Below are 72089 nucleotides of genomic sequence, written 5' to 3'. Positions count from 1 at the left end.
CCACCTGTAATCACTTACTTAATGTACCCTCTGAGCAATAGACGTCTTTTCAACCTCGCGTCTACGCTTGGCCATCATATAAACCAGCTATATTACGGCTATATTTTCTACTTATCTTAAATGCATGAAAACCGTTATTAAACCCCTCTAAACTATCAGAATACGTCCCAGACGTCATGTCGTATGAGATTCATATAGTCTAGCATAGTTATCCTAGCAGAAGTGGTGGTTTAAATTGCGTCTATACGTCGCTGTCCTTTAACCCAGATAAATGCGGTCTGTGTCTAAACCTGTTTTAGTCTAGCAGCACGTTGAGTTTAAATTAATACCCTAAACGCCTGTAGATTGTAAAAATATGTACCAGACCGTCATTTAGTCTGAGATTCCATGTAGTCTAGCATAGTTATTCATGCAGAAGAGGTGGTTTAAATTGCGTCTATACATCGCTGTCCTTTAACCCAGATAAATGCGGTCTGTGTCTAAACCTGTTTTAGTCTAGCAGCACGTTGAGTTTAAATTAATACCCTAAACGCCTGTAGATTGTCAAAATATGTACCAGATCGTCATTTAGTCTGAGATTCCATGTAGTCTAGCATAGTTATTCATGCAGAAGAGGTGGTTTAAATTGCGTCTATACATCGCTGTCCTTTAACCCAGCTAAATGCGGTCTGTGTCTAAACATATTTTCTACTTATCTTAAATGCATTAAAATTCAGTAGGCTATAACAGGTCAAAACAACTAGACCAATACAAAACTAAAGAACAACCAAAAAAACATATTTCCCCCCAAAATAAAATGTGACAACAATGAATTTCATTAATGGGAGACCCTAAAGATAAGAAAAATCATTGTTGTCATTTGTTCTACCTCGGGTAGGGGTATCTCGAAATCTGAGGGCCCTTCCTGCAGACTTGACTATGATGTGGAGAGTTCCGTTCAAGTTGAAGAGGAGTTTGAACTACACAACTGCACATAAACTAACTTTTTACCTAAAGTGACTGGAATACCCCCCAGTAGTAAATCATATCCTCAAATAATATCTTAAGAAAGCCTTCTTATCTTTGTTGGTTTATTATGTTTAGTTGAGTGTCTGTTTCAAATATTTTGTCCAACAATAGCCTACTGACTTTACTGAATAAGGCTGTGCCTGTCATGACACATATTGGTCATGAAGTGTTGCCAATGTAATGAATACAATATTGTTAATTTCAATGTTTGTAATTGGTCACTTTCAATTTATAAGAGTGTCATATATATATACCGGTAGATACATTGAAATCGTAAAATTAAATTAAATAAATGTCCCTCCTGTCATATGACGTCGAGTAAACATGACAAGTGCTTTGCACCCAATGAACAACCTGCATCATCTAATCAAACCAAATGCCGCTTGGAGCCATGCGTTATGCAACACGATTGGCTGTTTCATATGGAAGTCCCACCCATTTCAGATGTTCTGTCTATTTCATTGGTTGTTCGGCGAGACGTTTAAATTAAAAAATCGACCGGTCGAGTTGAGCAGAGAGACAAGGGCAGACAGTTTGAAGAAGTGAAGTGCGCGAGGAGTTGGTTACCTGGTTACCGAAAGAGAAATAATTATATAGACTCGACAGTTGAATTTCAGGTAGGTGGTGAAAATGTGATTATCCAGCGCTGACTATCTACCTTTTTGAATTGAATTGAAAACTTTATTAGAAGGTTTGCAGAAGTAGGTACATACATATTACATACAAAGGTCAACTAAAAGGATAAAAACCCAAGAAAGCCACTGGCTTATTTCAATTGGGGTCCTTACCACCTACGTGGTAGACTAACTGTTTATAGCAAGCGCTCGTTTGTTAGATACGTTTTTGTGCACCTGACTTGTGTTTATGTTCTCCGCACACGCTAGACAAGGCAGAACGGGCCCCAGGCAGAACGGGCGGTGCTGGCTACAGAAAGAATAACCCAACCTAAATGTTGTCTCCCTAACTGTTAATAAATACTATTATGTTGTATGTAATGTTCCTATTTCATTGTTAATATTTAATATTTAATATTCTTATTTCCTTATTTATATTTCGTATTTACTATTTCCCTAAATAAATACATGTTCCTATTCATATTTCCTTGTCATAATTTACTTATTACTCATGAAAATTGTATTTGTCTAATTGTACTAAGTGTTTAAACGTCTAGGCTATAACAAAGCTAAATTGATGTGAAATTGGAAATTGAAACGTCTGTTTAAACTGCATTTCAACAGCTATATATAGTCTGCCGTTGAAATGCCTATAGAAACAGTCGTTTCAATTTCACCTCCATTTGGTTTTGTTTTAGCCTAGACGTTTAAACACCGGTGTTTCAATGTCTAGGTTATAATTAAGCTAAATTTAGGCTAAATTGGAAATTGAAACAACGTCTATGTTTAGACGTTGAAATGCTGTTGAAACATAGAAAGGGAAACAACGTCTATGTTTCAACGGCATTTCAACGTCTAAACATAGACGTTTTTTAAATTTCCAATTAGGCCTATATTTAGCCTCGATTTGGCCTAGACGTCTACGGGCCATTTAGACGTTGTTTAGACGTCTAATCAACGTAAAATTGCTCACTGGGTAGGAACTACTTAATTATTGTTGCACTGAAGCAGGTGGTTGATTGACAGTGTATAGCTTTGTCTAAATGTAAGGGGTATCCTATGGTTGTCTAGTGGTGATGTTAGGATTGACTGTGTGTACCCTTGTCTAAATGTAAGGGGTATCCTATGGTTGTCTAGTGGTGATGTTAGGATTGACTGTCTACCCTTGTCTAAATGTAAGGGGTCTCCTATGGTTGTCTAGTGGCAAGGCAAGTTTATTTGTATAGCACATTTCATACAACAGGGGCAATTCAAAGTGCTTTACATACGCCCAACGTACTCTGATTTGCAGATTTGTAAATCTGATTAGCTTTTTTTGTCATCAGACGCAACTTGAAGTTTTGAACTACCCACTCGTTATTTTTTCTAGCAGTTTTATGATAGTTAAATACGTGTACTTAATCAGCAAAATAAGCTTATTTTTAGCCTGATTTCTCCCGGGAAATCCTCCCTTGTGGGAGTGGAGAAACTGGTTCCAGGTTTTTTTTCATTGGTCGATCGATTTGCCTAAGAGAGGAGTCAGGAAGCAGCATGCTTGTTTGTTTACTCCACTAAGACTCGTAAGGTAAGATCTTCTATTTATGTACATAGCGACTTAGTTAAGTTAGTTGTTAGTTACTAGTTGAAACCAGTGTCTTCGTGTATTTAGACATTTCTTTATTATTACCCACTAGCAACTAACTGAAACGACATTGTTCAGTCTGCATACCTTTGTTTATTAGCATGCTAGCATTGTTGTTGCTCGGTAGTCTGTCCACGTTGTAAGTACGGTTAGTACGGTATGTCTACGTTGTAAAAGTTGTGTGTAAGACTCATGTTCAGTGTGTAATACTGGAATACTGTAACATGTCAAGTGTAATAGATTACAGAAATGTTAAACGTTTAAAAACATGTGTTGCTTCCTTTGTTATGAACGAATGAACACTACTCTGATGATTTTCAATACATCTATAATATTTTTCTTCTCTTCCTCTTTTTTCTATTATTACCTTCTCCCTTACGTCCACTTCCCCACTGACCATCATCTACTACCTGGACCTGGAGGAACTATGGAGTTGGACAAACATACTTAGTTACCAGCACTTTAGGTAATTATCATTGTCATGTATTAGGCTAGCTATTTTATGAACATGGTATGGTAGTATTTTATGAATATGGAGTGCCAGTAACTGTAGGCAATATTTTAATGTACTATCTTCCTTCTGTTGCAGCTTTGATGCCCCCCACCCCACCAGACACAGCAGCTCAACAACTCACTGGCAATATTTTGTTGAATAACAAGAACAGTTGGGCTTAGATACAGCATTTTGAACTGTGTCATGACTTATTATCTATTGATAGTCAATTCACAGACCGTGCATGCTTACCTGTGTATAGTCTGTTGTATGTTCTCAGTTGTTGCCCTCAGTTCCAACACTAAAGGCACCATCAAGAGGGCACAACAGCGGCTATACACCCTGAGATGCCTCAAGAAACAACACAGCAAGAAGGAGATGCTGGTGGCCTTCTACCACGGCGCAGTGGAGAGCATCCTCACCTTCGGCATCTCCAACTGGTTCCACAGCTGCACGGCAGCGGAGAGAAGCGAGCTACAGAGAGTCGTGAGAACAGCACAGAAGATCACCGGCGCCCCCCTCCCCTCTCTGGAGGAGCTGTACAAAACACGCTGTCTCAGGAGGGCCTCCAAGATCTCCAAGGACCCGACCCACCCTGGGCACGAACACTTTGTCAAGCTGCCCTCGAACAGGAGGTACAGGACCCCGGCCGCTAAGACAAACAGACTGAAGGACAGCTTCTACCACAGGGCCGTCAAGGCCCTGAACACAGAAAAGGCCTAAGTTCTGGGCCCAGGACAGTCCGGACGGATTGTATGGCAGCTAGTGCTGAGGCACAAACATGTACATTTTCAAGCCTGCAAACTGTGACACTTTAAAATAATGTGAAAAAATACTTTCTTGTGAAATATGACAACCCTAGTTGACTATCTGTGCAGTATAGTACAGTGGATTGTGTACATAGCCTCTATTGATGTAAACCAGCTCCTTACCTTCTTGTGATTTTATGCATCTATGCTTTTTCTAAAATGTGTTTCTTTTTCCTTTCCTAAACACCAGGGGAGCCTCCCCTCCTAAATTTCGTTGTTTGGTACCTGTACTGTAGCAATGACAAATAAAGTCTATCTATCTATCTATACTTGTACTTGAAACTTGAAACTGAACTATAAGGCTGGACATTGACTACTGAGCACTACACTATTTCCAGCACAAGACATCAGCAAATTACTTTTAGTTATTCTTATTCTGATTGATGATTTGTTTGGATCATTAGCTACAGTAATAACATTGCTAGGTGATAATGTTAGCAATAGCTAGCTAAGTACTGTAAACTTCTCTTTGAAAAGTCTATCTGACCCAGTGACTAACACTAATGTTTGCACACTGATTGTACTTTGCACAGCTTGTCGCACTATTGTTCTGCTGTAGTGCGACTACCATCACTTATACTTATACTTTATTACTTGTTATTGTGACTATGTAGCCTACCTTGTTGAAGAACCAAAGCGAAATATTTTTTATTCTTGTGTACTGTAAAATAAATTCTGATTCTGATTGAAGACTTTTTTGTCAGTGCCTCATGAGATTTTGTGGACAGCGTTCAACTTCTTCCAAGTCCCAGAGGGCATCACAAGGCTGGTCAAAGCCTACTTCCAGGACCTCCAGTTCTGTGTTACAGCACAAGCCAGTACAACTGCTTGGCAGCACCTCGAGATAGGCATAATGGCGGGCTGCACCATCTCTCCACTGGCGTTTACCATGGCAATGGAGCTCATTATTCGAGCATCCCGATGGGTTGTTGGAGGGGAACGGTTGAAGAGCGGGCTGCGTCTTCCACCAATCAGGGCGTACATGGATGACATGACGACAATAACAACAACAAACGCATGCACCAAACGCCTGCTGGATAAACTCCAGGGAAACATCAAATGGGCACGAATGGAGATTAAACCCAGTAAGTCCCGCAGTATCTCCATTGTCAAAGGCAAGCTCGCCAATGAGAGGTTCCACGTCAACAACGAGCCAATACCAGCAGTTCTGGAGAAGCCCATCAAAAGCCTTGGCCGCTGGTATAGCGCAGAACTCAAAGACTCGAAGCAGGTGGAACAACTCAAGCAGGATACAATCAGTGGCCTCAAGCAGATCAACAACACTGCTCTCCCTGGGAAGCTGAAACTGTGGTGCTTTCAGTTTGGACTGCTGCCCCGTCTCATGTGGCCAATTTCCATCTACGAGGTCACACTATCCCATGCCAACCGGCTGGAGAGACTGGTGAATGCACAAGTGAGGAAGTGGCTTGGACTGCCGAGAGGCCTTAGCAGCATAGGCCTGTATGGCAACGGAGCCCTCTCCCTACCAATCTCAAGCCTGGTGGAGGAGTACAAATGTGCCAAATCAAGGCTGGAAATGACTCTCACAGAATCCCGGGATCCATTCGTCAGAGGTGCTGCTCCAATCCTAGCAACGGGGAGGAAATGGAAGCCATCTGCAGCAGTTGCGGTGGCAAAGACCGCCCTCAGACACCGGGATATAGTGGGGCATGTCCAACATGGCAGAGGGGGCCTTGGCTTGGAAACAACAACACCCACATGGCAAAAGGCTACTCCAACCGAACGGCGGAAGATGGTGGGTGAGGAGGTGCGCCACCAGGAGGAAGCAGCCAGGTGCGCCAAGGCAGTCTCCCAAGCTCAGCAAGGCCGCTGGATGAAGTGGGAGAGCGTGGAGAGGAGGAAAATCACGTGGAACGAGCTGTGGAGCATGGAGTCTAATAGGCTAAGTTTCATCATCAGAGCCACATATGATGTCCTGCCCTCTCCTACCAACCTACATCTCTGGTATGGAGAGGACCCAGCCTGTCTCCAGTGTGCAGCCCCAGCAACCCTCAAACACATCTTGGTGGGTTGCAAGACCAGTCTAACTCAAGGAAGATACACCTGGCGCCACAACCAAGTGCTAAAGTGCTTGGCTGCCGAACTTGAGCACAAGAGGGTAACCACCAACGCCATGCCTCTAAATGCCCAGACTACCTTTCCACGGAAAACAACCTTCATCCGGGAAGGGGAGAAACAGCGGACCAAGCCATCACCTCCAGACTCAGGCCCACTGAACGCAGCCCGGGATTGGGAAATGCGGGTAGACCTCAGCCAGAGGCTCACCTTCCCACCCGAAATTGCAGCGACCAACCTGCGCCCAGACCTAGTCCTCTGGTCCAAGTCCTGCCGGCGTGTCTTCATCGTAGAACTGACGGTCCCATGGGAGGAGGCCATCGATGAGGCATTCGAACGGAAGAGGCTGCGGTATGCCAACTTAGCAGTCGAAGCAGAGGGGCGGGGCTGGAACGTGAAGGTGTGGCCAGTGGAGGTGGGCTGCAGAGGCTTTGTAGCCAGCTCCACCACAAGGCTCCTGAGGGCAGTAGTGATCAGAGGACAGGCCCAACGGAAGGCAATCAGAGAACTGTCCACTGCAGCAGAACGGAGCAGTCACTGGCTGTGGCTGAAACGTAGGGACCCAACATGGGCTCCCAAATGACCACGTGGTGCCACCGTGCGACACACACCCAGGCTTGATCAGCCTGTGGTGGGCCAACCTCGGCAGAGGGTGTCTTGTGATAACTGGCCGAAACACCCAATGAGGTCGGGGACCACAACTGAAGATGTGTCGTACTGGTGGCACCAGGTGATCATTGCCAAATTCTACTCCACCCAAGAGGACATCTCCAACTCCACTCAATTGTTGTGCTGAATATTTAGGGATTTTAACAACCAGTCCTATTAAGAATCCAGTAACAATAACAGTTACAACAACCATAAATAATAATAATAAGCTGGGTAATTACCTTAGGTAATAATGTTATAGCTGTATAACTATAGCTGCCTGACCCAGTGACTAACACTGACAGGTATAAACAGCTGATAGCTGTCAATCTAGAGGGGGAGTGGTTGGGGGTGGGATTAACCAGCTATTGTTACCGCCCATTACCTGCCTGTGTGAAGGTGTGAAAAAGAATGAAAACTGAGGGGCTTTTTCTCAGGATTGTGATTTCAGGGTTAACAACTTTCAAATACTCATGTCGTCTTAAAAAAAAAGTTTACTTTAAAGCTTGGTGCAGCAGGATTACACCCCCCCCCCCCCCCCTATTATTTTAATTTTGACCACACTTTTTTGATAAATGAAACCTTAAATTACAAATATGAATTGGAGCTATTTTGAATAATTAAGAGAAAATAAGTAGGGGAATAGAGAGACTGTTACGTTGATGCCAATGCAAAGTTTGCTGAGTAACTATATTTTGGCGGCCGACACAGACCGCCCCAAGGACCACTTTGGCTCCTCCAATAAAGGTCACTGATACTTACTACCTGATTAAGGTGGTACAATTGAACCTGTCAATGTTTTCTTTCTTTTGTCTTTTTCTTCTCTTTTTCTTCTTTTTACTTTTCTTTTCTTCTTGTTCTTGTTCCTCTTCCTCTTTCCCTCTGTCTCCTTTCCCTACTGTCCTTCCTCCTCCTACTGTTTTCCTAGTCCCGACAATATGCCTAGTCCATGAAATACTTGTAATGTTAGTTTAAAATGAAGCCCTTAAACGGAGATATGAAAAAGTTGAAAATAATATCATTAAATGTTAATGGCTTGAATAACATAATTAAGAGGAAAAAGATTATCCTCCAACTGAGGAGAGCTGGAGGAGATGTCCTCTTTTTACAAGAAACCCATTTAAAGAAAAAAGAACATGACAAATTGAGTAGGGGACAAATTTACTCCAGTTCATATGGAACACAGAAGAGGGGTGTTGCTATAATTATACAACCACACATACCATTTAAAGAAGAACAACATATATACGACAAAGAGGGCAGGTTTGTTTTAGTAATTGGTAAAATAGAGTCAATTACTGTCTCATTCTTAAATGTATACTATCCACCGGAATTAGGCCCAGAATTCATGTCAGAAATAATTGAAATGTTAATGACAAAATGTAAAGGAATCACCCTAATGGGAGGAGATATGAATCTTACAATAAATTCTAGGCTAGATTCCTCAAATAATAAACCACACAGAGCTGATAAAACATCATCAATTTTAAGAAGTGCAATGTCAGAATTTGGATTAGTAGACATGGAGGATGCTAAATCCAACTAAAAAAACATATACATATTATTCTGGACGATTTTCAACTTCCAATAGACTGGATTATTTCTTCATGTTTAAAAAAGACGTAGAGAGGCTGGAAACATGCACAATAGGCACAAGGGACTTATCAGATCATGCTACGCTATCTATAACTATACATTTGGATATAAAGCAAGGAGAAAAAATATGGAGATTAAACAATTCACTTCTTCAAGATAAGATCTTTGTTGAAAAAATCAATAAAGCCATAAAAGAATATGTAGAGATAAATGACAATGGAGATACTAATCCAACTATTATATGGGAGGGCCTTAAAGCGGTACTACGAGGACAGATAATATCATATTGTGCATGGAAGAAAAGACAAACACAACAAAAACAGAAAATACTTGAACAACAAATACAACACTTGGAAGACAAATTAAAAAATACAGATGAAATAATAGTAAAAAATGAATTAAAAAAGAAGTATAAGAGTTGGATAAAATTCGTACAGAGGAAGTGGAGAAATTAATGACATACACCAAACAGAAATATTATGATGGAGGACCTAAGTCTTTAAAACTCCTAGCATATCGACTTAAGACACAGACTAAAAAAGCACACATTTCGAAATTGAAGACTGTAGAAGGCTCTGGAACAATAACGGAAAAGGATAAAATAGCTGAAGAATTTGTAAAATATTATGAGAACCTCTATAAAAACACAGAAAATATTGACCTGGGACTAATGAAAGATTTCTTACATAAGTTAAACTTAAAGCAGGTAACAAGATCAAAAAATGAACAGCTCATTAAGGACATCACAGTAAATGAAATACAACAACAAATAAATAACCTTAAAATGGGGGAAACACCAGGTGATGATGGATATACTAATGAATTTTATAAAACTTTTAAAAAACAATTGATACCACTACTTTTACAAGCATATAAGTATGTATTACAAACGGGAAATTGGGCAACTACTTGGAATTCATCTATAATAACGGTTATACATAAAGAAGGTAAGGACGCTACTGAATGTTCGTCTTACAGGCCAATATCGCTACTGAATACGGACCATAAAATAGTAACAGCTATTATTGCCAATAGGTTAAAGGACATCGTGCCAGATATAATAGACAGCGACCAATGTGGTTTTATACCAGGTAGGCTGCTGTCAGATAATATAAGGAGGACGTTAAATATAATGGACTATGCACAAAATAATGGTGCAAACCTTCTACTCTTGACACTGGATGCAGAAAAAGCATTTGACAGAGTGCTATGGCCATTCATGTTTGAAATTGTAAGAAGCTTTGGATTTCATGAGAATTTTAATAAATGGCTTCAAGGAATGTATAAAAATCCAGTGTCAAGAGTAAAAGTAAATGGCACAATATCCAGAAGATTTCCAATCTATAAAGGTACAAGACAAGGAGACCCACTCTCAGCAGTTATATTTGCTATATGCATGGAAGGACTAGCAGAAAGTGTAAGGAAAAATAATACCATCAAAGGCATAACGATAAAAGAGGAACAGCATAAACTGGCATTATATGCAGATGACGTGGTCGTTTATTTAACATCACCAACCCAATCCTTACCAAGCCTAATGGAAGCAATTACAGAATATAGTAAACACTCTGGTTATAAACTAAATGAAAGTAAGTGTGAAGTATTAACAATTGGAGAACAGATAGATTCGGAAATTAAGGAAAAATATAAGTTGAAATGGGATGCAAAGAAAATCAAATATTTAGGAATCTACCTCACCGGAGATATAACAACATTATACACTGACAACTATCAAGCCCTTGAAAATAAAATACGAGAAGATCTTAATAGATGGAAGATAACACCTGAATCCTTAATGAGTAGAGTAGAAAGCGTTAAAATGATGGTCCTCCCACAGTTTCTGTTTTTATTTCAAACATTACCAGTTCCCATTCCACATGGTAGCTTCAAAAAATGGAATACAATGCTCTCAAATTTCATTTGGAACTACAAAAGTAAACGGAAAAAACTTAGTATACTAACTCAAACCAGAGAAAAAGGAGGGTTTAATTTCCCTGATCTAAAGTCCTATTTCCATGCAACTCAAATAGATACAATAATGAAATGGATGAATAACTCGGTTCAAACCAAATGGAAAGACATAGAAAAACAAGTAATATCAATATCAATAGGAACACTACCTTTTCTGAGTCTAAAGGATATAAAAAAATATAGTGGAAATAACAGATGCATAGAAAATACCCTCATAAATTGGAAAACTATTCGTAAAATGTATAAATGTGATGACAAATGTATTTATTTGAGAGAGATAGCCAGTGATCCAGACTTCTTACCTAATAAAACAGACAACATATTAGAAGAATGGGCTAGGAAGGGACTACAGGTGTACTCACAGATGGTTACAAATGACATGATAGACTCATTTGAAACCTTAGTTAATACATTTAATATAAGTAATAGCCATTTCTTTAAGTACTTACAAATTAGAAGCTACCTTATAACACAACAGAGGAGACAGGAACAAAGATCACATATACTGATGGAATATCTGAGCAAAAATAGAAACAGCGAAAAGACAAAAATCTCAAAACTTTACAAAATCATGCAAGAAATCAAGATACAAGAAGATAACACTAAAGAAAAATGGGAAAACGAATTAGCAATAACAATTACGGAAGAAGATTGGAAAGAAGCATGCAAAAGAATATTTAAGACAACACAATCAAAATTCTGGAAAGAATTTGCTTGGAAAATAAATATGAAGATCTTCCTAACACCGAAAATGTTGTCAAAATATAGGCCAACAGGCAACGCAGAATGCTGGAGGAAATGTACGGAACAAGAAGCCAATCACACACACATTTTTTATACATGCCCTAAATTGAAAAGGTTTTGGGAGGCAGTTCAAGTAAAAATAAAAAATACATTTACCTTACAAAATCCTATACATCCAGTCAATATTATACTCGGTCTTATTCCATTAGATATACACAGGGAGGGAGATAAATATTTGTACACTATATTACGTATTGCAGCTTTAAAGCAAATTACACGTAAATGGTTGGACTTAAACCCACCATCTGTTAATAATTGGAAAAAAACTGTTGAAGAGATAAAAGAAATGGAAAGAATTACTTATAAAGTGGGAAACCGTGAAGAGCAATTCACTATGAACTGGAGTAAATGGACCGAATGAATGAGTAGGAAGAACCCCCCCCCTCAACGATCCCACCCCCCTCCTTTTATCTCTTACTTTTCTATCTCTATCCTTATAATTTCTCTCTTCTTTTTCTGTATTTTCTCTCTATTCTTTATTCTTTATCTTTTTATTTTTTGTTCTCTTTAAAAAAAAAAAAATGATGCAGGATGAACTTAGACAAGTGAAGAAAACTTGTAAAGTGTATGAAATGAACTTGAAATGTAATGTACAACCCTGCAATAAAGTATAAAAAAAAAAAAAATGTCGTCTTAATTTTCCCCCCGATTTCTATGTATGATGCATCATTTGAAAGCTTACAATCTGTAGTTTAAGCATATGTAAAAAACAGAAAAAAGACTTTGCCTACTTGATGATCATTCCACCACATCATGTTTAAAGAAACTCATTAAAGTATAAAACACAATGCATGCACTCAATGCATTTGTTTTTTGGTGAACTACCGTAGTAACCCTAAACGGTTAGAAAGTGCAACGTCTCTGCTTTCAGAAATGGTTGGATTTTTTTCGATTGCACATAGTTCAAGAATTACGATAGTTTGAACAAACCCTGTAAAATCCTGTTGAGAAGTTATCGCAACATAGAAATAACTTTTATGTCATTGTATTACTTCTTATGTTTCTACTTCCACCTTAAGACCTTTTTAAGACGTTTTATTTCAACCCATGCAGAGTTTAGCAGACAGGAAGATGTTCGCTCAGGCATCATGTGACTTGGATGAGATGAGATGTAGCAGATTCACGTGGGTCACCTATTTTGAGGTAAAAACTGTGAATTTCGCCGAAAGGTGACAAGTTTGCACCACTGAAATGCTAGCATGTTTAACGACGAGATTAAACGAAACCAAATACCTCTGGGTCTATAGTGGTTCGTCAGTGAGAGTTTTTCCACTAAGACAATATGTCCCAAGTATCTCTTTTAAAATGTTCGATACAGAACAAGGGAATGAGAAGACATAAAATATACAATGTGATTGGGGGGGGGGAAAGGGGTTCGATTCCTACTGCTTTATTTCCAGTTAGTCCTATAGTTGCACGCTAAAACAATAGTTGTTTTTTGGAAAACATTTGGTTTTTGGGGCCCACCCGCTGTGCCGACGGACCACACTGCCGACAGTTTATTAGCGGATTTCTGCGAGAGCTGACAAGACGGTACATGTGGGAAAACGAAGGGTTAGGTGCTAGGGTGCTACGGTTAAGGTTGGGGTCAGGGGTAGGGATAGGATTAGGGTTAGACATGCCAGAATGTACGAAGTCGACGTAGCACCTAACCCTAACCCTAGTTTTCCCACATGTACCGTCTTCCCACATGTACCGTAACAGAGAAGCGGAGAGCATTCACATGCAGGGAGGGCTGTCGGCACAACGGTCCGTCGGCATATTGATGCGGCACCTTGGTTTTTGAGGGGTTTAGGTGATAAGAACTCCAACATTTCAGAGTTTTCACACTTTGACCCAGGTGTAAGTTCATTGGTAGTTGATTGGTAGGCTAATTAGTCGTCACGACAAAGCCAAAAGGTGAACCAGCTACTCCATTAGGTCACATTGTGTTTCAAATAGTTGCAAATCACACATGTACATTTGTGTGTCACCCCACTCCACACACACACACACACACACACACACACACACACACACACACACACACACACACACACACACACACACACACACACACACACACACACACACACACACACACACACACACACACACACACAAAGAGGGTGATGGTCACACTATTGAGCTTGTGTTTCTTCTACCATCAAGTGTGTTTCTCTGTTAACATGCAATATTGTGTACCAGTTGGCAGAAAGGACTAAATAAGTTAAGTAATTGGGATCACATGTCCACTTCTAAAAAGAATCAGTAGGACAAATAAAATAAGAAATAAGAAATAAAAGAACTCCTAACGTTTCACCTCCTAGAGGCTGCATCAGAGGAAATGTGTCTGACCAAACAAACAGGAACTTATATAGAGAGGGGGAGGGGGGTGCTGCCACATGGTCCAAGTATATCCAGCTGCAGACATCAAATCTATCACCCGGAAACGTGATGGAGAGTGGTTGGAGCGCGTCATCATACCGCGCCTGCATATTTGCATAGACTACGTCATCGCCTTACTACGGTGGAAACGAAACCAAATGAACACATTTCCAGCAATGGATTCTACAGTTAGGCATATATATATTTGGTCACAGACATAATTTGTGTTATTTTAGCTGTTTACCAAAACATCTTAGTTACAGTCATACACAAGTTACAGTCATATAATGCATATGAATGAATGAATGAATCTTTATTTCGAACATGATTTAAAAATAAAAATAATAAATAACAAATAACTAATATGTAGAGTACAGTCCTATCAATTGTTCGAAAAGGAGTAGGAAGAAGCCTGTCCTACCCCTGTTTATACTTAACAATTATGCTTACATTATATAATCCAATTAATTAATACATATATTTCAGTATCATCCGTTCTAATACTTTTTCATTAAAAATAATTTAAACCTTTTTTTAAATAGAGCAATAGAGCAATATTTCTGCTTTCCTTCATATTTTCTTCATATTTTTGACATTAGGAACAAGTTATTAGTGTGATCACGATATCCGACCTTATGTACAATCCTCATAGCTTTTTTCTGTAGTGTAATCAATGGGTTTAAAGTGCTTTTATATTCATTTCCCCATATCTCCACACAGTAACTCAAATAGGGTAAGACAAGACAACAATATAGAGTATACAACATCCTCTGTTCCAGAATATGTTTTGCCCTGCACAATACTGCAATACTCCTTGATACTTTGGATCTAACGTATCTTATATGAGATTTCCAACAGAATTTACTGGGCTTAAAGTGCAGACTCTCAGCTTTAGGTTAAGGGTATTCACATCCAAATTGAAGGAAGGGTTTATGAATTATAGCTCTTATATATAATAACCAAAAGTAATTAGACAATTGACTCAAAAGCTGTTTCATGGGCCAGTGTGGGCTATTTATTCCTTCATTATTTATTTATCAATTAAGCAGGTAAAAGGTCTGAGTTGATTCCAAGTGTGGCATTTGCATTTGGAGGCTGTTGCTGTATACGCACAACATGCAGTCAACAGACCTCTCAATGCAACTGAAACAGGCCATCCTTAGGCTGTAAAAACAAAACAAAATCCATCAGAGAGATAGTGGGAACATTAATACTGACCAAATTAACTGTTTGGTACATTCTGAGAAAAAATGAATGCACTGGTGAGTGTGATGACATGGACATGCATGGCTTCCAATGGCACTGGGTCACTAGTGTTTATTGATGATGTGAAGACAGAAGCAGACAGATGAATTCTGAAGTGTTTAGGGATATTCTGTCTGCTCAGATTCAGACAAATTCAGCAAAGTTGATTGGATGGTGCTTCACAATACAGATGGACAATGACCCAAAATATAGTGTGTAAGCAACCCAGGACTTTTTTAAGGCAAAGAAGTGGAATATTCTGCAATGGCCAGAGTCAATCACCTGATCTCAACCCAATCAAGCATGCATTTCACTTGCTGAAGACAAAACTAAAGGCAGAAAGACCCACGAACAAACAACAACTGAAGACTGCTGCAGTAAAGGCCTGACAAAGCATCACAAAGGAGGAAACCCAGCATTTGGTGATGTCCATGTGTTCCAGACTTCAGGCAGTCATTGCCTGCAAAGGATTCTCGACAAAGTATTAAAAATGAACATTTTACTTACTGTATGATTGTTAATTTGTCCAATTACTTTTGAGCTCCTGAAAATAGGGGACTGTGTATAAAAATGGTTGCAATTCCTAAATGTTTCATACAATATTTTTGTACAACCCCTTGAATTAAAGCTGAAAGTCTGCACTTCAATTACATCTTGATTGTTTCATTTCAAATCCTTTGTGGTGGCATACAGAGCCCAAATTATGGAAATTGTGTCACTGTCCAAATACTTCCAGACCTAACTGTATATAAATAAAAGAATGTCAATGACCCCAGGTGTGGGACTTTATTAGGTCAAACAGGTTTGAGGGGTCAGGCAAAGGACTTGGTGGAGTCAGGCAAGGGTCAGGCGATCATCGTTGTAATCCATGGAGCAGGGCAGGAACCGTGGTGCAAGGTGCTGGGCTGGAGGTGTCCATGGTGCTGAGTGCCCACTGATGAGCTAAATAAAACATTCTATTTCTGATGAGTCAACAGCACTAGGGCTCCTTCACAAAACCCCTATTGGAATCTTCATACACTCTGTGAATTAGTCTTTACTTTCTGATGAGTCAACAGCACTAACCCCATCCAGTGCGACATGTAGATAGCATATATTTAGAATATGTAAAATGCAAACACCAGAAATGCAAGAAAGTTTGAGGTATACCAAATGGAATTAATAACAAGTGTTACGACCCTTCTGTCTAGAGTAAAATAAGGGCCTAGGGTAGAGTGCACAATGTACAGGTGTGTTGCAACACAAATGCCCAAAAAAGTGTACAAGGGATCAAATCAATTCAAGTTTTATTTGTATAGCGCATTTCTTACAAGATGCGACTCAATGCGCTTCACGTAATGACAGATGTTCAGTGTCCAGTGTAGTGTAGTGTTCAGTGTTGTGTCCAGTGTCCAGTGTAGTGTAGTGTTCAGTGTTGTGTCCAGTGTCCAGTGTAGTGTAGTGTTCAGTGTTGTGTCCAGTGTCCAGTGTAGTGTTCAGTGTTGTGTCCAGTGTCCAGTAGTGTTCAGTGTTGTGTCCAGTGTCCAGTGTAGTGTAGTGTTCAGTGTTGTGTCCAGTGTAGTGTAGTTGTAACCAGGGAGTAGCTGAAAAGGACTGTATAATTTAGGAAGGGGCTGGTTATCTAACTAACTCTAAGCTAAATAGGCAGTGTAGGAGGATACAGGCAGGGGGCGCCAGCAAACCGTTAGACTAGCAGTTACTATCGTTAGCATTAGCATGGAATTAGCATTAGCATTAGCATGGAATTAGCATTAGCATTAGCCTTGGAATTAGCATTAGCATACAAACAACTAACACACGGTAACGGTATCACATATGAACAACACATTTATTTACATAACGGATGTGTACATCCCCCGATATATACATTCCCTCCCCGCCGGCCACACACACACTCAATCACTCACTCATAGTCTCTGGCCTGAACAGGCTTATAGTCCCGGGCTGTGGTGCGCGTTGAGGCCTGGTTGGATGGCATGTGCGTCGAGGAAGGTAGCAGACGAAAGGGGGGGGGTGACGTAGCAACGCGGAGGGAAATGGCCTTCTTCGTAGTCCGCGCCGAGGGGTGAAGGGCTCAGGTCCGGGTGGTCCACGTCGAAGCTCCGATGGAGTCAGCGTTCGGTCGCAGTCCGCTCGTGGAGGCGACGATTCTGTCCAGTTTGGCGTCTCGCTTGGTCCAACGTTTAACAGCCGGCTGCTGGCAAGGCTGTCCAACGGGAACACAACTAAACGGGCTATACAGCTCTGAACTCGATAATCACTTTCCTGGCGTCTTCAGCTTCTGCACGGTGTGCGTGGTACTGAAATCCGCCATCTTAGATTGACTTCTCGTTACTCTCTCTCGTTTGGTCTCTCTCGTTCTGATTCTCATCACACACTGACCCACTGAGCACTTCCGTTCTCTATATATACACCACCGAACCTAGCATCCGGGTCACGGACACACCCCGGATATACCACGTCATCAAACATATACATAAACATTACAATAACAATACATACACTTCACGAAACGTATATGAATAGTATAGAAAATAACAAAGGAAATAACTGGGGCAAAATAGGGCTGGTTTGGGGAAACTAAACTGGCTCTAAACTGTGGGCCTTCACAACAGCCGCCCCATGAAACCCTCGGTTTCAGTTAACTAAGAAGGCACACTGGCTAGGCTGCTCTAGCAGCGTGAGGTAGGAGGTGATAGTGTCCTTGGTAATTTGAGGGAGCTCAATCAGGCGTGCCACAGGTCGGGTGTAAGTGCGACCACCAACGTCCACGATGGCCGTCCGCACCCTTCCATCCGGACCCGGCAGGACCTTGGTCACTCTGCCTGTCTGCCAGGCGGCGCGTGGAAGGGACTGATCGATCACCAGTACCACGGCACCTTCGGACAAGTTGTCTCTCTCCCTCAGCAGAGTCTTCTGCTTCTCCTCCTTCTCCAGGGCGCGGATGTGCTCCTCGAAGCAGATCAGAGCGTCTTCCTTGTCCATGTTCTGCAGCTCCTCGTACTCAGCGAAGGTGGGGTTGTCCAGCAGGTACTGCTGGGCCTCGGACCAGGTGGTGCGGTAGGTGACGTTGGCCATGTTGTCCAGAATGCTCTTCAGCGCCTCCCAGTTCCTCTTCCTGAGCTGCTTGGCTTGTTCCTTCTCCTTCTTAGCCTTGTAGGCCTTAAACGCTTGCTTCTTCTCACTCAGCTTGGGCAGGGCGCTGTAGCGTGGGTCGTTGATGATCATTCTCATGGCTTGCTCCCATGACGCGTTGGATGAAACACCATTCTCCTTCAGAAGCTCTTTGAAGGCCTGCTTGGCCTCCTCTTTTGGGTTCCACTTGTACGTTTTCTTCGCCAACTCCGGCCTTTCCTCCTTGGAGGCGTCTACAATACTGGCTGAGACTTCCATGGCTGACGTGTACTCGACGGAGTTGACGGGTGCGTCAATGCTGACCTCGGCCACGTGAGGGTGCATGGCCACCTGCAGGTGTTCCTCGGCAACAGCTGTTGCCGCCATGGCCTCCATGTCCATCATGGTCGCCATGGTAGCAGCAGGATCAACCTGAAGAGTGGGGACGGGGGCGGTGCCAGGAGCTGCAGCTTCTACCGTCCCATTCTCCTCCGCTTTGATCATCGCTTCAAGATCTTCCAGCTCTTTGGGCTTGGTCCACCGGGACTCCTTAGTCTGGGAGTTGTAGTAGTAAGGCTTTCCCGTGTCAGACTTGTACTCCTTCCACGGGCACTTAGACAACATTTGCTCAGCAGGAGATTTCAGGTCGTCTGGTTTCTCCCATGAGGACTGTTTAGTCTCTGTGTTGTAGAAGTAGGTCTTCCCATCCAGAGACTTATGCTCTGTCCACAGAGACTTCTTCTTTGGTTGGTCATCCTGTGGTGAACCATTTGTGGTACTAACCGTTCCAGGTGCACTGGCAGCAATAGATTCCACTCCAGGCGGTCCGGTTGGTTGGTTTGCTTCTTCGGTTCGGACATGGAGGGATGACGTAGCTCTCCCGTCTCTATCTCTCCCCTCGGTAGCGCCTTGGAGGGCCCACCCAAGCGCAGTCTTAACAGCCATCGGGCAGCCTCGTGGTCCTCTCAGCGGAGGACGGAGCGACACGATCAGTTCAGCGTTGTCCGAGCCGATGAGAAGGGTTGGCTCCGCTCCTTTTATCGGATGTAGGTCTACTCGCCGTAGGTGGGGATATCTTGCGCGTAATCTCTCCAGGGGGTAGTCGTAGCGGGAGAGCGCTAGCTGGTCTGCGGTGAAGACATTCCGAAGCCGATATCTGTCCGACGGCCGCCCCGCCGGGGAGATAGAGAAGTTGATTCTCGCCCCGGTGACCTCTTTAAGGTCGCGACGTATCGTGCGCAGAGTCAGCTTCTCCGCAGTCCCTTGGAGCCCCAACTGGCGCGCTGCCCCCTGGAGAAGGATGGTCCGTTCCGACCCGTCGTCTAGAACGGCGTACGTGTCGTACACAGCGTTGTTGTGGTGAAGTCGGACCTTCACCACCTTCAGTAGGACCTTGGAGCCGCTGCTCCGGGCTGGGTCTAGGTAGTAGACAGGTGTTGCCTCTTCCGGTGCGCTACCGGACCTAGGGCTTCTGGTGCCCTCCGTGGACCTGGCGAGGGAGACCTCGTGTAGGATGTTGAGGTGGACCTCCTCACAGCGGTTGCACTTTCTCCTCAAGGTGCAGTTCTTAGCCAGATGGTCGCGCCCACAGTTCCAGCACCTCTTGTTCTCCTCGAGCCACCTCTGCTTGGCCTCGGTACTCAGGTTGTTGAAGTCACTGCACTCATTGAACCAGTGCTCGCTGGTGCAGTACGGACATGGCGGGGGACCTCTCCGTCCCTTTTGAGGGGGTTGAGAGGAATCCTTTCCCTCAGGTCGGGCTTTCCTCTCTCTCCGAGGCTCCTCCTCCGTGTGCAGCACTCCTACTGGGCGTCCTCTGTTCGAGCTCGGCCGGTCCCAGCGGTCTCCCTTCTCCCTCTCCTTCTTCGGCTCAGCGTAACCCATGGCGTCTACGTTGGTGTCATGCACTTCCTCCAGTAGGAACTCCGCGAAGGCAGCCATGCTCAGACCCAACTTCCCGGGGTTACGAACGCGCTGCTGTCGCCGGAACCTCTCCTGCCGGAAGCGTGGGATCTTGCGGAGCAGCCGCTCTACGTTGGAGGTGCTGTTGATCTCGCTGGCGCCAGCTGGGCCCTGCGTCTTCAGCATTCCAACCAAGGTGTGCACGCGGAGCGCGAAGTCATCCAGCGCCCGGTCATCCTTGATGGGGGCCTGCTGTTCGAGGGCTTGCAGTTCAGCAAGGGCGTGGTTCCAGGGACGACCGTAGCGGGCATCCAAGTCGGCGAGCGCTCTGGTGTAAGGTGTCGGTGCGGAGGCATGGGCCAGTACCATGTTGTGGGCTCTGGGGTTCCTCACATGCTGAAGGAGAATCGCATATTTGTAGGACTCTGAGCAGGAGTCGTCCAAGAGCGTGTCTAGGCAGATGCGTAGCTCCACATACTGGCTCCTGTCCTCGTCCTTGAAGAAGGGGAACTTGGGTCCCTCCACCTGGGGAAACATCCTGTAGTGGATGATCGGGGCTGGAGTGACTGTCTGGGTGTCCGGCCTGCATGCCTTTTGGTTCACTGGAGGACCTAGGGGTGTGCTACGCTCTTGGGGAATGGCTCCCCTCCCGGGCAGCGACGCTGGCTCCCTCTGGGCCGCGTAGCGGTCGGGTCCCTGGTCCTCTTCCTTCAAGGTGGTCAGCTGGGCCTGTAGTTGGACAGTCATGGCGGGGGTCATGGAGCCATCGGCGGGGGGTTCAGGAGATGGCACTCGAGAGGGCCGTGCGGATGATGCTCTGGAGCTACGGGCCGACGGAGCTCTGCTGATGCACACGTCGCGCATGGTCTGCATCACTTCCGCCATCGTCTCCGCGTGCAGGTGCTCTCTCCATCTGGAGGCGCTCGCTCCTCTCCGCCGCGCGTTCCGCCCCCTCCATCTGGAGGCGTTCACGCTCGAACTGGAGGCGTTCCCGCTCTAACGCCATCTCGGCCTGTTGGCGCATACATTCTGACAGCGCGGCACTACTCCCTCTGGAGTGCATGCTATCCGCCCCAGAGGCAGAACTGCCCACGGAAACCCTGGACCGGGAGGAAGCCACTGAACGGCAGGAGCTAGGTCTCGAGCGCGCCGTACTGGGAGGCAGATCGTTAAGGCTGAGGCCCTCCCTCTTCCGCCCGCAGGCGCTGTCAGACCGGGCCTCTCCTTCCTGCTCTTCCGTTTCTACGGCAAAACCCTGCTGTTCTGCCATCTCATCCTCAGGCTGGTGCTCTTTGATGGCTGTCTCGGTGCTAGCCACCCGCGCGCCGGCGGACACCTCGGCCTCTCCGACCACTGTATCCCGTGGAGTGCGCTCCTCACTACCACTCAGTGAGCTTTCGAGCTCAAGCTCATACTCCTGTAACCTCGGAGGCAACCGCGGGACTCTCTGTGGTCGTGGCTCTGGCTCAGGGGGCGGAGAAGGGGGGGTAACTGTCTGGTCTGGTTGGCTGCGCTCAGCCATGCTATCACTACACTACCTATCCGGCTCGAAGGACCAATTGTAACCAGGGAGTAGCTGAAAAGGACTGTATAATTTAGGAAGGGGCTGGTTATCTAACTAACTCTAAGCTAAATAGGCAGTGTAGGAGGATACAGGCAGGGGGCGCCAGCAAACCGTTAGACTAGCAGTTACTATCGTTAGCATTAGCATGGAATTAGCATTAGCATTAGCATGGAATTAGCATTAGCATTAGCCTTGGAATTAGCATTAGCATACAAACAACTAACACACGGTAACGGTATCACATATGAACAACACATTTATTTACATAACGGATGTGTACATCCCCCGATATATACATTCCCTCCCCGCCGGCCACACACACACTCAATCACTCACTCATAGTCTCTGGCCTGAACAGGCTTATAGTCCCGGGCTGTGGTGCGCGTTGAGGCCTGGTTGGATGGCATGTGCGTCGAGGAAGGTAGCAGACGAAAGGGGGGGGGTGACGTAGCAACGCGGAGGGAAAGGGCCTTCTTCGTAGTCCGCGCCGAGGGGTGAAGGGCTCAGGTCCGGGTGGTCCACGTCGAAGCTCCGATGGAGTCAGCGTTCGGTCGCAGTCCGCTCGTGGAGGCGACGATTCTGTCCAGTTTGGCGTCTCGCTTGGTCCAACGTTTAACAGCCGGCTGCTGGCAAGGCTGTCCAACGGGAACACAACTAAACGGGCTATACAGCTCTGAACTCGATAATCACTTTCCTGGCGTCTTCAGCTTCTGCACGGTGTGCGTGGTACTGAAATCCGCCATCTTAGATTGACTTCTCGTTACTCTCTCGTTTGGTCTCTCTCGTTCTGATTCTCATCACACACTGACCCACTGAGCACTTCCGTTCTCTATATATACACCACCGAACCTAGCATCCGGGTCACGGACACACCCCGGATATACCACGTCATCAAACATATACATAAACATTACAATAACAATACATACACTTCACGAAACGTATATGAATAGTATAGAAAATAACAAAGGAAATAACTGGGGCAAAATAGGGCTGGTTTGGGGAAACTAAACTGGCTCTAAACTGTGGGCCTTCACAACAGTAGTGTTTAGTGTTGTGTCCAGTGTCCAGTGTAGTGTAGTGTTCAGTGTTGTGTTCAGTGTCCAGTGTAGTGTTCAGTGTTGTGTCCAGTGTCCAGTGTAGTGTAGTGTTCAGTGTTGTGTCCAGTGTCCAGTGTAGTGTTCAGTGTTGTGTCCAGTGTCCAGTGTAGTGTAGTGTTCAGTGTTGTGTCCAGTGTCCAGTGTAGTGTTCAGTGTTGTGTCCAGTGTCCAGTGTAGTGTAGTGTTCAGTGTTGTGTCCAGTGTCCAGTGTAGTGTAGTGTTCAGTGTTGTGTCCAGTGTAGTGTAGTGTTCAGTGTTGTGTCCAACCCCCAGTGGTCAGACACAGACAGCTCCGTTGGTGGCCAGTCGTCCCTCTGCTCGGGACCACAGCTCGGCGCCTGCAAAAAGTCAGCTCTCAAAAACAAGAAAACAAGCAATAAAAATAGGGGGATAAGTAATCGGTAGACATCTGAGAATGTATCTATTGTGAACTTTTAAATTACATTAAGTGGTTGAAGACAACGCGGCGTTTTTAAGCCCTGCCAGCTGTACATCATTATCTTTGTTTTGTCACTACGCGCTTACGATGACGCGCTCCAACCAAATATGGTCCATCACGTTTCCGGGTGATAGATTTGATGTCTGCAGCTGGACCCTTCTCACATGGTCTGTGGCTTCTCTGATTGGCCATTGGCCTTTCACCTCTGGGTCACTTGTATTCCAAAGCTGTCCCCTAATGCTATAAGCGCCCTCTACAGCTTGGTAGGACTTCTGTTTACATAAGATGTCTAAAAATGTCTTCTCATTTCCTTAGTTCAGATCAGACAAAAGAATTTGGGATTTCAATCCTTATAATAACATTTAGACCAGTCACGGGCTGGGTTAGGTTAGGGGACTTCGCCCAACACACATGTGTTGGCAATGCACAGGCACAGTACTGTTTTTGTTAGGGTTGGGTTGGGAAGAATTTTGTTTCCCAAGACTGTCGTATTTTCAATGACATGCAAATCAGAATTGAGCGTTATTATGCGACCTGCCTCCTTAGACCGCAGTCGAAATGACACATATCAGATTTGTATCTGATTGAGGCTGGCATGATATTGAGACCTGAATCGGATCTGAGAATATCAGATTCAATGTGCTTTTTTACTGCTTACACCTACCTACATGTTACATATCCGATCTGTGCCACATGAGAAAAAACGTGAGCAAAGCGGCCTTAAGGCATGTCTACGTCGTCATGATTACAAAGATGCCACTTGAAATCCAAGTTTATTTGTGTCTTACACACACGTCGCCTAGTATTTGACTGCCTGTAGCCCAGTCACGAATGGTCCCAGTATTGTAGCTTCAGACAGATAAGTTGGTTGTTATTGTGCTTGCTGCAGCAAGCCCACGATATGTTATTGCTCATATATAATTATTATAATCCTGGGGCCTCATTCATAAAGAAGTACGTGAACGTCATCTTTGACTTTCACGTAAGCACAGTTTTCTAAACGGACGTAAGCATTATTTATAAAACGGGCTGAGATGGTTTAAAGTTGCGTACGTGCTTCCTTCTATAAATACCAACGCAGGTAAAAATGAACGCAGGTGAATGAGGTTTGTATTAACACCCTGTGATAGAGGCTGAATTATAGCGGCTGAATTAAGACAAGTGCTATAATATAGGGTAGGCGTTCGTCTGGAAGTGGGAGAGGGCAGAGAAGGGTGGCTCTCTGTAAGTTGCATTTGTAACGTTTGATCATGACAACTAACCAGGCACACAGGCACATGCTTATACTCTACTCAAGTTGTAAAAGAAAATCAGGGGAGGTGGTGGATTTTATAAGAGGACAATTTTAGCATCCCCTCGCCAGTGACTTCAGTGTCAGTAACTGTCATTGCATGTGTGCGTGCCCCCTCGCACCTTGAAATAGCAGTAATACCACGTTCATTGATAAAATGACATTAAGTATGGAAAGAGGGGGGTGATTTTGACTGTTTTTATTTCAGGGGGGATGCCATCCCCCCTCAACTCGAGTGCTGCTTATACTGTAATAATATAATGGTCTTATTCTTATCAGGTGGTCTTATTCTTATATGGCTGCTCACTCCCTGACACCGGAGAAAATCCAGTATAATTTAGAGCTTGGCCGGGCAAGGTCCGTTGTGGAACGCACTAGGCATGTTGAAGGGGAGATAGACAGCTCCGGAGGGATATAAAGGAAGACTGAAATACAATCAGAAACATCAGTTCCTTTTAAATCTTGAATTAAACTCATTTTCTCGGCTGATAACAACATCGTTAATTTTATTACGAGCCACTTGCATGAATTACACTAGGCAGTGCGGCTCACATGCCTGTAATAACTCCGCATAACCAGTAGGTAATGTGCGTAAGCAAGTTGAATACTCGACGTCGAGCTACGATCGTTTCCACGATCAAATTGACTCACGTTGAAATTGTATAAATCACTACGTTGACGTGGTTTTCTACGTACGACACGGGTAAGATCAACATTTGATCTAAGCACCCGTTATGAATGAGGCCCCTTTTACCAACTGCTAAGACAACAATATAGTAAGCTAGTTACTTTAGCTTGCTAAAGATATTGGCCCCCCAAATCATTTTACAACTTGTTTAGCAATGACGTTACGATGTTTCTGTCGAACTCTGCAGTGAAGGTATCTAAGCAACGTAGGGTGCGTTCGTAAATTCGCTCTGAGAGCGCCGGAGCGCACACTGGGTTCAACGCCATAATAATTTGGTTGAAATAGATCACAAGTAAAACATCTGAGTTCTAAGACTATTTATTAAACAAAGTTATAATTACAGATTACAACACTGCTCTCTGATGGTGGGAGAGCTCCTACTCAGCTGGTGGTCAAGGAAAAAGAGGAGATTCGCTCCTCTCACCTATTTGTAGACAATGATATGCTAATACAAGCTTCTGACAAGATCCTATCACATTACTCAGAGATGGTTTAAGTGTGAAAAAGGGTCAGTCCACATACAGTCACTCAGGTTAAAGGTCAGGGGGCAGGCCACAGAAAGCCATCTTGAAATGAACATGTGGGGACAATGTGGCTTTAAGACAAAGGGATGACCATCATAAAACCCCCCTTTCCAGGAGAATCCTTACAGCTTCTTACAAATTCTACAGGTTTATACTATACAGTTTATGTGTGTGTGTCAAAATATACGACAGGGACCAGGGTGGTGTTCCACGAACGTTGATTAGTATATCGGCGATAAAAATAAATGCGGCGATCAGGCAACTCGAGATTGGAATTCAAGCCTCAGGTGATTCCTCGAACGAGGATCAGCCGTGTGTCATCAGTGTTCACAGAACACCGGCTTAGAAATCCTCAATATGGGCGAGTGGCCAAAGAGCCGATTGTCGAAATGAAGATACAATGGCAAAAAAAACTGAAAAAAGCCCTTGCGCCTGGTCATTCAGTAAGACAGAACAACTGTTAATTATTGATCTCTATGAAGAGGAAAGGCCTGTCATCTCTCGCAAAGGTAGCACTGCCGTTGTGAATAAAGCCAGGGAGATGGCGTGGCAAAGAATTGCGGACGGGTTAAATGCGTAAGTGATATAGCCTTGTTAAGCCTCATTATGTAATAACTGCACATTATGTAATAAAATTCCCAAATGTAATAAAACGTCACTTTCAATATGTAATAACACCGCATTATGTAATAACCTGCACATTATGTAATAAATCGTCTGAATGCAAAATGTAATAACGTTTGTCTTTGTTAAAGTGGAGACTGTGAGAGCCATTCATTATCATTACATTTTCTGCCATTTGGACAGTCAGAAAACACATGTCCAATTTCTCTGCATTTCCCACATACTAGTTCTTGGCAACTGTTGAATTGGGACCCGCCAAGCACAATTCCAGATACCATCCTCATCTGTCACCTTCATAGCCTGGCATTTAACAGTGCAATATCTCCCCAGCCAAACATAGATGTCACTTATATTCACCATGTCATTGAACATCCTGACAATAACCATTTTTGTGGTATTGTCAGTCAACTTCTCCATAGTGAACTGGGTTTTAACATTTTCAAACATGTGCCAGAACTTTTGTAGTAGGGAAGCACTTCCAAAGGTCACATCAAACCCTTTGTTAAAAGGGAGGGTTACAATACAGTTTAGCTCAGCAGGGGTAAAACCAAGTACTTTTTGTATAATTTTTCTGCTGAAATCTAGCCTAGACATTTCACATATTTTCCCTCCAATTTCATTAAAGAGGAAGCGCACACTGTGGGGCAGCCGACATTCTGGAGTGCCTTGTTGTATGGTCCGTTGACTGGCAGACTCTGCACCTCAGCCCGCCACAGTTTGCCTGCCCGTGACCCGCCTGCCGACACCGCCTGCAGAAGGGGGCTTGCCGGGCATAGAAGAGGGTCCCCCTATCTGCCCCCAGCGAGAAAAGCGCCGGTGGGTGGACGTAGCCGTTGTACCCGTCCTCGACCTTCCGGAGGAGCACCTGGAACTGGCGCCGTCCCGTCCAGAAGCCCAGCGAGTCTCTGATGCAGCGGGCCTGCGACGTGACGTCCACATAGCGGCTCAGGAACCCCGCCACCGCCTCGTCCGACACATGGGGGTTATACATGTGCACCGTCAAGACCCGGAAATTGCTCTTTGCCAGGCTTGTCATTCTATAGAGTGACAGAGGCCTGGCCAAGGCCTCGACGGTGCACAACTCCACGACCTTCCCGGTCCTGGCCGCCGAGTAGAACGTCACGTCGAAAGAGTTCTCCATCACGTTCCCCTGCAGGCAGAGGACGTCGGCCACCGTCAGCTTCAGCTGCCCCATCAGGACAGCTCTGGCGAAGGCATCCCTCGGCTGGATCACCTCCTTCTCCTCCCTCCACGAAAAGCGAACCATGTTCGCCAGCCCGGTCCGTGGGACCGACTCAGTGTTGACCACCATCTTCACCTCGGTTTGCTAAGACAAGATACTACACTTGATACTACACCGAAAAGCGATAACCCATAAATTGAACCGCGACCACCTCCACCGCCATTCAGGTCAAAGTGTGAACGCTTGGTTGACCTGTGACCCCCACCTGGCTTACCTTGAAACACTGGTATGGGCTCGGCTAGACGCAGAGCCCGTCAAAAATAGCTTGAACTCGTAAGTGTTCCTCTCCACGGAAGTCTTTAATAAAAGGTGTTTTTATTAGTTTTTTATAAAAACTCAACACCATGTATACAATCAATCAAACAATCAAGCAATCAAACATTTCATTCAACAACAACCAACATTAAACTAACATTAACATTAACTAACATTAACTAATTAACATTAACATTAAACTAACTAAAGTGTTCAGTGTTCAGTGTAGTGTTCAGTGTTCAGTGTCCAGGTTCCAGTGTCGGGAGGAGCAAGGGTAAAAAACCTGTGGGCTGTGGATCCAGGAAAATTCCCCTGCAGCCCTCTAGTCGTGGAGCGACTACTATCCAGTTTGCCCACCAGTGCAAAGCCGTGGCCCCTACAACCCCCCCCCCCCCCCCCCCCCCCCCCCCCGAGGGGCCCCACACACCCGACTCTCCCCACCACCGGCGCACCCGGCCCAGCCCACCGGGCCCAGACTACCGTAGCCCTGCACGAGGCTAGCTGGATCAGGCGCCCCAGCGGCGGAGCAGACCAAGCACGCAGGCCGGCCGGGGGCCCCCAAGGAGAGGCACAGGGAGCCCGGCGCACGGCAGGCAAGCAGGGGCGAAAAACCTGTACACAGCGCATCCAGGAAAAACTCCTTACATCTTCTCAGCTTGTTCCAGGCTGGGGGTTGGCGGGTAGGGGACTGGGCCTGGAGCTGGGGGCCTGGAGTTGGGCAGGATCTCAGGCCTAGGGTCTGGAGCTGGGGTGGGGGGCCCGGAACTGGGGGTTTGGGGTCGCTGAGCTGGAACCTGGGGTTGGTGCTGGGGTGTTGTAATGGTGACATTCAGTCTCTGCTCCTGGGTCTGGAAGCCTGGGTGGGTGTCAGAGCTGGATATAACGGGAGTGCCTGAAAAGATAGGGGAGTGAGAGAAGGGAGGTGTGCAGGGTTTGTGTAAATGTGCATTTTGGTGTCAGGTGGGTGATCCCTGTGACCCAGTGGTGTTGGTCATCCTGGTGCAGTGCTGGTGCTGGCAGAGACGGCTGGTTCGGCTGTGATCAGTGGGTTGTGTGTGGTGTTGTTCTGGTGAGGGTGGTGGAAGGTGCAGTGAACTTCCCTGTTGGTGTTGTGCGCTGCTCCTCTCCTGGTCCTTGTGATGGTGATACTGCTGACCAGGGCTTGTGCTGGAACGGTGGTGATGGTGATGGTGCAGGAACTGGTGGTGCAGTGCGGTAGGCCCGGGATACTGGGGGGGATTTTGGGCGATGCGGCGCGGCATGGGGGGCGATTTAGAGGTTGACATCCTTCCATCTCTCTACCCCCCACACCGCTCTTGCTTGGTCCGGGTTATTTTTGAAGTCAGTGATTGCATGGTCCCAGAGGAGGAGGGTGATTCTCCTCCTCAGGGTTATCAGGTCGACGCTCTGCTGCTGGTAGACCCTGATGTTCCTTGTCTCCCAGAGGACCTGCTTGACCTGGCCTGTTCTGAGAGTGGATTGTTTAAGTGTGTGTTTTGCGTTTGTTCTCAAGTTAAATGAAAGTGTTGTTTTCTGCCTTTCTGGAGCACATTGTGACTTGTTGTTGAATGCGCCTATACCGTATCTCTAAATGACAATCAGAGCAACTTGAATTACGTGTGTGCAGCGTTTTGCTCAAAAGTTATCAACGTTTTATTTTCAGAGTCTCTTTTGACAATCTCTCAGAGAGCTGTTTTCAGTCATACAATTGTGTATTGTAAATGGAAGTGCTCATACCGTAACTATAATGTGACAATCAGAGTAAATTGGATTACGTCTGTGCAGTGTTTTGTTCAAAAGTTATCAACAGTTTTCATAGAGTTGTTTTCAGAGTCTGGGAAACTGAAAAAAAGAGATTGTCGAAAGAGCTCTCTGAGAGAGTCTGAAAACAACACGCTTATAACTTTTGAACAAAACGCTGCACACACACACACACACAGGCTGCACAACACAATCACATCTACACATCAGTCTGACTCCTGCTTCTTTCTCCTTGTGTGGACAAACTTATTCTCAGCTCTTTTGTTTAACTGTGTTGTGTTAAGTAAGCCTTGAGAACTGATGGTTCTCGAGCCTAATGGCCCTTAGGGTCTCCTGTTATAAATATTAGATATGCTTTTCTAACAACAAAATATAGCCAAAAGTCTCTGCCAAACTTTCATTTGGAAACTGCTAATATTCTTTTTTGTTAATTAATTGTTCTACAGTTGTTGCAACATATATACCTCCTAGACCAGCAATGCACATCCCAGCTGGGCATGAAACAGAGAATGTGAATGAACTACTAGATCTTTATACAGTTGTACTATTGTTGGCCAGCTATGCACATTCCATCAATTTCAATGTCACAATTTTGTATTTGCAGAATAATGTGAAAAGTATTTTGATTAGTAAATATATCATCACAACTGATAATGCATTAGTAAGGACATTGCACAAACGCACCTTTGTTGCTTGGTGACCGATTGACTAGGGACCGAAGTCCAGTTTTAATGACCAAGACATTCAGAAAGCCTGTGAAGTGTGTGTTTCCACAGGCACATGAAGACCTTTTTTCCTGTCAAGGTAAACAGAATAATATGTATTTTATTGTTTAAAACAAAATACAAATTGAGTATAAAGGACGTTGCCATTGTGGTATATCATAGATTCACAGTCCATGTAGTATTGGACCATTCAGACACCAGGTTGTCCTAAACGTCCTAAATGTGTGGTAGAAGGAAAAGTGTTCAGTTGTGTAAATGTTGTGATAGACAATGGGATAATGTGTGTACTGTATGTGTGTGCGTGTGTGTTTGTATGTGTTTAACTCAGATATGGTACTATGGCGGTTTCTGCTTACCTGGTTGTTTGTCTGTGTGACATTATCCTCAGCTGTGGGCCAGGTCAGTCCCTGATCCCATTCTACTGGCTACTATACTGCCTCTCTACTATACTCTATACTATACTCTATACTATACTCTATACTATACTCTATACTATACTCTATACTATACTCTATACTATACTCTATACTATACTCTATACTATACTGCCTCTCTCTCTCTCATCAGTTTTCATTCACACAGTATGGAAATACTGCCTGTGTCTTTTGATGTGTTTTACTGTGTATGTGCTGTGTACTGTGATGTGTTTTACTGTGTATGTGCTGTACTGTGATGTGTTTTACTGTGCATTTCTCCACTTGACCTGAGTGAGTTCTGGTGTGACTGGGATTAGCCATTTGTAGGACTAATGACACATTACCAATGAATAACCTGTTACTCCATCAACCATGTTGTTTATCTACTCTCTCTACACTTGTGACAGGCTACCTACAAATCCGCTTCTATTCCAGACGAAGCTCACTTTGCTGAGACGTTTGACTTTGGTCCTTTGGACAGGTGATTTATGACCGTGGAGGCTGGTGGGGGTAGAAATCAGAGGACAGGCTTATTATAATGATATGTATGGAATACATATATTTGATACCATTCTTCATTCCATTCCATGTATTACAATGAACCCGTCCTCCGATTTCCACCTCCACCAGCGTCCACTGTTTATGTCATATATAAAGGTTGATTTACTAAGACAGATACACAGTTATGATGCACCAGCTGGTCTGAGGTTAGTACTGAGGTTATAGCTTCTCTGCATCTGTGTTCCCTAGGAGGTGGGTCCTGTCCAAGGCGGACGCTGCTTCAATCAAATATGACGGTAGGTGGGCAGGACTCTCCTACACACTAATAAGGATTGGAGTGGAGGTAGTGTACACTAATTATGGAAGCATAGAGATAGAAGATTCCGCTATTTTACCTTGTGACCTTAATGACCTTAGACTTAAATGGAATGTAGATTACTTATTCAGTAGATATTGAAAAATATTTGAGCAGTTAATATGTGGAGGTAGTGTACAGTAAATGTTGATAATTGTAGTCCTATAGTCCTATAGTACATACAGCGAAAGGATTCTCCTACAGTACAGTATACTAACTTGTTATGACCTTAAATTGAAGGTAGATTACATTAATAACTATATATTCACCAACATTTCCCGGCAGTTACTGTTTAACCTAGGGGAGTAAAAGGTTAGATGTAGGGTCAGGGGTTAATGTTGAAGGGTTGTTTTGTTTCCTCCCAGGGGAGTAAGAAGGTAAGGTCAGAGGTTAAAGTTGAAGGGTTGCTTTGTTTCCTCCTAGGGGAGTGGGCAGTGGAAGACCTACAGGCTGCAGTGCAACCTGGGAATAAAGCACTGGTGATGAAGTCAGCAGGAAAACACCACGCCCTCGCTGCATACCTACACACACCCTACCACTTCACACACACACCGCTCTGCCTGCAGTGAGTTACACACACACACAAACGCACACACACACACACACACACACACACACACACACACACATCACTGATACACACAACACACATGCACAGACTAACGCAGACACGCATGCACAAATACACACACACACACCATCAGATTTGTAATCTCCTGATGTGTGTGTGTGTTTGTTGTCTATGTGCAGGTATGAGGTCACATTCCAGAAAGGGGTGGAGTGTAGTGGAGCCTACATCAAGCTGCTGTCTGACTCAGATCAGCTGAGACTGGTGAGTCCATCAATGTTGTTGCGATTGTTATTGTTGTGTTGTGTGCCAGTTCAGTGAGGCCCTGGGTTGTGCATGGTTGTGTCGCTAATGTAAAGTATTATTGTAATCTATTGTTGTGTGGTTAATGTTATATTGTTGTTTATTGTTAAATCATACATAACTCACTGTACATACTGTATCTGTACATATTCCTTTATAGCTTTTGCACTAAGCAGTATTTCACTATCTGGCTAGATGCCAAATGCGTTTCGTTGTCTCTGTACTGTACTATGTTAATGACAATTAAATTGAATCTGAAACTGAATCTTATTGCTATGTGTATTGTCCTCATGTGTCCAGAGCCAGTTCAGTGATGCCACTCCATACTCCCTCATGTTCGGACCTGACAAATGTGGTAGCAGCCATAAAGTCCACCTCATCGCACGGGTAACAGACCCTAAGACTGGGCAACCCCGTCATATACATGCCCCCCAACCGGACACTGACCTCAGCCCCTACTTCACCGACCGAAAACCTCACCTCTACACCCTACGTTAGTCTCATCCTAAACCTCATATTTATACTGTATGTTAGTCTTCAGAATCAGAATCAGAATTATTAAGTACATTCGCATATGGAAATTGACTTGGTGTGGTTGGTGCATAGGACATAAAAATACAAACAATAATATGATAAAAAACAACAATGTAATAAACAACACTGTATAAGCAAAAATAGTTTAAAAAGACAATGACAGAAAGGGGCAGTAGAACAATAATTATGTAGGCTGTAAATTAGAATATGTAAAACTAATATGAATCTTATTACAAACTTATTATAATATTATATTAGTCTTATTATAAACCTCACCTCTACACCTTACGTTCGTTTTGTGTGTGTGTGTGTGTGTGTGTGTGTGTGTGTGTGTGTGTGTGTGTGTGTGTGTGTGTGTGTGTGTGTGTGTGTGTGTGTGTGTGTGTGTGTGTAGATCTGTACCCAAACAGCAGGTATGAGATTCTCATCGACCTGTCGCTGGTCAGTCAGGGCCTCCTGCTAGCAGACGTGACCCCGCCTAGAGAATCCCCAGACAGCGAACTAGAACCCCCCGCCGGTTTGGGTCTGGGTTCTGTGGGGGCGCTGGGTCTGGAGTTGTGGTCTCTGTCGGGGAAAGTGATGTTTGACAACTTCCTGCTGTGTGATGATCTGAGACTGGCCCAGCGCTGGACTCAGGACACTTGGGGACGAAGATATATAGTCAGTGGCTGTGTTCGGAATGGCATACTAGCATACTACTCATACTAGATATGAAGTAGATTTGAGCGAGAGCATTCACACTGTACAGTATGCGAAATTTGAGTATGCGATAAATTTAGTATATACTAGATTTTGCCAAATCTTTGAGTATGCAATCGATGCATGCTATTCCTACTCAATATCCCCCAAAATGCATTGCGCGTCTCTTCAGTCTCGCCAAACTGCGTCATACAAACTCGTCATACAGCTGTTGTTTACATTGTCCGATAGCCTGGGGACCGAAAGCTCGCAATAAACATAGTTTTTTGCACAGATTTTTTTTGCACTGATCACGGATGAGCGATGGTATTTTCACTATATTGGGAATTAACATGGTGAAATGCATTCTTAGACATGACTACATCGTCATGATTACAAAGATGCCACTTGAAATGCATGAAATCCAAGTTTATTTGTGTCTTACACACACATTCGCCTAGTATTTGACTGCCTGTAGCCCAGTCACGAATGGTCCCAGTATTGTAGCTTCAATTTGGGTTGTAATTGTGCTTGCTGTAGCAAGCTGCGTTCGTAAATTCTGCTTTCGTAAATTCGCTCTGAGAGCGCTGGAGTGCACACTGGGTTCAACGTCATAAAGGGACCAGGTAATTTGATTGGACAAAAGGCATTCCATGAGTGCTGATCAGATTTCCAGGGCGAATTTACGAACGCAGCCGTAATGTAGCTAGCGAACAGAAGAGGGGAAAAAACGTCAGATCAGATATATAAACAGGTTATTTTTATAAACTGGACACATTTTGGGAATATATATGGTTACTTTCTCGCCTGAAAACATATTAAAACAAAACACTTGTAGAGCCTAAATTACAGCCTTTAGCCAATGGAGGTTTAAAATGGATGATTTAAATTCCCTGCTGCCGGCGGGAGGCAGTATGCATACTGCAGTGTAAACGGTCGGCATACTTATTATGAATTTAGTAGGAAGTATGCAGTATATACTCATTGAGTATGCTAGTATGCCATTTCGAACACAGCCAGTGTCTCTCTCCCTCCATCTCTCTGTCACTCTTTCTCTCTATCTCATTAGCTATAAAACATACAGTTGCTCTAAGCCTATAGTAGTTTGCAAGTAGTGAGCAGAATATTTAATTTGTGTGTGTGTGTGTGTGTGTGTGCTCCCTCTCAGCCTGGGCTGTTGGAACGCCTCCTGTTTGCCACAAACTCTCGTCCGTGGCTCTGGGGTGTCTACGTCTTCACAGTAGGCCTTCCCATGATCCTCTTCGTCAGCTACATGTGGCCCGACAAGGTCTGATGTCAAACCTGTTAAAACACCTCTCTGCACTTAGATAGAGGACTGACCTCAAATCTGATGAAAGAATTACCTGTATTTACACGTGTGTGTGTGTGTGTGTGTGTGTGTGTGTGTGTGTGTATGTATGTATGCATCAGAGGTTCGGCCCCCCTCACATGGATTACTACTATAAGAAGTCTGACGAGCTGTTACCAGACGACCCCAGGGAGCCTGAGGATCCCATCAGCCTCAGCAGCTATGGTGAGACTGCATACCACACAGTGTGTACGTGTGTGGGTATTCCTGCGTGTTTGTGTATTCATGTGTGTGTGTGTGTGTGTGTGTGTGTGTGTGTGCGTGTGCGTGTGTGTAGGGGTAGAGAACCGAGCAGGAGCCAGGAGGAGGGAGAACCAGAAGGCTCAGAAAAAGTCTGACTTGGACCTCAAGGTGAATCTGGTTACATCAACAACTTGTACACCTGTGATATTGTAGCATAGCATCATTGATGTTAGCTATTTAATGCTGAAATGTAATTCTCGATATATTATTACTGATGTGTGTGTGTCTGTCTGTCTGTCTGTGTGTCTGTAAATACAGTGAGCTGCCAGGGCTGGGCTCATCCCCTAGGATCCAGTGTATGTGGGTGAAGGGGTTGTGTATGTGGTGTGCTGTGGTGTGCGTGTGCGTGTGCGTGTTCCATAGTGACATGCTGCCTCTTTGCAGCAAGTGTTCCACAGAGGATGAAGGTGCTGTTACGTCAGCTGGTGAAAAGTCATTCTTAACACACAAAACCAAAGCTGCTAATAATAGCATTTACTTGTTCAGGCTCCCCTGATTGGAAGATGTATAGAAAATCAAATACTGTAGATCAAATATGTTGTTGAACTGTATGAACCTTTTCAAATAAACAGATCTACTGTGCAAAAGCATTCACTTACAGTGAATTAATAAATGAAATTGTTATTGAGTATAGATATCTTTCTTTCGGAATGGAAGAATACTAAAATAGTTTTTATTTAACTTGGGTAATTCAAATTCCACTTCGCTTTTGTGTTTTCATTCAGTATAACGTCATGAATAACTTATTACGATTTGTGAAGTGTTGAAAAGTGCTAGATGGCTAAAAAGTTATAATTCAAGATGTGTGTTCGTTGAAAAAACACACCACCAAATACAGGAATGTACATGTACTGTACATAAATAACAAGCATACTGTCTATTGTGTTTTTGCATTGGTTGAAAACACATTATCCTCTCGTTGGTCCCTATGGATACGACCTATGGCTGTAGATACTACTGCCTCAGAGAGGACTCTGGCTCTAGATACTACTGCCTCAGTGAGGACTGGCCATCTACTGTAGAAGGGCGTTGGTAGACCATTGCGTTGGTAGCTAGGTAGGATCTAACTGAATGTTTAGCACATCACAACATGCTGAGAGAACATCAACATAGTAAAAACACAAAATACACATAATTAGATGATCATGCAGTGTTTGATATTAAACACGTCCTAAAACTAAAGTTTGTTAAAAGCCATGTATCACTTACCCAGTAGCCTATGGCAGACGACACAGCGAATCCAATTCACAAATTCAGTGAAAAAACTGTTGTTTGTTATATCGAGTGGACTCTTCCACACACAACTTTTGTAATATGCAAAAAAATGGGAAAACACATAAAAGAAGGGGAAAAAAGAAATGTAACTTTTTGGTCATTTGCGCGACTTGAGAATTGCCGACATTTATTTTGGGTTTAATTTTATAGAACTGACATGTAGTAATTGTATCGATACTAATAAGAAGCTACAAATACATTTCATATGGACAGAAACAAGATAGCAAACCCTTAAAAGTGTATGTAACTAAATGGATTATGATCAAGCATTATTTTCAATATTGAACACAAGTAGAACCACATGCTGATTAATGTTTTATTTAGATTCGCTAGCAGATTACTTTGTGAGAAAGGTGAAAGCAGATATTTGTGAGCAGATGGCATACAAAATGCATCCAAAATGTTGTAACTTTGAATAGATTGTATCGGTATGTGGGTTATATAAATGTAGAGCATGTTGCAAATGAAAGAGTGTGTCCCAGGATCACACTGCACTGGGTTCAAAATCAGCAGGTCGTATCTTCATGACCACAGACTGGAGGGAGTACCACCAGCCATGCCAGGTGTACCACACCACTCCATCATCCGTCACTGAGCTGTAGGCACCCTTGTGGTAGAACCCATTCAGATTGGCAGAGTGACACCTAGTGGAGAAACAAAAAAACACAACAGCATGAATTAACATTGATTGAAGTGTTGCCGTTGTGCTTTAGGGTTAGGGATGATCTTTGGATGATTATGTACATAGTCTCTCTAACCATGAGTTTTTCCACATAGACTCTTATACCAAGTCAATACTAACACATGTGTTGGGGAGCAGGGAGGAGAGTTGGGACACAGCTACTGTATGGTAAACTGTATGGTAAACTCTATGGTGAACTGTATGATACACTTATACCTGTTGAACCACCAGCCGGCCTTGTCCTCCTGCGCACAGTTGCCGTTGTAGCGGTCGTTGTCTTTATCGTGAGTGCTGAACTTCATGCCATGGTGACTGGCCCACCACTGGACCTCAGGGTGGTAGCTCCCTGACAGGGAGTCTCCTGCAGTCCCAGAGTAGGCCCCGAACTGCAGCATGTAGAGCTCCTGGGGACGACCACCATGTATCACTGAACAGTATGTGCTGTGTGCACTGTATACTGTACCTCCTGTGTACCTCCAGAACTGTCCTGAGGGTCAACCATGATGTATCACTGTTCTGCAGTGAAGGCTGGAGGAGGTAGAAATCGGAGGACGGGCTCATTGGATACAATGCACGCGTGTTTCATACCATTCCTCATTCCGTTCCGTGCAATGGGCCTGTCCTCCGATTTCTACCTCCTCCAACCTCTACTGATCTTTCCTCAATCAATACTGTATTTACTACTAGGAGAGTAGAACAGAGGAGAAGTTAACCCTTTATTTGACAGCCCTGTTTCAACTGGTGTTTACCCAGTATTTACTAATCAACTATGAGGTAACTACAGTATGTGGTAACAAGGGGTATTTTCTGGCACCCTAAAGCAGTCAGCACAGTTAGTTACCATTACACCACTGTGATAAGAGAATTATGAACTAGAAACTGAAATTGATATACTGTACATGCTGAAATGTCCCAAAAAAGACAATGTTATTAGTCACCATTGTAGAGACTCTTATTTCATTGAGTTACAGTCAAACAGAAGAACCCGAAAGATAAAGCACCTTTTCATCTGCAACTTTGAAGTCTTTATACTCTGCAAAGCGCTGTGTTTTCTCAAAGTCCTCTAAGTTGATCCGGAGGTTGTAATCACCTGGAGTAAGTCAAGGATGGAAGCAGACCTTAATCAAAACTTAATCATCACATACTTCACTGTCACTGATTCACTGATGTCACTGAAATATTTGATGTAGACAGTTTTTGACATTGTGATGTTAGGTAATGTATAGTTAGGTTATGTAAACTCTGAAGTTTGGTACTGTATATTTCACCTTGTGAAGTTAGGTAGGCCTACTGTATATTTCACCTTGTGAAGTTAGGTAGGCCTACTGTATATTTCACCTTGTGAAGTGAGGTAATGCAGGTGTATATTTCACCTTGTGAAGTGAGGTAATGCAGGTTGTCATTCCCCAACCAGAATTCTCCACCGGCTGATTTCAGGTCTCCAAATCCCTGTTTATAATCTCTCCAGGGCCTGCATACAAGCATACACATCACATTGTTATGGAGATGTATTAACTGTTTATTTATGCAAGAATCATAGCCTATACAGTACAAAACACACACTTCTCACACTTCTCCAATTCATACTGAATACATTTTGCATTCACACGATCTGAGTTACTGTACGCGCAGTCTAGATAGGGTTTGTCCCACGTAAAACTATGTCACTATATCTCATGATCTCATGGTGCATACATTCACTGTTGTCACTGCATGTGAATCATCTGAATCACGTCTGCATTCTGTGTAAACAAAGAACTTCTACCTCAGGAGGAACGATGTGTTTTACCTGTCGAAGGACTCGCTGCCGTCTGAGCGTCTCTGGATGACCGTCCATCCGCCCCCTTCACTCATGTCACAGTAGACTCTGACCTGGGCGGGGCTCCCCAGGGGGCGGAGCATGTAGAACCCACTCGCTTTGTGTCCGTCGTTGAAAATCTGCCCACAGTCTGAGTGAGAGAGAGAGAGAGAGAGGGAGAGGGAGAGGAGAGAGAGAGAGAGAGAGAGAGAGAGAGAGAGAGAGAGAGAGAGAGAGAGAGAGAGAGAGAGAGAGAGAGAGAGAGAGAGAGAGAGAGAGAATGGCTGACGTTATTTCTGTTTATTTTGTAACACAAATATCCATACTCCTATAACACAGGTGTTGTTCTAAAACTGTAACAATACTGTTACCGTACTTCTGTATGACTTTGGTGCCCCCCTCAGGAATACAATACAACTCATAATTAGGATTGACCTAAATGTGCTAAATACATGATTACACTTCAGAGTGAGGGTTGGTATTGACCTCTATACACAATGTGATCTCCCAGCTGGTAGAACCTGTCGATTGGAAGCTCTGTCTGTTTGCCGCTCAGCGCCTGGATCTGCTGGTGCTGCTTCATCACCCGGGCCTCCAGAGTCTTCAGCTGACTACGCAGACGCACTGTCTCCTGCTGGCACTCATCTGAAGCCTACACACACACACACACACACACACACACACACACACACACACACACACACACACACACACTCACACACACACACACACACACACACACACACACACACACACACACACACACAGAGGCACATGTACATATGTCTACATGTGAATGCATGCATTCATGCACACGTGCGTGCACACAGATGACATACACATGCACACACTTAGATAAAGTACACACACCTATACCCCTTTCATAGTATGTTGTCGAAACGTTCTGTACTAGCTTGACTCACAGCTTAGTGAGCTTGCTTTGCATCAATAGCATAGAGTGGTTCAGACTGATCCAAATGGGTGCTGATTTCCATCAAAGTAGAACAAAAAACTATTTAAGACTAGTGATGAATACTTACCGAGATAGACATGCCCATCATGACGATAAGGCCAATGAAGACCATCCTGTAGGAACCCATCATGCAGTATCTGTAAGAGTTGTAACAGTCAAACAATCCAATTTCTTTGTCTTGTAGAGGAGAGTGCACCTCAACAGCTCTCACCAGCTGTCTCTCTATGTGGTGGACTGTCTTTCACCAGCTGTCTCTCTATGTGGTGGACTGTCTTTCACCAGCTGTCTCTCTATGTGGTGGACTGTCTTTCACCAGCTGTCTCTCTATGTGGTGGACTGTCTTTCCCATCCGAGGGGTAGCCTACGTCCTCTTAGCTCTGTTGTTTTAAAACACAATCCTCAGGGCTGAGTCACACAGACCTGGAGCACTAACATGACTCTGACTGATACAGACCAGAGACCTACTTTGGCATACTGCGTGGCTGTTCTCCTCAAATAGCCTGATAACTTGGAGAGACAATGTGTTGACTTTCACATCAACGGGATGATAGACAACTTACTTAAGATAACATTTAAATAATAATAATAACGCTGATATAGTATGTGTGCTTTTATGTGAAGTAGCATTTGGCTCTGTATGTTCAAGAGGGGAGCTTGAAAGGGAATAGCTGATTTGCTACAGACATAAAAGAATAATGGAGAAAATATGTGTGAAGCTGCAGCTGGGACGACTGAGGCCTATTCACGGCCTGTGTTCCTCTACCCTTCACCCAGACCTGTGCACTTAAGCACTCCCCCTCATGGATTTAAAAAACATTGAAGTGGTGCAGGAGAAGGATTCCACTATATTCCTTACACCAGTCCATCCCTAACTCCATCAGGGGGAACATACAAGTGCACACGTGTATAGAAAGGTGACGAGAGTCGAGAATTGTAACATAGCCACTCTCTTACATCCAATAGGAAATACACACTTTTCAGAAAATGGCAAAACTAAAAACTATAAGAGGGCAGAATCTTGGGTGCATCTCAACAGATTAAAGTGGCTTCCTCTCCTTGATAACCTTCATTCACCTGTTCTGGGAGGTCTAAAGATAACCTTCATTCACCTGTTCTGAGAGGTATAAAGATAACCTTCATTCACCTGTTCTGAGAGGTATAAAGATAACCTTCATTCACCTGTTCTGAGAGGTATAAAGATAACCTTCATTCACCTGTTCTGGGAGGTCTAAAGATACATTTTTAAAAATCCAACAGGTGGTATTTTAATCAGTCCATAGTTTGCAGATTAGTGCAGATGGAGGAAAGATGTAGAGAGAAAACATCTTTTGACTTTTGAGTCGCACCCTTTGTCCTCAATAGTCAGTCCCTATAGCCTTTTAGAAGGTGTATAGTGCCATCAAGCAGTAGTTTACCCTCATTACATCTGTGGACTTAAATAGACTGATGTGTGTGCATGTTTGATTAGTTGACTTGATAATATGTTGTTTCAAAGATAGAGGACAAATCAAATAAAGAAACAATATTGTTTTAGACAGTGTTTATTGCCGTGCTTGTTGATTTACACTCACTGGAATGTTTAAATGTGTGCTTGGTGGGTCAATCCAAACACAGATACTCCACATTTCTGTTATCGAAACAACCATTTAAATAGCAAAACAACAATAACTCAGTAATACAATACATTACACTAGAAAGTCTTATGTTCTCACTAACATAGGCTATTGGTCTATTTACAAAATGTGTATTTATACTTTTATATATATTTTTAATATATATATATATATAACAAGAAGAATGCACTTTTTTTTTATACTGAACATTCTGTTTGGTGAAAAAATGGATCGGTCATTATAACAATGTATATCAATAGCTTACAAAATAAACACACCTTCTTGAAGGTCCTCATTCCAAAAATATAGGTTATAATCATGAAATGCTATCAATCACTGCTTCAGAAAATGTAAATGTCTCGATTGGATTTAATATCAATTGAAGAAGGGAATGAGACGTTGCTTAATGTGTTTTTTCCTCATTCTTGAAGGGATGACACTAAATACGTGTCAAATTACTGTAAATGGCTTAGTCATCTGGGATGTGTTTTTTCCCTCTTGTTTACCCTCTCCTGCTCTCTTTCAATGTTTTTGAATTTACAAAATGAATGATATATATTTGGGTGCTTGGTCTTAGAAGAACCTGATGAAAGGTATTAACTACATAAGCTCACCATCACTTTCCCTACACACACATAATACAGTATGCCATGTTTGACACTTCTGGAGAGCACACGTAAGATACAACAGAAGAACTTCCAGTTGGTACAATAACAATAATCCTACGACCCCTTTATACTAAAACACACAGACATACTGTACTATAGTCCCAGTACAGACTCCTGGTTCAAGGGCTAACATCTCCTACAGTATATCCAAAATCATGATGGGCCAGACTTGATCATTCAAGAACCTTTTCTTGGACTGTACCGTATTATCTCCAGAATCCTTTTACACAGGTTAACAGCCTCGAATGTTGGCATCGGAGAAATACAATCATTATTACAGTTGATATGACTTTAAGTGAGTAACAGGAATTATTAGCCTGATGGCCAACTAAAATGGCACCAGCAAACTAGGAATCTCTTATGTGCTGATAAATCTCACTCCAAGACCAAGTACTGATTGTTTGGAGATCATGTCTTGTACTTCACAAAAAACAGTCTTAGTGATGTTTTTGTTGTTGTTCATGTGTTCCACCCATGAGCACATAATCCATGGTTTTAAGATTCATACACCCTGTAGAGAGACAAGACAATCGTGTTAAAGTCACACTCCAAACATAATTATGCACTATACTATACATTCCTAATAGCGCTATTTACATATTGTACAATAGGTGCAAAATGCTCCATTACGATTACATAATGATTCTAAGCCCTCAGGAAACTCATTGCTGTGCATAGACGTCCTCACAATTACAGTACTGCACACTACCAAAAGGTGGCAGCCTTGGATTTATATACAATATATATATATGTACCAGAAGCATTCACATAAAAATGTATTTGAACCACAGCATGAAACTAGGTCAGCCCTCTTGTTCATCTCTTGGAGTGGGTGGACTCTCACCTATGCTTATCCTTCCAGATCCTGAACCACTTGACCAGGTTTTTGGTGCTCTGCAATTTGGGGTGCAGACAGTACTCCTGCCCTTTGAAGCGGGACACATTCTCCATGGTGACACTGACAAACAAAAGGAGAGAGAAAGTTTGTAGTTAGGCCATTAGAACTATAAGCATCATCGGTACGGTTAGTTACATGTTACATCCTCAATTATCTAAAGTAACCAAAACAAACCTAAATAACGTGGTTGTGAGACTGTAATAACCAAAATATATATGTATATCACACTCAAAGATTCTCTCGAAAATGGGCACAAGCTAAAATAACAGGCAGTGAAACAATTCACCCATAGACAAATATGTCTAAAACATGTTTTCTGTCTTCATCATTGTCTTGCTTCCAAGTCAACAGACCCAGAGAGGACCTTTAATGACAAGCTTTCAAAAACAGCAGTGGGTAACCGCCACGATCTCTCAGGCTGTGTGAATGTGAACCCATTGACATTCAGAGCAGCAACAGAGGCTGTGTGGCATTTTGGGTTCGGCCATGACGTGTGTTGTTGTGTGTTTGCCTACTGCTTCTCCGCAGGGAAGAATTCAATCTCTTATTAGTGCTTTTGCCTTTTCAATATTCTCCTATTGCAGCCAACGCAGGCCTCTAGTTAATCTGGTTAAGTTCTAACTGTTGGTTGGAGTTAGAGACATTGTGACACTCTCTGTTGAGGTGGCCCCTCAAGAATATTAAATTCAGAGATGTGAGCCAATGGCAGTGACAAAGGAGAGAGGGGGTACTCTTTCCGGAGCCCGCAGAGTCTCATTTTTCACTGGGGTCAGTGGCTAGTGGCCACCATCTTATGTAAATAGGCCTTTTAACTGTTTGGTGTTTTACTGGCTATATATCCAGCTCAAGCGTTGGCCACAGGACATCAGATTCCTGAAACTGGGAGTACAAGACCAACAGAACTCCAAACAACATTGTTGGACACTGAACCCCTACAGAATGTATACCATCTCACAAACAATGTGCAGAATAACAATTGATTTATTGTGTGGGTTTTGAATTCCCATTCATAAGATCATATCTCTGTGCACTATCTTGAGTAACCAGCAGGTGGTGGAAGAGTATTGGCCTGTTTAACCAAAGTAGGGACCACTTCCACCAAAAATGACTCAGATGTGAACTAAGCATCCATTGGAGACAATGGGTCTTTTATGTAATAGTATAGGCTAATTGGAGTCCACTTGGAACCCTAAAAAAGAGGGGCCCTTATCTGAAGAGGCAAAGCCCATAGGGTGCCAAGACCCCTCAAACCAACAACAATAGCAGTCTGTGTATGGCCCAGTTGAGCAAGCAATGCTTTAACGGCAATGGATGTAATATACATATACCTGTAATATACCTGATGACCTATTTTGACATAGATTTGATTTACCATTCAGATTCCAATGCAATAGGTGAAAATGTTAGTAGGTCTAACTGCTTAGTATAAGCTCCACTGTTTTATTGAGCTATAAAAAGTTACTGTACTTGGTACTATGGGAAACAAACAGAAACAAATACTAAAACTGAGATTTGTATACAATTATTGCATAAAAGATTTAAAAAAAAAAAAAAAAAAAAACATCTGTTAGAGAGACTCACAATATCATCTTCTCTTGGCAGAATGGGTGTTTGGGCTTGATCTCCAGTTTTTGCACATCCTTATACCGGATCTTTGGCCCTTTTCTTGTGCACCTGCACTTGTAGGCTGCAGAGAAAATAAACCTTTGTTATTATGATAAAGGCAATCAGATGAGTTCTAGCAATATTTCACATCTTTATAAAATCTTCATGAATGTGATATGAGCTCCCCTGCTGCATATTTATGATACTGTAGCCTATGCTGTTAACTTAAAGACGATAGTAATTTTCTCAAACAATGTTCTCTTCATGTGAAGAGTCAGTTATACTGTATACAGGTGGATTGACATTGCTGTCGGACCATTTCGCAGGTGAGCAGCCGTATGCTGTGATGCTGAAATGTGTGACCTACTACATCTTAAAAGGCTCTTATTAATCAACTCAAATTCCACACTGTTTGGCATTAAACCTCTAATAAACACCGGACTACAGTTTTAAATCGATAAACATTAGGATACAAGCTGGCGAATGCTATCTATTGAAGAGGTTTAACCACCAATAAACAAAGGATCAACAACTAAACTAAATCACATTTGTGTGGAGCTATTCAAGCACAGGTGAACAACTACTCAAAACAAACCAAGTAGGTTGAATAACACATTAAAAACACAGTTATAAACGATAATAGCAAACAACAAGAAACATTTAGATATGCCCATGTGGTAAAACGGTGGTTAGTATCCCTGTGTAATGTGTGTTCTTCCAGCGCTGGCCGAAGTGAAATACATAGTTGCATAATATACATCATCGGATACATAGAAACAGATAACGTACCTTCTGCGTTGAGAGTAAATAAGACAATAACTAACAAAAGAAACGCTGCTGTACAACGATGCATTTCGTCTTCTGATAAGGACCTAAAATTCCTCCCAACTGGTCTTTAGAAGTAGAATTCTGTCAAACAAATATCCTCTGGTGGGAATATTAGGAAGAGGGATATTTTTCTACTCCTCTCGAAGACTCTGTGTTCAAGAACCAGGTATGTCCAGAATGTTCAGATAAAACGTCACTCGCACTTCACGGTACCCGCGCTGCTTGCCATATCCAAATGTTGTGGAGCACCGGCTTTTAAAAACGAGCCCTCTCCCATCTCATTAATATGCAGAACAAGCCAGCGAATCAAGCACTTCTACAAGAGAAGTGGACTACATAAGAAGGAGGGAAAGAGATGGAAAAACACACGAAAGGAGATGTCTGGTGGAAAGTTAGATTGCATTTCATTGACATTATTATGTTAATTGCACTTTGGGACTGGCATGTAAACTGTATGTACAACATCCTGGAGCTATAAAATGTTAATCATTACATTTGTCCACTCTTGAGAACCATTGACAAACTCACAAACAAACTCATCTTGAATTAATTAGATGACCATACACTATGAAACTGATTAATTCCCCAAAGTCCCAATTTGCCACTCCATTGTCCCAATGTCTTAATTATTAGTTTTATAGTCAAACAGATGGTCATGTATGGTGCATGTATCACATCTGACACCATCCACTTCATTCTTGTCAGCTGTGTTCAAATTCCTCACAGTGCGTACTCTCTATCTTCACTCCTATGGGGCTCACTAACATTCTCTTCCCATTCAGTCCATAGCATACAGTAGAACAAAAGAGTGCTCTCAAATTGTGTTGGCGGATTGTGTGCATGGTATCTGTGGATTAACAATGTTCATTGAATGACTTAGAAATAAGTTCATCCATTGTGTCGTTAATACCACCATGGAGAGTTGTGCTTTGTAAAAGATAGCCCTGAGAAGAACATTCACCCGTCCTGCAATACTTCAGCAGGTTCAGAAGGTCACTGATCAGACTATTACATTTCCCTGCTTTGAATCTTCAGCCCAATCCACTCATCCTAGCTGTCATCACTCAAACCCTAACCCTGGCCATGTCTGTCTGTCTGTCTGCAGCTTATCAGAAGCTGCATGGAGAATGAAAAGTGAATAAATCAAACGTGAAGCTAACCTTGTGTCATGTCTGGGATGCAATGTAACATTTGGCCTCTTTGACTTGATGCAAGCAACCTTTACGTCATTCTTGGGATGTTAGGTAACATTTGGCCTGTTTGACTGATGTGCTGATCACAATGATGAAAACTGTGAAGCTGCATGCAATACCAGCCATAGCCAATCAGTAAATGTTGACCTGGGTTCATACTACATTTCCAAAGAAGGTACCATAACGTCCATCCACTTAGGATTAAACAGATAATCAGTCATAGGTTGCTAGGTTGTAGTTCAAACACTGGAAAAGTTGGCTCATACGAATCCAAAAAGTCTTTCCTTGGTATTATTACTCAAGTACAATAATAAAGATGTTTCTAGTAGCTATGATGTACTGAACATTAAACAGAGCACCTGTTGAACATTAAAGTTCAGTCAATCATCAGATCAAGACCATATTCAATGAAAGAAAATAGCACAGTCCATTGTGCTTACATTTATACATTTACAAGTTAACAGAATGATAAACTTCTCTATCCCTTAGTAACTCACCTGTATTGTGTCTGTGTGCTTTTAATGCACTTGGCAATGACATTTCCAAGATCTAATTCACTGACAAAAGTAAAGTTTATACCTAAGTCAAACATTCTGCTCGTTTCTCGTTCTGGTTGCAGTGTTTTGACTGATGGAAGATCCATGCCAGAGATGGTTAAACTACAACACCTGCATCTGCCAGCATGCCATTAAACTCAAATAGGTCAGCTAAGCAATATTTCTTTAACAGTTGGTGCAGCAGGACCGCTAAATAAGGAGGTAATCCACGTACAGTATTGTTGTGGTCTCGCTGACTTGGGGGGTTGGGACTCGGAGGCCTGTGGAAAGGTGGGGGACTGGGGATGGGTCGCTTCAAACATTTGTCATCCTGGTGATGGAGATAATTCATTAATCCACAAGTCTATGTCAGTTACAAACGGTGGCTGACCACAATGCCACATTGGTTCTATTGATCACTGACACATTTGGCAAGTCACTGGGGAACAAGTAGGCTACAGCTGTGTCACCATTTGGGTCTATGACTAACACATTCTGGTGGAACACAGTCAACTCAGTTTTCTTCTTGAGGAACAATCCCTTGATCATAATCTGTTTCTGGCAATGAAGTGTCACTCAAATGTCTCCTGTCGGACATACATTGTACATCTGAAAACATAATTGAGTGGTGATATACTAGCTCCCTCCCTATAGACATCCCATGATGGCTGTAGATATGAATTTGTATGGCAAAAAAGAGTGTCCTCAGAGATATGACTGAAATCAGCAGTGGACCTTGCCATGTTGTTGACATTGGCAGGCAAATTATTTTATTGACACCCCTCCTAATTGTCTGGGGCTTGTGGGGCCATAGATCATCCTGTCAGGTGATTGGGGGAGCCAGGTCCTTGACTCTGTGTGATAGCCTTATTCTTCATGTGGGGTGGGACGTTGCCCATGGTGTTCAACAGGACACAGGCAGGCTGCTCCCAGTGTTCAGCTGATAAGAAGGACATGGTTTAGACTGACAGCAAAGGCCATTCACATCAGACGCAGGAAAGAGGGAATGATCCTTTGTCTTTAAACTAAAGCCCAGTGCTGTCTGCAATGTAAAAATATGTTGTTGTGTACTTTGATATAATCAATATAATTATACATCACAATTTCATTCTCATGAAACGAATGCAAGTCATACAAAGTGATTCGGGATGCTTGAATGGAGTGAACCAGTGAATCAGTCTGAGAAACCCAACAGAGTGGTCAGTGGATTCTTCCATTGCATGTCCATACAGAGTTAAATAGCAGGCAGGTGTTTGGAGTTAATTGGTAGTTATAATGCTCACGTGATGGAGGTGAGTCATAAGGCCAGAGGCCCGTGGTTATGGGTGTCAGATTCCACCCTGTTCACCACGTGAGTCACCCTATGTGACAAGCCCTATACGCTCATAAATCCAGTGTAGAATTCCCAAGGGTAAGGTGTCCACTACTTACATGACAGAGGTATGATAAGTACAGTATCAACAAGATTGTACACAGGGCGTTTAGTCCTCAAAGACTTAACAACCTACAAAAGTTATGTAATTTAATTTTGTTTGAATATGTGTGGGGTATAGAATAACTGAGTGTGGTTATGGAACAGTAGGCAAACAGATCATGATGTTCTTTCTTTTTCATTTGTAGTGTCCCAGAAATAGTTTTCTAAAGAACTCTCTCATAAACTGTTTATCCGAGAGGGTACCATTTAAAATTGTTTCTAACCAAAATGTCCCCACATGTCTTTTGACACATAAACAAAAGGACCATTAGCACATACCAGAAACCCGCTAAGTGGATCTGTTACATTCTACACCAGAAGAGAGACTACACATATCGTGCCTTATGCCTGAGCAGATTTGTCTAAATAACCTCCATCATATTAATATATGTGTTTTTTGTTGAGTGGGTTAATATGTGATGAGGACACTCAGCCCAGATTATATAAGTATAGCTTTAGCTGCTTCTGATGAAAGCAGCCCATTTATAGCCAAGGATTTGTACTATTTTGAGGTATTTTTCAAAGCAGGTTTGTTGTTCATGTTATGTAAGTTACCTTTATACAGGCCTCTACTAAAAATGAAGTGCAATAACTGCCGTTTGACTGGACTGAGATTTGTGCACAATAAATGCTTTTCTCATACCTTTGCAATCACTGTTGGCATAATAATAAACATTTTTTTTTTTTTTAAATGAATATAAACATTTTTACAAGGAGACAGACATGAATGATTATCCAGAATCAGTTTGGCTAGGGGCTAGAAGGTAAGCTTTCATCAGGCTCTCAATTTGCTTATAGCAGTATGATTAAAGGTATTTTAGGCTGCATATTCCTGTGATGTGCCTCCATTTCAAGCCTACTCATCAGGCTGTCAAAAATCTCAGATGTACGATAACAGTTTCAGTAGGAGGACAATTTCTGTGGTATGTGTGTGGGAGAACATACTGAACATACTTGTCAGGTATTTTCATTTGCACCCTGGAATGAGCAAAACATTTTGATTCTGGGTTCAATGAGGTTCCCTGTTGGTAGCTGGAGGTCTTCACAGTTGAAGAAAATACAATTAAATATGAATGTCACTCTACACATACAAGACATTTGTAGTGCTTTGGTCTACTTACAGTTGCTACTGCCACAATGACCAAGGGCCAATCCCAATTCCCTTTTCTACCCCTATGGCTCGTTTTCGAGTGTCACTCCTTCGAATACGTCACAAGCCCTACCCCTTGAAATCTAAGCCCTATGAATTGGGACAGCCCTTCACGGCGCCTACATCATCAACAGTGGTTTAGACGCGGTACGGGTGACGCGTTGTGTTGCCGGCGAATTCTCACATCTCCTGTGACCGGAGGAGATAGCAAAGATGGCGGCCGTTAGCATCACAAACACTATGCTAACAACACTATGATAACATCCTCCGTAGTATCTAGGATAAACGGGTTATTTTGATAAACTGGACACATTTTGTAAATATACTGTATATGGTTACTTTCTCGCCTGAAAACATATAAAAACTTCATAAAATGACATATTAACACTTGTAGAGCCAAATTACAGATTGTAGCCAATGGCGGCCAAAATTGAGGATTTTATATTTGTAGATGATTCGCAATGCATCCTGGTATCAAGGGGTAGCGTATCCCCTAGCCCTTCGAAGCTAGTCTGGTCCTGGAATCGCTCGAAACGAAGTAATAGTTAGCCCTCCCCCTTACCCCTAGCCCTCGATGAAATATGAATTGGGACAGCCCTCCCCCTAAACGTGAACGCGCAAATCGAGCCATAGGGGTGAAAACGAAGGGCTAGGGGTGAATTGGGATTGGCCCCAAATGATGGACCAAAAGAAAAAGGGAATGAATGGGGTAGCATTAGTTTAGCGGGTTTGACAAATGTGACAGAGTCTGGTTAAAAAGTTCTCAAGTAGGGCTAGGTAATATTTAAAAATAATAATTTGTAAGCTTTTTGTGTCATACATTGAAATCTGAAAATAGTTGAAGAAGATATGCTTATTTGAATGTTGGTACACCTCAAACCAAATACTGGAGAATATTGATAAAATTGCTAATGTTATGGTACATTGCTATGAACATCTTACTGCATGTTTAGTACATCACAACACGCTGATCAACATGCTAAAAACACATAACTACACATAATAAGATGATCACACAGTCCATGAACGTACGTTTGTTGACAACCACTTACGTAGCCTATGGCAGACAATGGCAGTGAATCCAATTCACAAATTAGTATTTAGTGATCGTAAAACTGTTGTTTGTTATATATCGAGTGGGCTCTTCAACATTTACATTTTCATAATATGCAAAAAAACAAAACACATTTGTTGAAAAAAGTTAAGCTTTTTGCTCATTTGCGCGACTTGAGAATTGCAGACATGCGTCCCTTTTCACTAGACTGTGTCATAAATGTTGAGTTAGTGAGGTTATCCCTGACTTTATTTGTAATCCCAGATGAGACTGACTTTTTTGGTTAGTTTCGATTCAATATTTCTTCAAACTACTGTTTTATTTATTTATTTAATTGTATTTATTTATTTACCAGGGACAGTGCACATTAATCAACAAATCAGTTTCCACATCAATGTAAATGCGCCAGAGTTAGCTCATGAGCTAATTTCCATCTGTAGTCCCTGAGCAGGCTATTACACAATGAATGGTGTAGTGTCATTAAAAACACCAGCAAGCACAACAAAACGACACAACAGGCAATACCCTACATATATAATATACATATACAATACAAGACAAAGCAAAACAATACAAGATAAGCAGGCACTGCAAAATTACGCAACATTGCAATACAATACAAAACGAGACAATACATAGATGATTTGTCATACATGACAAAGTGACGAATATAATTAAAAACAGTGTTTACGAACAGTGCTTGAAATGAGTATGATTACTCATGATCACAAATTTGGTTTAGTTTAAGCCACCCCTTAAGTTTAAGTTTAAAAGTTAGAAAGCTATTGCACTCTCTCAGTAGGAAGGGTATTCCAATAATGGATGGCTCTGAATAGCACTGTAATAGCATGCTGTAGATTGCACCGGAATCTGAGCATGTGACCTTACATATTGTGGATTTATGTCCTGCAATATTATATTTACATATATATATATAGGCTATACATATATATATATATATATATATATATATATATATATATATATATATATATATATATATATATATATATATGTGTGTGTATATAATATATACATATTAGCAAACATTTTTTGCAGAAGTATTGGATGCCATTCAGAAGTATTGGATGTAATTCCTAAACTCGGAACATTACAGAATTGCCCCCCTGCTACATAATCGTAACACAGTCAGTGATTTAAACAGTAGTAAATCTCCCAAAACATGTTCAAATTATTAATATTATAATAAAAAATCAGAGTTGAACTCCCTCTCGGTGGAAAACATATTTTCTTACTTTCCCTGAGCATGATAAATATGAGAGTGTAAAGGTTTTTATGGGAACTACGTGGGAGCGATGTAATCCAGCGCTACAATAAACCATCACTGTCAGAATCATGCTGTCTAAACAAAGAGCTCCAAACTCCTAGAATAAGATGAAGGGGGAATCATAGGAGCGGAGAACAAACGAAAACAAACTACTGGCCAATGGGAGGACTGGATGCAGCATGCCCACAAGGGAGAGAAAAGAGAATGCTCCGTCTGGAGCGTAGCCTTCAATAATCCACATCGCATGTGTCATGCGATTAGTGTGGCTTGTAGGAAAATAAAGCCCTGCAGGTTTCATCTGTCACTTATGGCGGCCCGGAACATCATCCCACCGCTGTGTAAATAAACAGTGGTTTGAGAGAACCTGATTAGCCCTGTGAGGCCTAACCAACGCCTCCCTCCATTATCTCCGTTTGAGTGTTCCCAGTCTGCACTGGAAGTTTGGCCTTAAATTTGACTCAATGAGACCCATGTTTCCTGTTTCTGTACTGGCGCAGCTTCATGATTTAGAGTCCAGCCAATTTTAGGTTATCGTTTCACAGGGTAAATCACTTGGGTGTTGGGGGTCTTGGGTGTTCATCAAATAATCAACAGGCCCATGAGCAGCTGTGTCAATGTGTTGAAAGATTGAATAACAACCATAATCTTTCCCTGCTTTATTCATCCTCATGATATTTTATTAATCAAATGTAACCTATTCATATTCTAAGCACTCCAATGTTTTTCCATCGACGTCAACAGCTAAACAGCTAAAACTCATATTTCAACTTAATCCAGTGAGTGATGATGATGGCACCACAGACTGCAATAAATCTGTCTTCAGAACCTTCACACTTAAGTTGAACCTTCCTCCACACTCAAGTTGTCAGACAGGTATGGCTGCTCTAAGCTGCACTCCAGTCAGTAAACACTTAATTTAAAATAAATATGAATATTTAAGATATATATTTAAAATATGTTCTTCTTTTTGGGTGTAGAGGTCTAGAGGTAGAGGCCATTTTTTGTAGGAAGGTACAGTAATTGCGATGAAGAAGGTCTCAAAATGTATATAATATGTAATATTGGAAATATCTTAATATTAATCATTAGTGACAGGTAGTGTATTTTATTTTTTTGCACTGTTCACTCTGAATAGGAAACGGGTCATAGAACCAAAGCCAGCATGAGACAGGTCCAAAGTAACGTTACCAGTGTTGAATAGTTAACGTGACACGGAAAGAGATATCCAGGAGATGTCTCACTATGCATGTACTTACTCTCGTAATCTCAAGTGTGTGCTATTTTAAGGAGATGTTCCTGGCTTTGCATTCAATGTATTGCCATTGGATATTAATGAACCTTGTGTATTATCAAACTTTCCCCCCTTCTCCATCACATTAAGGTACATTATACAACAGTTAGTTCCGACCAAGTAATTTGATTGGACATGGGGCATTCCATGAGTTACGATATACAGTATAACAGCACTGGGACTTTTAACTATAATGCATCACTCCGCCGCACAGATGTTCTACTAAATGACCGTTAATTAGACTACATGTTTGTGTTCAGGTTACTAGGCAACAGTCCATTTGAAGTTCAGTTGCAGAACTATTTTTATTTTATTTTTATGATTAAATAAACAAACAAATCATAATCTGTTGTCGCTTATTACTGTTAACTAATAAATCGCGCTGTAAAACTGTTGTATAAAAGCAATATCACACTCGAGGTCGTGCTGTTATACTGAATATCAGCACAGCTGTGATCGTCTTTGGTACTCGGCCTGCGGCCTCGTAGCTACCTACGACCGAATCACAGCCGTGCTGATATTCAGTATAACACACTCCCTCTCGTGTGATATTGCTTAAGTATATGAGGCTTGCATGCATCAGAGTTCACGTGGGTTTTATGTTGTACCATCTTTGATTGTATAAACTATAGCTGGGAATCTCCTCACCAGCCTATTGTTAACATTCACTACAAGGCTGGTTACAACCAGACGCAATTGAGCTAATTGTTCAACTTAGTTTTTGTTGGGGAAGATAGCTTGTCATTAATCATAAGTGCCGACCTTATTTTAATGCAGCATAATCTCACTTTAAAAAGTCTAAACATTAATCAATCATTAATCGTTTTCTGTGGTAGCACTGCAAGTCAATTATTATAATGTTCTGGACCTAAGTCACAAAAAACATTGTAAGCAGCCAAGTCCCTAAAAATAGTTTTAAAGAAGTCACTCAAAACACAGAAGTTGATCTGAGGCATTATACAATGTCACAGCCTACACCTGTTGCTGACCAAGAGCGACGACTACATTTAAATACCGGTAACAATATTGTTTTAAAACAAACAAATACCACTCGGAGCAGACTTTTGCTCAGGCATAAAAAGCAGCCACCTTCCTCATTGATTTAAGCTCAACCTTGGCTCTGAGTTTTACTGGCGATGGGCGACTGACCCAGCGTCCAAGCAACTGCTATTGACCTGCTGCGGAAACTATTTGTGAATGAGACACAAGGTCTAAGACAAGCTAGCACTCAGTGGGTAGGGTATTTTTTCAGCGGCCATAATGGCTGCTTTGTGCCCACATTATCTGCAGGCTAGGGGAACTACTTGGAATGGCAGGCACGGGGGAAAGCAGATGCCCATTGGCGTAATTGCACCAACATCAGCAAGTGGCAGTCTCGGACAGAGCCACAACTGTTGCATAAGCCAGGAACAGGCTGGTTTTGGTTTTTCCCATTTCGGACCAGACACCTCTGTCTTGACTCAGATCACAGAGATGTTGATCTTGAATCAGATGTTGTTTATTCATCAATCAGATGTGAGAGATGTCATCATTGGGGATCCTTCTGTTCGATGAGATACACAACATAAGGATAATAGCAATGTCATTTGGGTCCCATTGTTGCTTAGATTCTTAGTTATGAGTCAGACAGTATGAATCAATCCCGGAGTCAGTGCTCTCTCCTTTCCATGTAACAATCAGTTTGTTTTTAGGTTGGAAATTAAAATCACACAGCAAAATCCAACAAAGACTCCCTTTCTTCCTTTTTCAATGAACAAGTCAATGACGTACTTGAGATCCGACTGTCCCACTCAATATATGCATATTTGTACGTACATAACACAATTCTTGAGCATATCTGATTCAAGGGACATTTAGATATATTCGTCACTCACTTCACCACATGCATATGCATGTTAACAATAAGGGACACACTACAAGAAACATGCCCACAGGCATCACAGAAGGATTATGACTAATACTGGAGGAGGGTATTTGCATCTACAAGTAATCTTTCAGATCTTAGAGATTCTTGAGAATAGATAGTTATGTATTCACAGATGCTACACCAATAATTACCTTTCCTTATTATTATCCTCTTAACAATGGGCTCAGGATTAATTTCCGCTCGGGATTAGAGGAATGTGCTTAGGTTTTGTGGCTTCTTTGGATCAGGGGAAACACAAGAGCGCTGAATCAAAGGCACATGGATCTTAAATGTCAGCCTGCAAGGGGTGCTGCGAAGATGATAATAAAGTTTAGTTTACAAAATTAAACATAATAACTGCTTTCTCTGAGACTTATTGGGACATTTCCTGCATATCCACTGTGGAGAGAATTGTCCTAGAGAGAGTGCGTCACAGTTTGACTAGAACCCTGAAGCACATACCTTTGACTATATATATGGTACCATTTAGAGATTAACATAAGTGTTTCAATCAAATTAAGTTTGGCCTTTGGAAGTCAAGGATCTCAAGGATTTCAAATGGTGCAGCCCATACATGCAATGTGTACATTAGTAGAAATACTGTACATCACACAGCACTCCAGAGTTGAAGAAGGACAAAGACAACATGACAGACACCCGTTTGTTTTTGTCAGTGGCAATATTTCCTCACTGCGGTTATGGTGAATGAAATGAATTTAGGAGGTAGGTTTCTGCATTGTTCTCCTCATCATTCTTCAAAGGTCATGCACATTGGTGAATGTAGGGTGCGGCTTTCAAAAATGTGCTTCTCTCTCTCTCTGAGTACATAAGGAGGGAGATGATGACATAAAAAGCCCCACCTGGACTAAAGGACTAATGTTTAGTTAGACCTTCTTATGGTATGCCTATTGGTTGTCACAATGACACTGCATCTGACAGTCGAGGTCAATCAGGCAGTTAAACAGAGGCCAGTCAAGCTTAGTCCAGAACAGCCATCATCACAGGCCAAACAAGGGGCTGTGCCACTGCGGTACTTTATATAGATCTTATTCTTACCGTCGACAGGGCTTTTGTTCCAACTAACTCAGGCATACAGGACTTTTTCCACTGCCTTTTTTTTTTTTTTACAAAGGGACAGGTGGGTGAGTCAGGGATGAATGGAACAAGAGTCACACTACCTCGTCGTTGGAGTGGAAACATGTCCTATTGTGTTTGACCTATTGTGTTTGTGTCTGACTAGAACTGCTCAACAGGAAAGCAACATTGAGTCGGAGCACATATTTTCCAGTGACAGATCTTTGTTACCACTGCTCCCACAAAGCAGAAAAATAGAACATGTAATATTAGTTAGTCTTACGTTTACTGCATTGTTGGTCAACTCAATTTTCTCCACAGCTCTTGGATAAAACAAACCCAATGCTATAAACCCAGGCCTACAGATGAGACCGGGAGCCACCACGTTAGAGGTTGTCATTAATCGTCTGTACTTAGCGAAAGTAAAGGCTGCGTGGGATGGTATTTTGCTCTTTTGTTTATCTGGCAATCAAATTTTCCAAATGAAAACCACATCTGAAAAGTTACAGCACGGCACAGCCACCTGGAAAGCCCCCTACAAAAAGGACAATTTCCGACCAGGTGGTTGTCTGCCCAAATACCAATGTTTACCAAGGGAGAGCTCTGAATGTACTGTATAGCACACAGAGAAATGCCGAACCAACTGTGACAACACAATTACGCAGTGCCCTTAGGATAGATAATTCCTTCAGTGTGTGTGTGTGTGTGTGTGTGTCAGAATGGTTCATTCCAAGCTGGTCTCACCCAGCATGTAACTAATGACTGTCTCTGGGCCACACCACACAGGAGGTCTGAGGCACAGGGGACTGGAGGAGGGGGGGGGCAGGGTTACAGAGTGGCCCATCTCTATCTGTCTCTCCCTTTCTCTCTCAGGCATGGCAGCTTATCTCACATATACTGTATGCTAATCAGCCCCTTCCCTGTCCCCCCATCTACCTCTCTCGGGGCCCTAGCTGCTTAACCAACACATTCACTTGAACCCTCTTTCACCCTTTTATCTTCTAGGCTAGTCACATGAGAGACAGTCCCAACTCACATGATGTTCTCATAATCCATGCAGGCTATGCCCCACAGAGTTGGATAGCATCACTGTAGCATTTAAGAGAGTTTGGTCTCTTGTTTTAAGATTCTTGGCATTGTTTTGATTGTTTGACTGTTATTGACTGTGGGTTGTTTGTTCACAGCTGCCGTTGTTTGTTCACAGCTGCCATTGCATACATCACCCCTGGCTCCACCGGTCCGCGCTTCCCGCTCCTTCATGGTCCCCCGCGACTGCCAAAATGAGAGAGAACAAAAACTAGCCAGTGCAAAGTTCATGTAACAACCATAGCAGCAACCCATCGCAAAATGGGGCTGTGTCAAGGCTACAGATACTGCCTCCGCTCAGGACCAGGGCACGAGAGACGCACAGCCAGCACGCTCTCTCCTGCCGTAACAGAAGCGCGCCTACTTACAATTAGCCCCAGGAATAAGCGACTGCCTACTTGCCAGGTGCGTTTCAAGTAGAGGTCTGCAAGCCCGAGGGGGCCCGACGCATTGACCAGATTAGGGCTGTGCTCTGGCCGATTATATTTGGTATAGATCGGGTTTGGGTCGGGCTGGGCTCTGTGATCAGACACACAGCTGTGTCATCAAGAATCAAGATGGAGAAGCTAAAACCTCAGCTAGCAAAGGCAGAGCTTTTGATAGTTTCCAATGTGTGATGTGTCTGGGAAAGCTGCATTGTGGAAGAATTTTGACAGTTCATGTACCGTGCAGAAATTGCAATACTATCCTAGTCTACGATAGAAAGAAACCCGATTCATCCAACTTTCAATGCCCAACTTCTTCTCCAAACCATTGCCAGCTAACCTTTAATTATATCCAAGCCAGCTAACGTTAAATAGCAAGTTACCGAAAAGTGTGTGGATTTCTGTTGCAACGACATCAGACCATTTCTAACAGTGGCTGGACCAGGATTCACAAGTTAGCACAGGAGCTAATTAACATAGGAGCAACACATCAACAGTGGATGCCATCCTTTTCTTGCATAGCACCCGCAAATAAACACGGAGAGGAATAGACTATATAACTGAAAATAGTTTTGCCTGTGACTGTTATTGTCTTTGGATTTAGCCTGTTGGCAAAGATTTATGAGGAATAGGCTATTTAATTTGTGTTGCTCATCTAACAGCGAAATGGTGAATCTTGTTTCATTTCTATGGGTGTTTTCCGTGTAGGCTATGCTTGAATGACATACATTGTGCCACATATCCACTCCCCGCATCATACAGTAACATAACATAACATACATACAGTAAGCCCACAAACTGAAACACAAACTGGGCTTACTGTATGTATGTTATGTTATGTTACTGTATGATGCGGGGAGTGGATATGTGGCACAACAAGTTCATTACATTTTCAACCTAGTTCGTTCCTGTTTTGCCTGATTCATTCTCCATTGAGAGCGGAATTCTCAGTTTTTGTATTGTGCATTTTTAGTCGTAATGTAGCCGCTACATTGTAGCATTTCGTTTGTGTATGTGTGTGGACAGTGTGCAAGCGAGAGAGAGAGAGAGTGTGTATGTGGGTGTGTGCGAGCGACATGCGTCATCACAGCGTGAAAATAGGCTTCGGGCCCGGGTAGGGCTGGGCTGGGGTAAATGCTTAGCTCGCCGGGTTGGGTTGGACTGGGCCTGAATGCCACGGACTTCGGCCGGGCTAGGGCCGAGATTTCAGGCCCGCGCAGATCTCCAGTGTCGAGTGAGTCTTGTGGGTGCACGTTCGTGCTCTGTGTCTCCGCCTCTCGTCCCTCTACAGCAGCGGTCAGGCACTCCCGGTCAGGTTGTGTCTCCAGATCTGTCCAGGCTGCACACACCCGTGTGCTTTACTCCATGTCCTCACCACGCCACGCCATGCTAGACCCGTCCAGGCTGCTATCATGGCTACCCCATTCTTTCAGGGCACAACTCGGTCTCATCCGGCAGCCATTCTTAACCTGTAAGGGAGAGATAGATAAACAAACACCCAGCCCACTCCCATTGGTCGAGTGGGGCAGAGCCCACACATCACGTTGGCTGACCACACTGTCGCTCAGAGTTCATGCAGGTAATAGTGGGGCAGAGGTAACGAGTCACAGTTGTCAATAATCAAATCAATCATAACAAAAAGCAACACTGACAAAGCACACAATAAAGAACTATATCACTATAAATCAAATAAACACAGAAAAAGGTAGCAATATACACACACTGCTACATAAGATATACAATTCAAAAGCAAACTAAGTCACATCACACAAATAAAACAATTTCAGTCCAGCCTGTGACATCAGGAGGGTATTCCTAGACAGGCAATTTAATCAAATCCATAGATAGATAGATAGATAGATAGATTGATTGATTTTCGTCTTCATAAAGATCAATAAGTAGTAGCTCTGGGGCCTCATTTATAGAAAGTACTTTGGATCAAATGTGGTCTTCAACGTGAGTCGATTTGACCGTGGAAACGATCGTAGCTCTACGTCGGGAATTGACCTTGCGTACGCACATTACCTACTGGTTATGCAGAGTTATTACAGGCATGTGAGCCGCACTGCCTATACTGTAGTGAATGTGGCTTGTAATAAAATTAACGATGTTGTTATCAGCCGAGAAAATGAGTTTAATTCAAGATTTAAAGGGAACTGATGTTTATGATTGTATTTCAGTCTTTCTTTATATCCCTCCGGAGCTGTCAATCTCCCCTTCAACATGGCTAGTGCGCTCCACAACAGACCTTGCCCGGCCATGTGCTAAATTATACTGGATTATTCTTTTCACCTGATAAGAATAAGACCATTATATTATTACAGTATAAGCAGCACTCAAGTTGAGGGGGGATGAGGGGGGATGGCATCCCCCCTGAAATAAAAACGGTCAAAATCATCCCCCTTCTAACACTGCCATCCCCCCTTTCCATACCTTATGTCATTTTATCAATGAACATGGTATTACTGCTATTTCAACATTTAGTTTTGCGCATATTGAGTAAAATACTGTGGGAGAGGGGGCACGCACACATGCAATGACATTTCTACCAAGTTACGAAGTCACTAACACTGAAGGGGTGCTAAAATTGTCCTCATATGATAAAATCCACTACCTCCCCTGATTTTCTTTTACAACTTGAGTATAAGCATTTGCCTGGTTAGTTGTCATGATCAAACGTTAAATCACCCTTCTATGCCCTCTCCCGCTTCCAGACGAACGCCTACCCTATATTATAGCACTTGGCTTAATTCAGCCAATTAATAGTAGCTCTGTAGAAGCTCACATTTCCAAACCGGTCTTGTGTGAACACTGAGGACACAAGGCTGATTCTCATTCGAGGAATCACTTGAGGCTTGAATCCCAATCACGAGTTGCCTGAACGAGGCTTTTCTTTTAATCGCAAATATACTAATCCAACGTACGTGGAATACCCCCCAGGATGTCAGCTCTATTTGTGACATTTCTATCCACAACGTTCAAGTTTGTGTAAGCCTGGAGATGTGGTAAACATCATCAGTGGTTTGTTTCTGAAACACGGATCTAGCTGGCCAATGACGTCATCCATCCACAGCAGCCCTCCTTGTCAAGAGTAGTGTCCTTGCTTTAGTGTGGACTTTGAAGTGTTTGATGCCTCCTATGAAGTGTCAAATGACCTGGCTTCAGAAATGGAGCTCTTGAAACAATAGTACTATCTGTTAAAGGGAATGGAGCAGGTCCAGTTGTAGAATACTGAGAATATTGTCCTGTCAGATTTGTTTGAGCAGAAATTAATGAGAAATTAAGCAGAAATTAATGAACCTGGATATCTTTTACCCTTATTGCTAATAGGGAGGTCAATGAAGAACAAATCTCTCAGTGGCCCCTTTCTGTCAAGATCAAGATACACAGTTGTGCATTGTTTTTTTATGGTAATTCATAAGCCAATGTGTAAATGCTAGTACAAGCATAAACCATGACCGCATAATAACAGTTGGGTTTAAAGTATCAATGGATATTACCGAAAGTTGCCAGTTCTGAGGAATCTCGCTGTGGTTGTAAAAGCTCATGTGTCACATTCCCCATACAAAACAGATGCTAAGGAAGCTGCTGTTAAATCAATGTTACAATAACTGTGAGATGGGGCTGGTTGCAGCATGTACAATCATTCATCGTACATGAGCAGTCATTCGGACCGTCAAGGAGAAGTCATTGGATTCAGAGATGTTCAACATGTTGTGCCAATGAACCATTAGTCATTGCTTTGATTAAAGGAGTGCTCTTAGGTCTAATATAATACTTTAGAGAAAGCTTATTAGACACTAATAAGTTGCTTATATAACTGTTGTATAACTTGCTTTCAACCCATCTGCTAAATACACTCACACCAAATACTCACCAAGGGATTGGAATGAATGGCTTGTGATACCAGATAATAGCCCAATTAGTGACTTATGAAACAATTATGAGCTACAAATTAAAGCCTAGGTGTTCCCTATACTGCAGTGTGATGGTGAACTGAGTGGAGGTTGTTGCTGTGAGCAGGTGTCCAGGAGATGTATACACTGTACTCACCAGTAGTGCGAGGGTACAGTATCTACCCCAGGGCAATGCTTTTGCCTCAACTCTTCAATTAAGTTCAAGTTTTGTCTGCTTTGTTATTTAGAAGCCTGAATAGGCTTAAACTAAGGCCCAGAGTTTCAGTACTTTTAAACCTAAGAACATATTTTTGATGATGTGATCAACATTTTGTCCTTGATTTTAACAGCCTAACATTACAGTTAGTAGCTTTTAGGCTAGCTAATCATTCTCATCAGTGGGCGGTGTTACCACTGTGCAAGGTTAACAACCTGCTGCTGAACCAGTCAAAGACCCAGGAAATCATCGTGGACTTCAGGAGGAAAAAATCTGAGGTCCAGCCCCTGCTCGTCGATGAAGGGAGCGTGGAGAGAGTCTCAACCCTCCGATTCCTGGGGGTGCACATACAGGATGACCTGTCCTGGAAGACCAACACAGCAGCCATCATCAAGAAGGCACAACAGCGGCTCTACTTCCTGAGAGTCCTCAGGAAATACCACCTCAAACAGGAGCTGCTTGTGACCTTCTACCGCTGCACAGTGGAGAGCATCTTACCTACTGCATCTGCGTGTGGTTCTCCAGCTGCACAGCCGCAGAGAGGAAAGCGCTACAGAGAGTCGTGAGATCGGCCCAGAAGATCATCGGCGCCCCCCTCCCCTCTCTGGAAGAGCTGTACAACACACGCTGCCTCAGGAAGGCCTCCAAGATCTCCAGAGACCCATCCCACCCTGGGAACGAACACTTTGTTCGGCTGCCCTCGGGCAGGCGGTTCAGGACCATGTCCGCAAGGAAGCTCAGCTTCTACCCCAGGGACATTCAGGCCCTGAACACAGCAAAGACCTAGGTTCTAGGCCCTGGACAATCTAGACAATTTGATGGCAGCTACTAGATTGTAATCAAGTGCAATACTGTAACACAACTGTGAACATTTCAAACCTGCAAACTGCGACACTTTAAATGAATGTGCAATAACACTATGTGCAATATGACAACCCTCGGGTACATAAGGTTCAGAGATAGGAAATGTTAGGATATGTATAGCATAGCATAGAGTACAGCACAGTGTTTTATTTGTATAGTATAGTATAGTGGATAGTGTACATAGCCTTTATTTATGTAAACCAGCTCTTTTCCCTTCTTGTTTTTAGTTTTTTTTCCCTAGCACCAGGGGAGCCCCCCCTCCCAAATTTCGTTGTATGGTACCTGTACTATATCAATGACAATAAAGACCATTCATTCATTCATTAATTCATTCACTGTGAGAAGTGAGTGAGAAAGAAGGTCACTGTGACTCTCTGCCCCATGGCCTGGCTCCTATTGGACCTCATTAGTCCATATATCAGGACTCCCTTAGTTAACACTGACATTTACCAAAGAAAACTGAACGCCATAGGAACAAGGGCTGTGTGCTAATAGTCTAGCATGGCTTCCTGCCCTTGTCTCCTCTCCTTCGGCTGCACTGGTCAAACTAGACATGAAAGGTGAATGCAGAATAGCTGTTGTTTTCTGGCACTAAGCTTTCACCTGCCAAGTTCTCCCGATCAATGTGGAGAAAGGAAATTATATGAGGAGAGGACGCTTTTTTAGACTATTGAGATACACCCCAGCACACTCCCCCCCCCTCCCCCAGGCTCCACGCGTTGATGGGAACAGTGGCTCCAAGCTAGAGCTGGTTCTCCAGCTGCACAACCGCGGAGAGAAATGCGCTACAGAGAGTCGTGAGAACAGCCCAGAAGATCACCGGCGCCCCCCTCCCCTCTCTGGAAGAGCTGTACAACACACGCTGTCTCAGGAAGGCCTCCAAGATCTCCAGAGACCCAACCCACCCTGGGTACGTACACTTTACCCAGCTGCCCTCGAAAAGGCGGTACAGGACCATGGCCGCAAGGACAAACAGACTGAAGAACAGCCTCTACCCCAGGGCCATCCAGGCCCTGAACACAGCAAAGACCTAGGTTCTGGGCCCTGGACAGTCTGGACGGATTGATGGCAGCTGCTGGACTGAAAAAAAAAATTAAATAAATAAAAATAATAATGTAGTGCTGAGGCACAAATATGTACATTTCTAGCCTGCAAACTGCGACACTTCAAATGAATGTGCAATAACACTATGTGCAACATGACAACCCTAGTCGTCTATCTGTACAGTATAGTATAGTGGATAGTGTACATAGCCTTTATTTATGTAAACCAGCTCCTTCCCTTCTTGTGTTTTTTTTCTTTTTTTTTCTTTCCTAGCACCGGGGGAGCCACCCCTCCTAAATTTCGTTGTTTGGTACCTGTACTATAGCAATGACAATAAAGACCAATAAAGACCATTCATTCATTCATTCATTCATTCATTCATTCATTCATTAAGGGCACTGGTGTGCATCAAAAGTAATGCATTCCAGTTTCGCATGAGAAATACCAATGGTTGTTCTCAACAATCCAATGCAGTGATTGAGCTGTGCTTACTAATGGGGGGCGCAGGACACCCGATATGCACATGCCTGTGTGATTAAAAGAAAAACATGTAAGAAGATATCTAACACACACACACACACACACACACACGCAGAACAGATATAGGTGTGCAGGATGCCTGACGCTCTAATCAGGTTAACAGCAGTTCTTCACACCTCATGGATGCATGATGCACTCATGAATATGGAACCAGGGGTTGGGTTACCAGGTGCCTTCGGGGGCTGGCCGGAGCCCTGGGCACTTCCATGACAAACCAGGGCACCCTCACAGACATCACATATTAATGTGGGTACCCCCTGAGGTTTTGAGTATATGAGTGTTGGCAGGGGCGCCGCTAGAGATTCTGGGCCCCATGACAGAATATCATTTTGGGCCCCCCCCACCTAAACCACCCATCAACCTAAACCCAGTTGAAGTTGATGAACTATTGATGCACTGCAAGAAATCCAATGATGGACGTCTTTTGTAAATGTAATTTAAAATTACAGTTAATACAGGAATCAACAATTCAGCAAAGAAATCTCAACATTCTTTAACTTATTAAATTAAGACTTGAACAACACAAGGACAAAAGTATAATTAAATGAAGATTGGAACCCAATTATAAAAGTATAAATCACACAAAAAGTAAAAAATATAATTGTAATGGGGTGGTATTGTGTCTAAATAAATGTAGATCTTGTAAAGATCAGTTGGCCATAATACTGTCAGGATTAGATCAATGAAGAATTACAGCAGAGAGATATTTACTGACTCAGCATTGCTTGTTTCACACAAAGACAAACGTGTCTTATACAAGAGGGAGCAACACAGACATGGTGCCAGCGAAATTGAATGTGAAATGGGAAGATTTTTATTTTTACACTGCGGCAGTACTGTGGAATAGTATACCTGGAGAGCTAAAAACTATATCTAGCCTAATGCACAACGATTCAAGATAGGAGTAAAGAGATCAAATCAAATCAAAGCTAAACGCTGGGCCTTCTTAGTAGCAATCTTTAATAAGATCCTTGAAATCTAGTGATGAAGCCAACTTGCTGTGCTGCTGTCATTGTCCTTTGTTACTTCTTGCTCTTCTTCTTCTGCCTCTTTACCTCTGCTCTCCTCTCTGGCTGCCTTGCTTGAAGAGGGCCCTGGCATGGAGTATCCATAGGTACATAAGTCATAATATGTCCTATAATAGTATTAACATAATAATACATACATTACACCAGATTAGCTAACTTAGATGTTATCTAGCTAGCTAACAATATTATTAAGATGCCAGTGGTCAATGTTATTGCAATTACTGTAAAAACTATTAACTAAATATGAATATTAGCTAAAGTTGTATTCAATGCTTGCATGGTAATGCAGCATACATTAAAATATTCAAAATATGTTTGTTAACCCCAAACTCCTACTGCTCACCTCCTTCTCCTTCAACTGGGAGGTGGGTTGAGGGAAGGAGTCCTGATCCTGAAACTGCATCTGTGCATGACGTGATTAGCATGTAACATTATACTAGTTAGCTAGCTAGCTATAGCAAGAGTGCATAGCTGCTGGATACAAATTCACTGAGCTCTAATAACCTATATTTGGACCAAAATTGCACTCATCTCATACATTTAACTGAAATTATACTGACAGTGCACTGTAAGTTAACTTTACTTGAAGTTAATGTTAATTAGCTATAGCGAGCTAACTAGATCATCCACGCAGTGATTAGATCACTAAACCACTGTTGTCTAGATAGATAGCCTACATGTTATGGGCCCCAAAAGAAGGTCTGTGAATGAATACCCTTCTTCTTCTTTTTTTTTACTTTGTGACTAGCTGTCGCCCTTTTTTGTCACTCTCCTCGTTCTTTACTTTTACTTTTCTCTTTTGAGACCCTGACTTTGGCTTTGCCTTTCACGACATCGTCTCTCTCCTTGTCAGAATATTTGCGGTAACGTTCCTCTAGTCTAGTCTAGCAGCTCGCGCGCGGTGGACTGAACCATGCAATGAATAAATAGAGGGGTAAATAATAAGGCTTAATTTTGTTAAACATAGAGAAACAAAACTCCAGTTTTGTTTTAATACATAGAATTATAATTTGAATTCGGCTACATTAACGTCCTTATGATAATAATAATAATATTATTTATAAATATAATATATATATTTTTTAAAGATTCTCATGGGCCCCTGTCAGTGCTGGGCCCTTAGAATCGTCCTAACTTACCACCCCCTAGCGGCGCCCCTGAGTGTTGGTACAGACACATGTCTTGAGGCTACTGTATTATCACAACCATGCATGGGACCAATATCAATCATTCTTTAGTTAAATTAATGTATCAAAAGTGCTAAATAATCAACATTTATTGCATTGATAATGAAGGAATATATCAAATGAAGTCATGAAGTCAATGTTTATTTTTTTCATTCACCCTCATTGGTGTTGCAGCATCCCTATGGTAATAGACTATACTGTATTGCCCTGCAACAGGCTAGGTGACATGCCAAAGGAGAGATGCAAAACCACTGTATATACAGTCCCTATTAAATGACAGCTCCATGACTGGAGCAGAGCCAACAATTTAAATATGATACAGCTTATGTTTGCATACACAGTGTGTATCAACTCAGTCCCAGGTCTCTAAGGCAGTACAGGCATATGTTATGTGAGCTGACAAGCTGCACAGCCTATTCAACTGCACCAACACCTCCCAGGTATTCATCCCACAATGCTAACAGCACTGGCTATGCTAACCTTGCTTTACCTGAACACAACTTCCTTGACACCGGACATTAAAAAACGATTTCCAGTCTGTCGGCACACAAGGCTACCAAGCATGTTTTAATACAGTATCATAAAACTAAAGGTCATGGTATCCTCAAAGTAAACAGTCTCTGGTGTCGTATTGGAAGAGTAGTGGTGAGGTTTATGGTTGGTTAGGTCGAGGCATAGTCTCTTCCTATGGTAGTAGACTATACTAAGCGTTGAAGGAGAAGACATGGATAACTCAGGACATGCCTCTGAGATAAATTCCATCTGGTGAGAGAGGGAGGAAGAGGGGGAGAGGATGGAAAGGAGGGAGAGGGAGGATAGGGAGAAGAGCAGCAAGAGTGATAAAGGGGAAAAAGAGAGATAAATATTTGGGGAGAGAGCAAAGGGAAGGGGGTGGGAGGGAGAGGGAGGGGAGAGAAGGAGAGAGAGGGAGAGAGAGAGAGAGGGGAAGAAGAGAAAGACCGAGGCCCGATCCCAATTCACCCCTCCGGCTCCGTTTTCACCCCTTCGGCTCCGTTTTGCGTGTTCACGTTTAGGGTAGGGGTGTTTATGGGTGTTAAGGATAGGGGTGTTTATGAGTGTTAAGGGTAGGGGTGTTTAGGGTAGTGGTGTTTATGGGTGTTAAGGGTAGTGGTGCTTATGGGTGTTTAGGGTAGGGGTGTTTAGGGTAGTGGTGTTTATGGGTGTTTAGGGTAGGGGTGTTTAGGGTAGGGGTGTTTAGGGTAGTGGTGTTTATGGGTAGGGGTGTGTAGGGGTGTTTAGGGGTGTTTAGGGTAGTGGTGTTAAGGGTAGGGGTGTTTAGGGGTGTTTAGGGTAGGGGTGTTTAGGGGTGTTTAGGGGTGTTTAGGGTAGTGGTGTTAAGGGTAGGGGTGTTTAGGGGTGTTTAGGGGTGTTTAGGGTAGGGGTGTTTAGGGTAGGGGTGTTTAGGGGTGTTTAGGGTAGGGGTGTTTAGGGTAGTGGTGTTAAGGATAGTGGTGTTTATGGGTGTTTAGGGTAGTGGTGTTTAGGGTAGGGGTGTTTAGGGTAGGGGTGTCCCAATTAATCTTTCATCGGGGGGAAGGGGGAGGGCTATCCACGGCTCCGTTTGGAGATTTTCGGGGGGCACGTTTGATTCGGAGCCATGGAACTACCCTCCGGCATGCATTGCGAATCATCTACAGAAATATTATTTAATTTAATGCGGAACACAGCCACAAATGTCATTTACTTTTTCTGTAATTACTAAAAATAACCATCTTATTATCTTAGTTTAATGTCATTTCAATGCATTATAGAACTTTTCTTTATAACAAGCATAACAAAACAAAAAAACGCTTTTATGCCGAGGTGCCGTGTCTAACGTTACAGGTCGCGCATATTGACATATTTCCATGTCTGATGGCATATGACACCTACTAATTGTTACGGTCAGATAGGGAACCCAAGCGCAGACACAGACCAGAGACACGTTAAAGTAAAATAAAGTATATTTATTTAAGGGAGTAGGCAGAGGATGGTCGTAAGGCAAGCGGGGGGGTCAGGCAGGAGGAGTAGTCGGCAGGCAGGCAGGGGGTAGGTAGGAGGAGTAGTCGGCAGGCAGGAGGGGTTGTCGGCAGGCAGGGGGTTAGGCAGGAGGGGTAGTCGGCAGGCAGGCAGGGGCTTAGGCAGGAGGAGTAGTCGTTAGGCAGGCAGGGGTCAGGCCGGTAGGTCAGGCAGGCAGGAGGGCAGGCAGGGCAGGCAGGCAGGTAGGGCAGGCAGGCAGGAGGGCAGGTAGCAGGAGTCCGGTAGGGGTACTGGGGGTAAAGGCAAACAAGGGGTAAGTAGGAGACAGGTACAGGCAGGGTAGTAAATAGGTAGGGGAGCTGGAAGCGTATCTTTATGGTAAGCTGAAGCTACGATCTGGCAGAGTAGTGAAGGCTGGACCGGGTCTTTATGCAGGGCTAACGATGAGATAATTGAGAACAGCCGGACAACTGCACACCTGAAACCACTCCTGCCAATTAGAGGGAGAGAGAGAGGGAAAGAGAGAGGGAGGCACTGCCCGCTACCTTGAGGTAGAGGGCGTGACACTAATGTCATTTCAATGCATTATAGACCTTTTCTTTACAACAAGCATAACAAAAAAATCGCTGTTATCCCGAGGTGCTGTGCCTATGCTTAACATAGAAAGTTCCACAGTCCAGCGCGCTCGGGTTTAGCAGTAGAGGACTGGTACCTGGGCACATCCATTAGACTACCAATAGCCCCAACAAAAGAGAGAGGGAAGTCAGCCCCTGCTCTGCTTGCTGCGGCCCCTGAACTTTGGGGTGCGCTGGGAAAATGTTCTTCTTTTTTATGATATGAAGCACGTGTATTTGAAGTATTTTGGTTATTTACCATGCACCCGAACTTAACATTCATGGTGGAGAGGGGGGGATAGGTCTGCATATTGTTGCTTCTTTCTTTTGACTCTTTCATGGATTGATGACAGAGGAGAGAGACGCTCCTGCTAGGAGCTGGACGGATGGAAAGTGAAGAGTGATTTTTATGTTTTATTTTTTGGCGGTTGGTTGATAAACATTTGACATTTTCTGCAGAAGGGAGAAAGTGAGAGATCGCGGACCGTCGCAGATCGTCTCATCGGGGATTGTCCAGCCAGACGTTTTGGGGGTCTCGGCTAGAACGGATATATTTCTTACGCAAACATTTACTGGGATTTACTACCGACGTATGCGATGTGGAGAATACAAGTGGTGTTGTGGTTGACTTTCTCTGTGCTGCTGTCCTTGTCTGGAGGGGAGATGAAAGCCCGGAGCTGCAGCGAGGTTAGACAGGCTTACACGACCAAAGGTCGTTACCCTCCCTCCCCCACCCGGCGACGACCCCCCCTCACCCCTCCCGCCCCCACCCGGCGACGACCCCCCCTCCCCCACCACCCGGAGACTCTCTACCGAAACCGTGGAACAATGGACAACCCCCCCCATCCCCCAATCCTCACCCCCCTACCTGGTCTACACTCTGAGCAAACGCAATGTTATTATGTCGCCCCCCCCCCCTCCCCCCCGCCTAAATCTACTGGTGTTTTTGTACCCCCCCCTGTTACGAGAGTTGACCTGCAGGTGGCACCACCTGCAGTGAGTGTTACTTACGAGTGAACTTGTTGAGCTTGTTGAGCTTGTTGATACACTCATTACTATGCTAGCACAGACATAAGATGTACGTTCTGTATTGTCCTTGAACTGCGAGTAAAGAGACTTTGATTATAACCGTATCCGCGTGATCATTTTAACATGGTGTCAGAACTGGACTCAGCGGCAAACGACAGAAGAAGGGAATAACATACCCAAAGACGAAAAAACATTCTGATAACTATCGTTACTACTGAGACGGACCGCGCTAGCTATCACGAACGCAATGGCTGAAGCTAAAGCTATTTACCCGGCGATTCCAGTGCCGGAACGGATGGACATGAAAGCGATGCATATAGCAACTGGACATTCTTTAGATCACAGTGGGAAAACTACGAGATTGCAACTGGGCTGGACAAAAAGGACAACAAGATCCGCATAGCTACCCTACTAACCATAATAGGTAAGGAATGCCACATGCTGCAACGGCACCTTCACATGACAGAAGCAGACAGACTCAAACCTGACAAGATTCTAGATGCACTTGAACAGCATTTCGAACCATCCAGGAATGTGATTTATGAACGGTATATATTCAATAGCACCCAACAGAGCCAGAGTGAGTCAGTAGACCAATATGTTGCAAACTTAAGGAAGCTAGCACATACATGTAACTTTGGCCAGCTGAATGAAGAAATGATACGTGACAGGCTTGTCATTGGGACAAAAGACATTAGCGCACGCACGCGCATGCTGAGAGAAGCTAAACTCACCCTAGCGGCAGCCGTAGACACGTGCAGGGCAAGCGAACAAGCACAGATACAAAACAAAAGAATGAGCGGAGGTGAGCAGGAGACTGTGAGTTATGCTTCAAGAGAAAGACATTCAGAGGGGCGTGGCTTCACTCGACACAAGCCGACAGAACCTCCAAGCACCACAAGTAGAGAAAGGAAACCAGGAGTCACATGCCACTACTGTGGGTCTACACATGAACGTCTGAAATGCCCAGCATATGGAACCATTTGCAAAACCTGTGGCAAGAAAAACCATTTTGCTAAGGTATGCAAACAAGCACAACACAAACGTCTTGTTAACGTAATGCAGGATGCATACAATGAGCCAGATAGTGAATCACCAGATGAAATGTGGTACATTTCACATGTAAACTCTATACAGGACACAGCACACAAACTGTTTGTCAATCTAAAGCTTACCCCACAAATGCATGGAAAAGTGACATATGACCCCAGCCACACAGTGAAATGTCAATTAGACACAGGCTCCACTGTCAATGTATTAAGCTACCGAGACCTACAATGCATTACACAGGATGGCAACCCTGCTCTTCGTCCCAGCAAAGCCACTCTCAAGCTATATGATGGGTCATTGATAAAGCCAACTGGAGAAGTCAGACTGAAAACGGAACATGATGGACAGACTCACATGCTAAATTTCCAGGTCAT

General features: G+C 43.1%; 3 protein-coding genes across 3 annotated transcripts; 1 reads left to right on the top strand and 2 right to left on the bottom strand.

Annotated features, from left to right (window-relative positions):
• Positions 1-27763: 27763 nt before the first annotated feature.
• LOC308153971 (calmegin) lies at positions 27764-35788 on the top strand (the record flags this gene model as incomplete). The annotated part of the gene is made up of 10 exons (XM_080527152.1): positions 27764-27820; positions 31306-31379; positions 31649-31699; positions 32505-32586; positions 32926-33118; positions 33554-33819; positions 35006-35125; positions 35269-35371; positions 35484-35557; positions 35708-35788. 10 exons carry the CDS (start codon positions 27764-27766, stop codon positions 35708-35710), a joined length of 1023 nt encoding a protein of 340 aa, XP_080383278.1. The 3' UTR covers positions 35711-35788.
• A 1398-nt stretch (positions 35789-37186) lies between these two features.
• fgl1 (fibrinogen-like 1) lies at positions 37187-40304 on the bottom strand (the record flags this gene model as incomplete). Its single annotated transcript, XM_080527150.1, has 7 exons — positions 37187-37368; positions 37623-37810; positions 38408-38496; positions 38780-38877; positions 39196-39355; positions 39691-39856; positions 40245-40304. 7 exons carry the CDS (start codon positions 40302-40304, stop codon positions 37209-37211), a joined length of 921 nt encoding a protein of 306 aa, XP_080383276.1. The 3' UTR covers positions 37187-37208.
• A 2600-nt stretch (positions 40305-42904) lies between these two features.
• Positions 42905-45973, bottom strand: cxcl14 (chemokine (C-X-C motif) ligand 14). The gene is made up of 4 exons (XM_080526875.1): positions 45751-45973; positions 44938-45043; positions 43303-43416; positions 42905-42969 (listed from the first exon to the last, which is right to left on the bottom strand). The coding sequence occupies exons 1-4, from the start codon at positions 45812-45814 to the stop codon at positions 42954-42956; spliced, it is 300 nt and encodes a 99-aa protein (XP_080383001.1). The 5' UTR covers positions 45815-45973; the 3' UTR covers positions 42905-42953.
• Positions 45974-72089: the final 26116 nt, after the last annotated feature.

The sequence above is a fragment of the Nansenia antarctica genome (assembly GCF_963989245.1).
Source record: "Nansenia antarctica genome assembly, chromosome: 3".
Taxonomy (NCBI): Eukaryota; Metazoa; Chordata; class Actinopteri; order Argentiniformes; family Microstomatidae; genus Nansenia; species Nansenia antarctica.
This window is presented reverse-complemented; position numbering and strand designations above follow the sequence as displayed.

Excerpts from the sequence above, each read along its gene's own strand:
- cxcl14 (XM_080526875.1), bottom strand. The coding sequence starts at position 45,814 with ATGCATCGTTGTACAGCAGCGTTTCTTTTGTTAGTTATTGTCTTATTT. Across the intron at positions 45,044-45,750 it reads ATTTACTCTCAACGCAGAAG|CCTACAAGTGCAGGTGCACA; the intron begins GTACGTTATCTG and ends TTTTCTCTGCAG. Across the intron at positions 43,417-44,937 it reads TGCCAAGAGAAGATGATATT|TGTCACCATGGAGAATGTGT; the intron begins GTGAGTCTCTCT and ends TTTGTTTGTCAG.